This window comes from Nannospalax galili, unplaced genomic scaffold (genome assembly GCF_000622305.1).
Source record: "Nannospalax galili isolate Female #2095 unplaced genomic scaffold, S.galili_v1.0 scaffold1261, whole genome shotgun sequence".
Lineage (NCBI taxonomy): Eukaryota > Metazoa > Chordata > Mammalia > Rodentia > Spalacidae > Nannospalax > Nannospalax galili.
Genome location: NW_008344648.1, coordinates 89,587 through 161,675, shown reverse-complemented (window position 1 = coordinate 161,675; position 72,089 = coordinate 89,587). Strand labels below are relative to the sequence as shown.

At 46.3% G+C, this 72,089-nt stretch overlaps 1 protein-coding gene and 1 pseudogene across 1 annotated transcript; one reads left to right on the top strand and one right to left on the bottom strand.

Annotated features, from left to right (window-relative positions):
* Positions 1–48,398: 48,398 nt before the first annotated feature.
* On the top strand, positions 48,399–50,673 carry LOC103740332 (ferritin heavy chain-like). The gene is given in 4 exon segments (XM_029567287.1): positions 48,399–48,671; positions 49,911–50,057; positions 50,284–50,424; positions 50,427–50,673. Coding segments are annotated over 4 exon segments (567 nt in total). The 5' UTR covers positions 48,399–48,554; the 3' UTR covers positions 50,589–50,673.
* A 1,169-nt stretch (positions 50,674–51,842) lies between these two features.
* Positions 51,843–61,451, bottom strand: LOC103740331 (annotated as a pseudogene).
* Between the last annotated feature and the right edge of the window lie 10,638 nt (positions 61,452–72,089).

Here is a 72,089-nt window from a genome sequence, read left to right as displayed (position 1 = left end):
TTTTGACTGGGGAGATCAGTCCATTAATATTTTAACTTATTAATGAAAGATGAGTATTGAATCCTGTCATTTTTATTTCTGGTTACATTCTTGATATAGCTGTACTTTTCCACAGTTATACCTTATTGAATTTCTTTCTGCAACCACTTGGGTATAGGCATTCCTTTCTTCAGCTCTTTGTATTGCTTCTAGAACTCTCTGAAGGGCTGGTTTTGTGGACATGAATTCCTTCAGCCTATTTATGTCATGGAAGATTTTCCTTTCCCCTTTGACTATAATAGACATTTTGGCTGGGTATAGACATTTTGGCTGGGTTGCCATCTGTGGTCATTTAAAACTGGGAATACTTTGGTCCAGGCTCTTCTGGCTTTGATAGTTTGCACTGAAAAGTCAGCTGTGATCCTATTGGGTTTTCCTTTATATGTGACTTGTTGTTTCTCTTTTGCAGCTTTCAGTATTGTCTCTTTGTTTTGTACATTTAACATTTTTACTATGATGTGCCGTGGAGAGTTTCTTTTCTGGTCCTGTCTGTTTGGTGTTATATGTGCTTCTTGTATTTTTATGGGCATGTCTTTCTCTAATTTTGGGAAATTTTCTTCCACAATTCTTTTGAAGATTTGGTCCATGCCATTATCTTGGGATTCTTCTCCTTCCTGTATGCCTATGATTCGTAAGTTTGGTCTTTTTATGGTATCACTCAATTCCTGCATATTCCATTCTTGTGATTTCTTAAATTTTTCATAATCTTTGCTTGAGTGGTCTAGTTCGTCCACTTTATCTTCCAGTCTTGATACTCTGTTTTCCATTTCATTCATCCTATTGGTGAGGCTTTCTCCTGTCGTTTCTCATTGGCTTACTGAGTGATTCACTTCCTTCTTCATTTCAGCCTGAGTATTCTTCAATATTTCTAACTCTTTTCTGAATCCTTTCAGAAGTTTATCCCCACCTTGCTTCAGTTCTTTGATTTCTTTGTTTGTGTATTCTTTAAATTCACTGAATCTTTTATCATGTTTATAATTGTTCTTTTGAGTTCCATGTCCTGCATTATCTCTAGGAGGTCCTCCTCTAGAGGACTATTGGTATTTGGTGGGGATATGTTATTTTGGTTTTTCATGTTATTTTTTCTCTGTGATTTTGACATGGATTTCTTTTGTAGTTTCTGATTATGTGAGACTCAAGCCTTCAAGTTTAGGTCTGCTTCTTTTTGTGAACTTTATGTGTCTTTGTGGTTTACTTTTTGGGCATGAAAAGCTGGTTAGTCTAATCTTCTGGTTCTCTCTTTTGATTTTATATTGGAGTGGCCAGGCTTTTGTCTTCATGAGTTCCCACAGTGGCCCAATTCAGATGAGGATCAGATGCTCTCAGGCTTTCTTCTAAGGTCTGGATCCCTCCATGAAAGATTTTGGCCTTTGGAATTTGGCAGTTGGACTGGCCTGGGAGCCGGGTCCATGAAAGATGCTGGTCTAGGACAGCTGGTCTAGGACAGGCAGATGGGGTTGAGAAGCAGACCCAAGGGCTCCTGGGAACTGCACTGAGGAGCTGGGTTGGTCTGGATGCAAAGGATCAGGAAGAGGAAAAGTCAGCCCTGAGTCAGGAAAGAGGCTGGTGGGTGGTGCAGGCCCAGGGAAGCAGAGGGAGATGAGGGCGGGGCCAGGTCCAGAAGCAGTGCTCCTGGGGACTGGAGAAGGCACTGAGTTGGTCTGAATAAAATGATCAGGAAGCAGTAGTGATTCCCCAGGTGTCTGGGGTGCCAAGATAAGGAATGGGACAGGACCCAGGCTAGGAGGAGAGACCGGTGGGGGAGATGGGAGGGTGAATGACACTGGGGGAGTCAAGGCATGGAGGGCGTGATGGACTTATCCCAGAGAGAGAGGCCTGTGGGTCCTGCAGGCCCAGGGAAGCAGAGAGAATATTTTGTACTTTAAAAAAATTCCATTTATTATGTGTATGTGTGTGTGTGTGTGTGTGTGTGTGTGTGTGTGTGTGTAAGATTATGGGTGTGGGATGTGCATGCCATGAGGTGTGTGTGGAGGGGGCAAAGGACAACTTTGTGGAATTGGTTCTCCCCTTCCACACTTATGTGGAGTTCCAGGGATCAAACTCAGGTCACCAGGCTTGCACAGACTTGCACTTTGTATGAAATTATCGAAGAACAAATTTATTAAAAGATTTAAAAATAAGGATTGGAGACATGGTTCACTGATTAAAAGCACTGGCTGCTCTTGAAAAGGACCCGGGTTCACAGCACCTACATCGTAGCTAACAATCATCTGTAACTCCAGTTCCAAGGCATTCAACACCCTCTTCTAACCTCACAGTACTTACATACATGTAGGGAAAATGCTCATACACATAAAACAAAAATAAATAATTCAGCCAATATGCAGGAGGCTGTGAGATCGAGGCCAGCCTGGTGTACATAGTTCCAGGCCAGTTGGGGCTACAAGGATACCTGTCTCAAAAGAACAAAAAGAAATTTTTTTAAGATTTAAAAATTACTGGAAGATGAAAATTTGTTTTTTCTTCTTTAAAAAAATTCCAAGAGGACTGGAGAGATAGTTCAGTGGTTAGGAACCCTGGCTACTCTTGCAGGGGACCTGAGTTCGGTTCCCACATGCTGGCTAACAAGCATCCTTAATTCCAGTTCCAGGGGCTCCAATGCCCTCTTCTGACCTTGTGGGCATTGCATGACATCTGTTCACTCACATACATAAAGTAAAAATAATAAAATATTTTAAAACTTCCTAAATTAAAACCACCCTAAGGTATCAATTTACCCCAATCAGACTGGACAGGATCAAGAGAACAAATGATACCAAGTGCTGGCGAGGATGTAGAGAAAGGGGAACGCTCATTCACTGCTGGTGGGATTGCAAACTTGTGCATCCTCTATGGAAAACAGTGTGGAGAGCTCTTAAAAAACTAAAAATGAACCTACCATATGACCCGGTTATACCACTCCTTGACATATACCCAAAGGACTCATCCTGTTGTAGAGACACTTGTACAACCATGTTTGTTGCTGCTCTTTTCACAATAGCTAAGAGATGGAAGCAACCCAAGTGTCCCTCAACTGACAAGTGGTCAACAAAAATGTGGTATATTTATAAAATGGAGTTCTAGTCAGCAGTAAAGAAAGATGAAATCATGAAATTTGTAGGTAAATGGATGGATCTAGAAACTGTTATACTAAGTGAAGTAACACAGACTCAGAAAAACAAATGATGTATGTTCTCCCTCATATGTGGCCCCTAGCACTAAATCCCTTTAGATTCCAGGTCCTTTTAATAAGATGATATACAGCAGTCCCTTCTGCATGAAATAACTACCATCATCACGACTTCGGCTGAGCCTGATCGCTAAACATAGTCACAATTTGGCTTGTTGAAGGTTGTGCTCATTCATTAAAGGAGTTCCAAGCAGGGACACTGGACCCTCACCTGAGTATCCAGCCACTCTTCCCAGCCAACTAGTCCAGCCTTGGAAGACAAAAGAAAAATGAGGAAGAACCCAATAGAGGGATGCTTTTGGAAGCCCTTGTCAAGAAATTCCAATGGACTCTCATATGAACATTTGAAAATTACCCTGTTCTGACTTTTTTTCTAGTTTCCTGTCTAGAACTTGTAATGCTAATTACTCTTGCCTTTACTTCTCCTTCACATCTCCCATTCATGATTCAAGGACTTTCTTCTTCCCTTAGAGACAAGAGTTATGCAATTTGGGAGTCTTTTAGACAGACCCACTGAAGGGATACTCCAATTACCTCACCCTGTGTACCTGTTCAGCATGGAAGAAGCCAGAGCTGTCTGCGACCCTATTCCCTATTGGCACTTTGGGTAACCCCTTCAGAGGATGGTGTGATAAGAATAGGAGGTAGGAATTGGCTAAGCAGTTAAGGTAAAAAGACCCCAAAGAAATGTAGCCAGTTTCTGGGCTAAAAGTCAAAATGTCCTTGGGCCTGTTAGCAACATACTCTGTTCCAAAGGCCAAAAACATCAAAAGTATTTGGGAGCTTGTATCTAATCCTTAAAAGATTTTAGGTTACTTCTTCAGAGGGGGGAATGTTGGAGGGGAGGGAATGGGCATGGATTTGATCAAAACACCTTATATGCACGTGTGAAATTCTCAATAAAGTTTTTGTAAAAGTTAAAAAAAAATTAAAACTTGCTAGATGTGGTGGCCCATGACTTTAATCCCAGCACTTAGGAGGCAAAGGCAGGTGAATTTCTGTGATTTTGAGGCCAGTCTGGTCTACATCGCAAGTTCCAGGCCAGCCAGGGCTCCACCATAAACCACTCTATCTCCTCCCCACCCCACCCTAGTTAGCAAGCTAACTAAATGGTTTGGTTGTTTTATGGGTTAATTTGCTCTTATGTTACAATTCCTCCAGAGAACAGTAGGACCTCCTGGCTGGGATCTCAGTGCAGAGGGGGCTGTAACAGCCTTGGCATAGCTAACCTTGCAGGAGGAGAGATAAGAGACTCTTATCCTTTGTGAAGCTGCTGTGGGGTATGTCCCAGCATCCATTGCAGGGTGTGGCCCTGGCTCCTTCAGCTCACCTCTGTGGCATAACAAAATGGCTGCTCCTCCTCAAGCCACACCAGCTCAGTGCACCTGTCTTCATTCTTTCCTGCCCTGGGGAATCCAGTTCTGGCTTGGTTACTTTCCTGCTAACCCAGGCTACAAGATCCTCATATGGCCTTCTGTTTCCTAATTATCTTAGTCAGGATGGCATCTGCTCAGCCCAACCTGCAGAGTGGTTGCCAGATAATGGATTCACTGCCACATTCTATCTCCAGTGTTCTATTAGTGGTAAGTAGAACTCTAAAGATAAGACCCAAAGCTGCATGTGGCAATGTAAGCCTGAGATCACAGCACTCTAGAGTCAGAGGCCGGGGGAGGGTGGGGTGGGGGTGGGGGTGTGGATATCAGGAGCTCCCACACCAACCTGATCACACAGTGAGATCCTGTCTCAAAATAACAGTAACGGCCAGTGAGATGGCTCAACAGGTAAAAACACTTGCTGTGCAAAACTGAAGACCCAAGTTTGATTCTTGAAACCCATGTAAAAAAGCCAGATGTGGTGATGTACGTCTGCAATCCCATTACTACTATAGAGAGATGGAAGGCAGAGACAGATGAACTGCTTGGGAGCTAACCAGCTAGCTCAGAGGACTGCAAAGCAGCAGAAATGAAGACCCTCCTCAACAGGGGAGCAGAGAGAGCCAACTCACAAAAGTCTCTGACCTCCTTGAATTGGACTGTGGCACACATATGCCTACATCAAGTGTGTGCATTCACACACACAATAATAGTAATAATAATAATAATAAATAATAATAATTTTTTAAAATATTTGAGACAGAAAGTCTCACTATGTAGTCCTGGCTGGATTAGAACTCACTATGTAGACCAGGATAGCCTTGAACTCACAGAAATCTATCTACCTGCCTCTGCCTCTGCCTCCTGAGGCACCATGCCTGAACAAAAACTTTAAAAACAATAATAATACAGTGCTGGGAGATGGCTCAAAAGTTAAGAGTATTTGCTGCTCTTGCAGAGGACCCAGGTTTAATTCCCAGCACCCACATAGTGGTTAACAATTGTCTGTAACTCTAGTTCCAGGGAATCTAGTGCCCTCTTCTGGCCTCTGCAAACATTGCATGACATGGGTACATTTACATACATACAGGCAAAATATTCATACACATAAAATAAAAATAAAGTAATTTAAAAATAACAAAGGATGGGGAGTTGAGGATGTAGCTTAGTTGGTAGTGTCCCCTTAGCATGGGTGAGGCCCTAGTTCAGTCCCCTGCACCACATAAAACTGGGCATGGTGCCACAAACCTGCAATCCCATATTCGGGAGGAGGTAGAGGCAAAATGTTCAGAAATTCAAGATCATCTTCAGACACATCTTTGGTCAGCCTAGGCTACATGAGAACCTGTCTCTAAAAAATGAAAACAAGGGATGCGATGTAGTTTAGTTATAGAGTGCTTATCTAGCATGTACAAAGCTCTGGGTTCAATCCCTAGCACTACATAAACTAGACATGGTAGCATATGGTCCCTTACCTCTCTTCTAGCACTTGGGACATAAAGACAGAAGGCTCAAGAGCTTGTATCAAAGAAAGGAGAGAAAGACAGAAACAGAGAGAGAGAGAGAGAGAGAGAGAGAGAGAGATATAAGTCAGGCATGAGGCATGATAGCACACACTTATAATCTCAGCACTTAGGCGGTGGAGGCAGGAGGATCAGGAGTTCAAAGCTAGCCTGGGCTATATAATGTAAGTTTGAAGCTAGCCTGGGCTACACAAGAGCCTATCTCAAAAATTTGAATATCAAGATTAAATTCATATCATGATCAAAAGTAATGGAAAATGGGGGCTGGAGAGATGGCTCAGCAGTTAAGAACACTGGCTGTTTTTGCAGAAGACCCGGGTTCGAATCCCAGCACCCACATGGCAGCTAAAAATTGTCCATAACTCCAACTCCAGGGGAATCTGATGCCCTCTTCTGACCTCCATAGGCATTGTGTGACACAGGTGCACTTACATATATGCAGGTAATACACTCATACATATAAAATTAAATTAAATTAAGAAGTCAAAACTCCAGTTGTCTGTAGAGTGGGGGCACATCGGGTTTTCCAGAATGTTGATCAGTATCTTAATTCCTGACCTTGGTGGTAGTTATGTTGATTTTCTCTGTGTAAATAATCTGTAAAAGTGTATTGGTCCACTATTGTTAAAATAACGCTATATAACAAATCCTCCCAACATTCAGTGGCTTCAAACCACATTCATTTATTTTTATGGAAGTGGGAGAAGAGAGGAGAGGGAAAAATAAGGATGGAAAAAGAAGGGAAAAGAGATTGTTCCCAAGAGCCCTCACCCCACTTGAGTACATCTTACTTTCTGTGAATATTCTTTGAGAAGCCTACATCCATGCTTTTTTTTCTTATTTCTTATGCTTAGACTGATATTGAAATATCTTAATTTTTTGATGTATCAATTTTTATTTTATGTGTATGAGGTTTTACCTGCATATATGTAAGTGCACCCATGTCCTGCAATGCCTGTGGAGGCCAGAAGATGTCAGATCCCCTGGAACTGGAATTATCAATGGTTCTTAGCTGCCATGTGGGTGCTGGAAACTGAACCCGGGTCCTCTGCAAGAACAGCCAATGTTTTTAACTGCTGAGCCATCTCTCCAGCCCCAAAATATCTTTTAAAAAGGATTTTGTGAATTATATGTATGCATGTGGGTATGTGTTGGTGAGTACTGATACCCACAGAGGCCAGAGGCATCAGATCCCCTGGAGCTGGAGTTATAAGTGGTTGTGAGCCACCTAATATGGGTGCTGGGAAATGAACTTGGGTCCTCTGCAAGAGCAATACACATTCTTAACTGCTAACCATCTTTCCAGCCCCTGAAATATTTTTATTATATTTTACCTTGACTTGAAAGAAAGAAAATGAAGGGAGGGAGGGAGGGAGGAGGGAGGGGAAGAAAGGGGAGGGGAGAAAAGAGAAGAGGAAGACTATCATGAAGGCAGGACATGGAAGCAGTCACTAAGAACGACTGCTGAACCAAGGACACCTCGTTACTTATAGACAGAAGAGTTCAGGTTTCTGCCTCACACACAAAGGTGGACTCAAGGCCAGTGATCAGCACCCTGGAGAAACGCAGAGCCTGTGGGCCCCAGGCAGCACAGATGGGATGACTTATAAGGAGGGTCATAGACATTCAGCTGATCCCTGTGCTCAGGAACAGGGATGCTTGGAACCTGAAGCTTTTGGTTCTTGCGCACAAAGTGACATCAAAGTTCCCCTTGTATGTTGGAAACATAATTTGTCTTGCAAAAACCAGTGCCCCCAATGGTCACTTTTCTGCCAGTCATGATGAGCTTTCTACTCTGCTTTCTCCCGTAACTCTTGGGAGGGGTGCTGTCCAAGCAAACCCTGTCATGTCCTGCGGGTGTCTGCTGACAGCAGAGAGCCTGCTGACCTCAGCTCTGCTGATGTAATCACAGAGCCCTCAGATGGGTTTCCTCACGTGGTCATGTCTGTAGTCCTGTTTTGAAATCCATGTGCTGGAGACACTGACTCACTTCCCCACAGCCTCTTGAGTTCTGTCCTTCCTTCCCAGATCAACAGAGCCTGGGCCCTGCCCCTCCAGAGTGCCCCAGCTGGGCGGAAGCCACCCCACTGACAGCGCGGCCATGAGCCGCTACCAGGGGAGAAGCAGTTTTCAGACAGCTACATAACCTTTCCTGCCTTTGTGATCTTTGTAGGAGACACAAGTACCAAATGTGGTTAACTCTAATCCAGACCTCTGGGAAGAGGACCAAAGCTGATTAATTTTTGTTTGTTTTTGTTTTGTGAGACAGGATTTCATCCACTCCTCAGGTCTGAAATTCACTACGTAGCTCAGGCTGGACTCAAACTTGCCTCAGCCTCCTGGGTGCTAGGATTGAGGCATAAACCACCATGCCTGGCTTGAATTTATTGATTTAAAGGGGAAAAAGGAAAGAAATTAGAAAACTTAATGTTTCTCCCAATTGTGTAAAACAGGTGAATAAGTTGTATATTTTTTGGAATGCCTGTCACTAGGTTTTGTTTTTGTCATTCAGGACCTATTAACTGATACTCTTCTGTGTGTGCGCGCGTGTGTGTGTGTGTGTGTGTGTGTGTGTGTGTGTGTGCACATGCATGCATATGTGCAGGCACTCACAAAGACCAGAAAATGATGTCGGATCCTCTGGAATTGGAGTTATAGGCAGTTGTGAGTCATCAAACATGAGTTCTGGGAACTGAGCTTGGATCCCTAGGAAGAATGATATGCCCTCAACCACTGAGCTATCTCTCCAACCCAGCTGATACTATTCTAAGATACTGAGACACCGTCCACTTTCTACTATGTGTACTGAGGGAAGGCATTCACTATGTTTTCAAGACAGGAAATGATTCTCTAGCCAGGGTGTCCTTAAACCTGTAATCCTCCAGCCTCCGCTCCTCCAGTGCTGGGACTAGGGCCTACGTGACCATGCATGTTTGCTGTCTTCAGACTATTCGTTTTAAATTAGAGTCACAGCTGACAGTTGAGAGTACAGAACTCACTGCTTGCCAGTTTCTGTGCTAAACCTTTGATTTCAGCCCTTTTCTAACTGGCTGCTTCCTTTTGTCACAATTTCCATTCCCTTTTCTATAAACAACCACCTGACATGTTTACTGTGTGTCTTTAGCAATATTCCTGGGATTTCAAGTTATTATTTTCCATCCATGTACTCTAATTTATTTTAAAACTTAAGAAAAATTGAGTAACATTTATGGAGGAGGAGGTACATGCCACTGTGTGTGTGTGTGTGTGTGTGTGTGTGTGTGTGCGTGTAGGTCAGAGGACAGTGTGTTCTCTCCTTCCACCTTGTGGGTTCTGGAGATGGCACTGAGGCTTTCAGACTTGGTGGCAAGTGCCTTTACCCACTGAGCCATCTCACCAGCCCCTCTAAGTTATTTCTATATAAAGGAAGGTGCATGTACTTTTTTCTCCTGGCCCTATATTTATAACTTTGTTCATTGTTGTGGGTGTGTTGGGTCCCTCTTCTCACAGTGGCCTCCACACACCACAGCTGCCATATTTTCTATCCTTTCTCTCACAGAAAGACTCCTAATTCCTTGTTATGTAATAGGGAAAACAAACTATGTTCTCCTACCAAACTCTCCAACTCTCATCACACTGGTCACCAGAATGTCCAGGCTTGGGAGGCTGAGGAGATGGCTCAGTGGATCACGTGCTTGCTGCACAAACATGTGGACCTGAGTTTGATCCCCAGAACCAACGGAAAAGACCAGGTATGGCACCATGTGCCTATGATCCCAGGACTAGGGAGACAGAGACAGAAGGGTTCCTGGGGCTTGCTGGTCAGCTGGTCCAGCTGAATCAATGAGCTACAGGTTCATGAGAGTGGTAGTTCATGCCTTTAATCCCAGCACTCTAGTGGCAGAGGCAGGCAGATCTCTGTGAGATCAAGGCCAGCCTGGTCTATATATTGAGTTCCAGGCCAGCTGGGGCTACAGGGAGACCCTGTCATGATGTGAGGAGCACCACATCCTGTTGCCATGGATGGAGCCTTTCCCACCATCACTGAAATTCCTTTTGAACCCATCAGCCAAAATAAACCAACTCTTAGAAGTTGCTTCTGTCATATGTCTTGTCACATTGAGGAAAGTAACTAGTTCAGTCCAAGACTACCTACACATCACAAGTCCAGGTTTGACATTGTTCTGACCAACTATTATGAATCAAGGATCCCACAACCCCCTTCTCAAGTTTAATCATTTGCTAGAATGGCTCCTAGGACTTGTGTGATGGCCTCACCCACATCTCACCTCTTTGACCACTCACCACACAGCTTCATGTGCAGCCCACTTAAAGATTTCTCTACCCTCAACTTGGGACCTCCTTTAATTTCCTGTTCTAACATTTTGTGTTTATGAATTCTAACAAGTCATAACTACCTTATTAACATGGAGCAAGTACTTTCTATGTGCTGGGCACTGCTCTAAGCACTTAGCGTGTATCTACTTATTTAATATTCACCACTTTATGGAACAGGTATTATCATGATACCCATTTTTCAGGCCATAAAACTGAGGCCAGAGAGTTTCACATTAATAGGTAATAAGATAGAAAAACAAGAAGCTGATTACCTGAGCACAGAGCTTGGCACGCTAGTCACTCTGTCCTAATGTCCCTTACAAGGTACAGTTTCTAAAATACTCACAACTGGACTCCAACACCCTCTCTGGCTTCCATGGGCATGACACAGGTGCACCTACCTACATGCAAGCGATACACTCATTCACATAAAATTTTAAAATAATAAAAATAAGCCGGGTGTGGTGGCGCATGCCTTTAATCCCAGCACTCGGGTGGCAGAGGCAGGCAGATCTCTGTGAGTTCAAGGCCAGCCTGGTGTACATAGTGAGCTCCAGGACAGCTGGGGCTACAGGGAGACCCTGTCTCAAAAAGACCAAAAATAATAATAATAATAAAAATAATAATACATAAAATATTTTAAAATACCCACCACTGAGCCAGACTCTGGCTGCACCCTCTGCAGCAAACCTTGTATTTTGCTATGGTTGTCTGTTTCCTAAGATAGGGTCTTGTTCTGTAGCCTAGGTTGACCTGAAACTCATTATGTAGCCCAGGTTGGCCTCCCAACTTGCAGCCATCCTCCTGCCTCAGTCTCCCAAGTGCGAGGATTACCAATGTGAGTCACCATCCTGGTTGTAAACTGCCATTTGACATCCGATCATCACATTATGCTTGCTATAAAGCACAGCTTCTCGGGTCAGCTGGACAGCAGGGCATGAGCAGATACCTCATGCCACCAAGTCCCAGGGACTACAGAATGGCTGCTTCTTGGAGCTGGGCTGGTTCTGAGGCCTGCATTTTCTCCCAGAACCCACTGTTCTTGAGTCCTTTTCTGTTTTTGTGCGTTTGTTTGGGCCTATACTGGCTACTCACTGTTATTCTATCTTGTTGCTGTGATAATACCATGGCCCAAAAACCTTAAGGGAGGAAGGGGTTAATTTCAGGTTACAGATTACACTCTACCCTTGAGGGAAATCAGGAACTTGAAGCACAAACCCTGGAAGGAATGGCTCTTCAGGCTTAGTTAGTTTACACAGCTCAGGGCCACCTGCCCAGGAATGGTTCTGCCCACAGTGCACTAGGCCCTCTTGCATCAATCAACAAGCCAAGACAGTCCCCCACAGACATGCCCACTGGCCAATCTGATCTAGGGAATCCCTCAACTGAGACTCTTTTCTCTGGAGACTCTAGGCTGTGTCAACTTGACAGTTAACACTAACTAGGACAACCATTATTTCTTGTTCTCCCCATTCCTGGCTTCCTCCCCAGCTCTTGTCTCGTCTGGTCCTGTCCTCTTGTCACATGCATTCACTGTTTCTTCTGCCTCTCTTTTCTCTCACACGTAATCCTAAAGCAGAACTGGGGCTGGGTCCCAACAATGTCACTTCTTCCTGCCCTGTTTTCCCTTCCTCTAGGAACTTCCTAGTCCCTACCTCCCAGTTCCTCTGGAGCACAGCTGTGCTAAGGACACTCTTCCCTGTGTTTACTTTCTTCCCACTGACTGACCAGAGAACCTAGGGATGAGGGTGGTCTCCTCGAGAGGTGACAGTGGCTCTAATTTGTCCTTCAATTGGACTTGAATGCAAGCAACCAAGCAGTTCTGTTTGCTGCTTGCTGTGGTTCTCATCGATTCTCCTCTCCAGGGAAAGTGACTGGCATGAATCCTGTGGGTATCCCTTTCATTTTCTGAGAAAATCTCCTTTACTCAGCTCTTCCACGTAATCCTGATCACTTCAACTCATCCTGTCTGACCTCTAATTAGTCTTCACTCCCCCTTGCCACCGTGCCTTTGAGAACATTTAATTATAAGGCTGCCCAACACTGAGAAATGTTTCATATCTCTTTGTGGTTTGGGGCACCTGCCATTGACGAATGCCCAAAAATAACCGAGACGCACCCCAGGTCCCACCTGCTGCTGCTGGGACAGACTCAACAGCAGAGTGAACAGTTATAAGGACACAGACATGACACCAGAGACACACTTGGGTCTGACATAGGTTTAATGTAAGACACAGGTCATTGCCAAACAAACGACAACTACCTGAAGCTACTCCATCCCTACTCAAGACTGGGGACCTTGGCTACAGCATCTGCATAACTTCTGATCAAAGAAAAATTCTGAAGCAGCCCGATAGCTTAGTGAATAAACACCCTTGCTTCTAAGTGGATGACCTGAGTTCAATCCCTGGGACCTACATGGTGGAAGGAGAGAACTGATTTCTGCAAATTGTCCTCTGTCTCTACAGATGCACTGTGTTATGGGTATATATGTGCATGCATGCGCACACACACACAATGAATAATAAGTATAATAAAAAAATTGAAGAAAGGGGCTGGAGCAATGTTTCAGCACATAGGAGCACTGGCTACCCTTGCTGAGGACTGAGGTTCAATTCATAGTACCTACATGATGGCTAACAGTCATCCATAACTCCAGTTCCAGGGGATCTAACATCCTCTTCTGACCTCCACAGGCATTGCAAGACATGGGTACACTTACATACATTCAGGCAATACACTCATGTACATAAAATAAAAATAATAAAATTATTTTTTAAAAAATTTTAAGAAAAATTCTGAGATATCCTAATTTTGATTACAAGATCCAGAAGATAGAAGATAGAAAAGAATAAAGGAAGTTAGTCTGTTAACAGCTGCAGGAGAAACCAACCAAAGAGTGTTTCACATTCCTGGATGTATGTGGAAACTATGGCTTAGATCCCATCACAGCTGACCGCTGAAACCACTAGGCCATATTCAAGTGCTGACTTCCTGGACTGTTAACCCCGACGTACCCAGACGCAGCAAGTACACACACTTTGAGGGTAGAGTCCGTCAAGTACATACAGTTTCAGGATACAGTCCATCTTGGTGGGGAATGTACAGAGGCTGGAAGGAACACAAGGCAGCTCATCACACGAGCTGCATCCACAGTCAGGAAGCATACTCCTTCCAAAGTCAGAGTGTGTGTGAAATGTCACATGGGAGGCCACCATTGTTCATCCACAGAGCTGATTCACCATGGTGTCCTCTGGCGTTGCATTTGGATAGTTCTGAGCATCAGGTAAAGGGGTTGCCCTGCATTTAGGGGACTGTGATGGCTCATAGCAATTGCCAACTTGATGGGATTTAGAATCACCATGGAAACACACCTGGAGTTGTCTAGGAGGGTATTTCTAGTCAGGTTTAAATGAGAGAGAAGTCCCACCCTAAAGAATGTGGGTGACACCATCCCATCCCACGAGCTGGGGTTTAGGTACTGAATGAGCAGCAGCTTTCATCGCTCTGTGCTTCCTGACTGTGGATGCAGCTCAGGTGATGAGCTGCCTTGTGCTCCTTCCAGCCTCTGTACCTTCCCCACCAAGATGGACTGTATCCTCAAACTGTATGTGCTTGATGGACTCTACCCTCAAAGTGTGTGTACTTGCTGCATCTGGGTACGTTGGGGTTAACAGTCCAGGAAGTTAACACTTGAACATGGCCTAGTGGTTTCAGCAGTCAGCTGTGATGAGATCTAAGCCATAGTTTCCACACACATCCAGGAATGTGAAACACTCTTCAGTCTTAGCTGAAGGTCTGTGGGAAGGGATGAAGCCTCGAGGCACTGATAGGACTTGGTCAGGAAAAAATGGGAGGACTGAGTGAGTTCCCCAGAAGAAGGAACAGTGTATGTGGAGAGCGGTGTGGTACACAGGCATTGTCTGTCTGAAGCATTGGGAAGAAGTGAGGAGTTTGTGGGGACCAGAGCTTTCAGTGCCCTGTGTGCTGTGCTGTGGGTTTTCCCCTGTAGGTTATGAAGACAGACAATCTGAGATAGGGAAGTGTGTCAATAAATCTGAGTGGGAATTCTGGCTACGGTGCTTTTTGGATAGTGTGACCACTGGGATGTTACTTAGCCTTTTCAATTCATCTATAAAACTATTATAATACTGTTTAACGTATCAGTATTTTGCCTGTATGTTTGTGAGTATACTGAGGACAGAAATGGGCATCAGATCTCCCAGAACTAGAGTTACAGAAGGTTGTTAGCTGCCATGTGGGTACTGGGAACTGAACCTGGGTCCTCTGCAAGAGTAGCCAGTGCTCTTAACCTCTGAGCCACCTCTCAAATCTCCCTAGCTCTATAGTATATATATATATATTTTTGAGACAGGGTCTCCCTATAGCCCCAACTGGCCTGGAACTCACTATGTAGACCAGGCTGGTCTTGACCTCACAAGAGATTCCCTTGCCTCTGCCTCCCAAGTACTGGAATTAAAGGCATGCACCACCATGCCAGGCTATAATACTTTTTAAAACTTGTTTAAAAAACTACACGAGATACTATATGTAAAGATTGACTGGAACATCTAAAGCACTCCCTAAATGACAACCCTACCATTCCAACTTACTATTGGTGTTTTGTTTTTGTTTTCTGTTTTGTTTCCTTGAGACAAGGTCTCTCTGTAGCCCCAGCTGGCCTGGAACTCACTATGTAGACCAGGCTGGTCTCGATCTCACAGAGATCCCACCTGTCTCTGCCTCCTGCATGCAAGGATTAGAGGCGTGCACCACCAAGCCTGGCTACTCGTTATTATTGTTATTGGAGGCATTCAGCCAGGGGGAGCGAGCAGCTTTCATACCTGGTTCACTGTGGGTAGACAGAAGAGAGAGTATTTGTAGTCCCAGAGCCTTGCGGGCATCCTTTCTTGGCTCCTCTACAGAAGGTTCCAGGAAAGCTGGCAAGCTTAGTAGACAGTCCTGTCCCAGGGAATTTCCCAGCAGCTCAGCTTCCCAGGCATTATTTAAGCCTGTTTAGAAGACAGAATTCCCAGCTTTCTGGAATCTCCCCTGTAACTTCAGCCATATTTTATCAAGCAAGAAGCAAGTCAAGGCAGTGTATCCACGGTCTTAAGAACTTGGACCCAAGTCAGGAGTGGTGGTAGGTGCCTATAATCTTAGAACTTTGGAGGTAGAGGCAAGAGGATCAGGAATTCAAGGCCAGCCTGGGCTATATGGGGTCCTGTTTCAAAAACAACAACAGGAAAGAATTGGTTCCTTTTCTTACTCTGCGCTGTATAGGGCAGAGTCTTCTCTGGCTTGGACTAGGAATGTAGTGAAGTTTGTAGAATGCTCACCTAGCATACATGAAACCCTATGTTAAAGCCTCAGAACTTTGTAAAATTGGGCATGGTGACACATCCCTATAAACCCAGCACTCAGAAGGTAAAAACAGAAAGATCAGGAGGTCAAAGTTACTCTAGGCTACACAGCGAGTTCAAGGCCAGATTGTGATACATAGGAACACTTTCTCTGGTTCATCTTGGCCTTATACCTCATACCCCTTACCTACCCACAGAACCAAGCCTTCAGGAAGCCACGTGACTCGGGGACACTGTCGCATTCTGCAAGGTTGTATACCTCACAGACTGCAGGGTGTGAGGCAAGGCCATCTATTACTTATTTTGGGTGCCTCACCTGCCAGGATTACTCATGTTTTTGAGAAAAGGTCTCAGAATCCAGGGACCTGGTGCAGTAGAACATACAACATTCACTCATGGATGAAGGCTCAGAGCACTTTGCTTTCAGGGAGCTGGTTAAAGAAAAGGGACACACAGGTAACCAGCGGCAGAGCCATCTCTTCATTTAGTTCACCAGCCATGAATGACTATTGTCACTTACCCTGCCCACCATTAGTGTGCGTGTGTGTGTGTGTGTGTGTGTGCAGGGGAAAGAGTCTTCCTGATCATCAGATCAGGAAAAGCAACTTTGACTCTTCATGTGGCCAGGGCCCAACAGACTGGAGAAAATCCTCAGGCTGTGTTGTAAAAAGAGCAAGTTTTGGCAGTACCCCAAGACAAGGCTGCCAGAAATTCCACTCTTATGCCTAGCTCAACCCTCAAGCACAGAGTCCTTCCTTCTCAGCCACCTGAATCTCCAGCTCCAGGAGATAAGAATCTGATTGAAACTGTGCATGATGATCTGAGAGGCTGAGGTAGGAGGACAGAGTTTGAGGACAGTCTAGGCTACATAATGAGACCCTGTCTTGCCTTTTTTTCCTTTCCCAGGAAGATGTGAACAGTCTGCTTTCCCCAAATGGGACACTAATGAGAGCTAACGTAATGATTCCATCCAAATCCAACTTGGTGAACCAATAAGTGCTTGAAGCTTAGAGGAGCAGGTTTGAGGGGTCTCTTATGAAAGCTAGGTATGACTCAAACACAACTGCATTACCAAGAGTCCCACCCCATCCCAGGCCATGACCTCAAAAAGCTGCAACACAGAGTCCCACCATCAGTTCACCTTCCACTTGCTATACACTCAAGCACCTCCCAAGATTCTATGTAGCAGGGAGGCAAGAGGGAGTACTAAGTGGAATCCCAGGTGTCAGGTGACCCTCCATCCACTTCTACCAGGAAGTGTTAACAGCTCAGTTACCATTCCATAGCCTTAGCTATTTGTTTATTTCATTGCCAAGAGCGGGAAAGATCTGACTAAAAATTACAGAGGATAAGTAAAAATGGAGTTCCAGTTAAAGAACCCTGCCTTACCCCAAGGAACAGCCTTTTGATATTCAATGTAAACAAAGCCAGGCCTATCTGCCTTCTCCCTTCTGCCTAATGTGGATCCAGCATCCTTATCATATGGTTTCTAAATTCCAGGGAAAGACATTGCATTACTTCCTCTCTCCTTTGTTTATCTCCTTTTCAACTTACAAAATTAGTGTGTTCACTGGGACACAGGTCTGGCCTGAAGGTGATTTTCAAAGAGAAAGCTAGAGGAGGTCTCCACCCTACAATCCTTCCAAGATCATGTAAGAGGACAAAGGACTTCCCAAACACAGACGATGTTGCACAACACCCAATGAAAATCCCTGAGACTGTTTCCACTTTCAAAAATGGGGAATGCTTTCTGTGAGACACAGCCATCAATCCCATTTTCCCAAGCTCAGACTTGAATAAAACTGGTGCCTTACTAGTCACTGTCTCCTGGTTTGTTTCAGTAGAGGAAGTCTACAGTACAGAATCCTACCGTAGTAGGATTCCAGGCCTACTACTATGGGATGTTCTGTGGCAGCAGATGATCCTGCCATGCCCAGAGAAAATCACTTTATTCCATGTAGTAAGCACACTATGTCAGAAACATAGACAAACATGTTTGTGTCTTTCCACAATATCTGAATTTATTGAATAACAATAAATTCACAAAGTTTTATTGGCATCAAGCAGTCCTGATTCCCTTGATAGCTGGCCAAGGCAAACACGGTTCTTTTATTCCAATATTAACTAATATTAACTCTCAGATCATATATTACACATCACAAAGTAAATATACCTATATCTCCATATATGTATGCATGTACTATCAACACAAAAATATAACTCTCACTTCAAAGGGGATGAGTTTATTCCTGAGCCAAATATGAAGGACCATGGTCCAGGAACACAGATTTAGGTCACCCCAAATTCTGTGCTCCAACCCAGAAGCAGTTTGGTGAAGTTTTTACAGCAAGAACAAAGAAAGTCATAAATCAAAGCACTTTTCAAATATATTGGTGGAAACATTAAGTAGGTGGTTACAGCAAAAGAGAAATCTCAGCTATGGGCTTCAGATGCTATCTGGTGACTCTCTTAGTCTTTTGGTTGGTTGGTGGAAACCGGGGTTTTGTTAAGTTACTATATACCAAAAGGTTTTTAATCTATTAGTCGCAAAATGTTAGGTCTAACACAGAGGTGGGCAAGGAATGACTATTTAGGGGGCTAAAGATGGCCCAAGATAAATTATAACAAGGTTCTGGACTGACAACAGCCCAAACGTTCCATAATCACTGAAGTTCTAATCAGTTAATCAGTCTTTCAGGAAGTTCAGTTTGAAGATGTAGGTTTCTTTCTGGGAATTTTCATTCACAATATATAGTTCCCAGAATGGCTTCAAAGGGTTAAAGAGGCCACAGCAGAGTTCAAGGACTTCTAAGAAGCCTCGATGGGAGGTAGAGGTGGGAAGCTGACAAGGATATAGAAGGGATCTACAGGGGAGTGCTGGGATAGGGGCATGGTCAGATGATTGCTGGAAGTCTGCTGGAGACACCTCTGTAGAGTCAAGCGAAAAGATATGAGCTGAGCTAAGCCTCAGGTAGAGTGGAGCTACAGAGGCAAAGTGCCGGACTAAAGAGGCCATAGAGGCAAAAGGCATGACTGAGTCCAGATGGACAAACAAGTAGACAAATGGACAGACAGCAAGTTCTGACAGACAAATGGGTGGAAGCATAGAGTTCAGTTTGAATAGTCAGCGCCAACAGTTGGTACCAGACTGAACTGAAGCCCCTGGGGACAGTCAAGAGTTCTTTGCCTGTCAATCCCTTTACATACATATAGGTCAGTGGAGCCCTTGTCATTACAGTGTTAGGTGTCCTCTCTATGAGGGCCAAGTGAGAGTGAGTTTGATGATTCTCCAGCCTAATTTTCATGATAGGATTTTAATATGTCCATGTGCTCATATGGTCCCAATTCATTTTGATAACTTTAAAAAATATTTTATTATTTTCATTTTATGTGTATTTGTGTATTGCCTGCATGTAGGTAAGTGCACCCCTGTCATGCAATGCCTGAGGAGGTCAGAAGAGTCAGAAGAGTTGGATCCTCTGGGACTGGATTTATGGACAGTTGTTAGCTGCCATGTGGGTGCTGGGATTCAAACCTGGGTCTTCTGCAAGAACAACCAGTGTTCTTAACCGCTGAGCCATCTCTCCAGCTCCCATTTTGAAAACTTTATAGAGTGGTGCTCTTCTTGCTTTTAGGAATAAATTATCTGTCAGTCTGTGCCTTATGTGTGGTGTCAGAGAGCTGTTGTTGTTTACAAGCCCATCAAGGTCTTCCAGCCTGAGTGTTTGTACTCAAAATGAGGTGAAAAGCTGCTTGTAAAATGGAGCCACTCAGGGCAAGGCCAGCCTCAAAAAACACCATTTTATATACTATGTTGTGACACAGGGAAGGGTCCAACCTGTTCTCAACACCCAACACTGTCTCAAAAATACAAACAAAAAATTCCTAACACCACAGAGGATGCCAAAGAAAGACAGTCTTGTTTTCAATAAGAAAAAAGGATCTTGAGGGCACAATAATGCATCATTCAGCTGCAAACAATAGACAAAATGACCAGTAGTGTAATGAGGAATTTTCCATTTCTCATAGAGGAAGAGGGCAGGGCTGTGGATTATGGTCTTTATGGTTCTTTTTTTTTAAAAAAATTTTTTTTATTTACTATTTTTATTTTGTCTCCCACCCCTTCCCCCAGAGCTGAGGACTGAACCCAGGGCCTTGTACTTGCTAGGCAAGTGCTCTACCACTGAGCTAAATCCCCAACCCCTATTTTTATTTTATGTATATGAGTGTATTGCTTGCATGTATGTAAGTGCACCTGTATTGTGTAATGCCCACAGAGGTCAGAAGAGGGTGTCAGATCCCCTGGAACTGGAGTTATGGACAGTTGTTAGTTGCCATGTGGGTGCTGGGAACCAAACCTGGGTCTTCTACAAGAGCAGCCAGTGTTCTTAACTAGACTTTGGTGGAATTCATATTTTGCTCTGTCATCTGTGCCCCATCTGGGGTGCATATTTGTTCATGTCTTCCTAGAAAAAGTCATACATCCCCTTGTCAACAATGATTTTTTTTCAAGTCCTCAACATCTGGCTTATCCTCACAATATTAACCAAAGAAAGTTATGAAGTTAGAAGCTTCCTTGGAAAAAATTAGACAATATCTGTCCATCCTAGGCTTTGTAGAAGACAAAGTTATGATTTTGAATTAGTCAACCATAAGTCCCTGCCACACCCAACCAGCTGAAGGACTCTTGGTTTTGAGCAACTAGAATCAAGAACCATGATTTTTCTGATGAAGGGGACAGAGATTGGCCTGCAAGGCTGGAGGAAAAGTCGTATTTGGACACAAAAGGAATTTAGTCCTTATATCTACACATGTGGAACACAACACTGTCCTCAGAGAAGGATATGGCCATTGCCCTCTGGAACTCCCAGCAGCTGGGATTATCCACAGGAGAACTAAACAAGGTTGGGCCCATTAACTTCCCATCCTGGGTGGGGGAAGGCCAAGCAGGTCAAGAATTTATAAACAGTTAACAGTTGCTAGGGAGAAAGGCTTAGAACACCTTGCTCCTCCCTAAGGGTGTATAAACAACTAACAGTTGCTGGGGTAGAAAAGGGTTTTCTTTAGTGGTGTAGCCACTTGTAAGTAGCCCATGTAAGTAGCCCTGTGCTCATGCTCCTGTAAACAGCCCTAATTAAACTCAGTGATTCACCAAACTAGACTTGGGTGGAACTGTTTCTTTGGTCTGTTTGTTGAGGTTGGTATTATCAGTCTAGGAATAAAGTTGAGTTCATTTTCTCAACCAATTAAAGAATTAAAAGGCAGGAAAAAAAATCTCAGACCAGCAGAGAGCAACAGACAAATGTTTTTATTGACTGTTAAAGAATCACATCCATACACATAAAGAATCTTACATATGTGCATTCATACAGAATGCTAAAGCCCTTCACAAGTGATGAGGGGAACTCAGAAACCAAGAATCCAGTGCCCCTGGGAGGACCTGGGTCTAGGCTGAATAAAAGAGAGGAAAGCACAACATTCCATGCTGTCTGCCTCCTTGTCTGTCCAGATGCGTGGAGCCCCAGCCACATGTGAACTCTGCCATGCCTTCCCTCCAAGATAGACTATGCTCTTAAACCAGAAGCCAAAATAACCTTTCTTTCCTTAAATTGCTTTTGTCAGGTATTTTGTCACAGCAATGAAAAGTGACTAATATAATTGGCCATTTATAGATTGTCTCTAGAGTAGAGAGATGCTGATTTTCTTTGCTCATTTTTTATTTGGATTTCTTTTTTATTGTTGAGGTTTTTTACGTGTTCTAGATCTTAAACCCTTGTGAGAAATATGGCTTGCAAATATTTTTCCTGTTCTGTACTTTGTCTCTTCACTGTCATAATGGTGGCCTTGTTTTTTTGTCTTTGTTTACTTTATAAGAAAAAAGTAGGGGTGGAGAGATGGCTCGGTGGTTAAGAGTACTGACTGCTCTTATAGAGGATGGGGCTCTCAGCACCCTCATGGCAGTTAGCACCCATCCTTGACTCCTGTTCCAGGGGATCTGACACCCCCTTCTGTGAGCACTGTAAACATGTAAACTTACATGCAGGCAAAACACTCACACACACAAATAAAAATTAATAAATAAATAAAAACAGTATTTTAAAGAAGAAAACTCTTTGTTTGGGCCTGTGGTTCCTGGGATGTAAGGTCTGGGAACAACATCTTAGAAAGCTTTCTTGCTAGCAAAGTCCCATGATGGCACAAGGCACCCTATGGTAAAAGATAAGGTTGGGCAGGGGTATGGAGCAGTGGTCTTTAATGCTTAAGATTTTGAATTTTTATGAAATAATTTTATACTATTTTTCCTTTTGTTAGTTGTTTATAATTTTAATGTCATATCTAAAAATCTCAGCCAAACACTAGGTTATAAAAATTTACTCTTGGGGATGGGGGTTGGCAAATGAGGTATGCCCCAGGCAGCTAGCCTCAGGGTTCACAGGATCCCAAGAGACTGAATGTGCCTGATGGGCCATGTGAGGAACCTTATCACACAAGATGACTATTTATTTACCTGATTACAGGGATTTTATATTGATCTCCAAATTCTGAGCCCAGGATGTGCAAGTAAGAAAGAAAATAATTGGAAAGCCGAAATGTCATCACAGCCAGACCATTGGTGGTGATGGGGAATCCAGGCACAAGGATCTAGAAACATGACTGGGGACTCTTTATTTTAGCAAGAATCTTGATGCTTCTATATTAATCTCAAAAGTCTGAACTCAGAACTTGGCAGTATGGCAAAGCCACTCACACCACACCAGCAGGTGAAGCCGGCCCGGCTGCCCATGCACACTGGCAGAGCCTGAATGCCCACAGCACCAGTGGGACAGAACCCAGCTTGTCTGGCCCAAAGGAGCTAAACAGGCATGGTTGCTCACGTGCCTCGGTGGCACCCATGGCCAGCCAACCATAACCATCACCCAGTGACTCTCAAGGCCTGGCTGCAGGCCTCAACAGCATTAGGAGCCTGAGAAGACTACATATTTCAGAAAATAAATTAGAGGACACTGGTGCAAAGCTGTCATGTGAAGCTGTGAAACCTCCCAACTGCCACTCAGAGCATCTTGGATTGGACGCCTGTGAGCTAATTGCTGCCTGCTGTGAAGATTTTACCCACAGGAAAACCCTGAGGTCTGTTGGAGAACACCTTGGTCCACAGTGGGGTCATTGTGCTTATGGATGACCAGAAACAGCCAAAGTGTAACCTGCATGCAAGGGCTACCAACAACTAATTAACTTTAATGAAGAAAACCAAATGTTTCTTACTGCTGAGAGAAAAGAGTAATCTCTACTTGACATTCCTAAGCAGTGTGTAAGAGAAACAGAAATTAAGAATTAAAATCTTGGGGCTAGCAGCTAAGAGCACTAGCTGCTCTTGCAGAGATCCTGGGTTTGGTTCCCAGTACCCATATGGCAGCTAACAACTGTCCATAACTCCAGTTCCAGGGGATCCAATGCCCGCTTCTGAGCTCCTCAAACATTGCACGACTCAGGTACACTTACACACATGCAGATAATACACTCATACACATAAAATTAAAATAATAAAATATATTTAAAGAGAATTAAAATCTCATTCCAAGAAACCTGGGCATGCTCTATCCCAAAACCACATATAAAGGAAAGGGAGTGGTCCTCACTTTGGCTCACCTGAGTGTAAGAGTTATAGATCACTGAAACTCGAATGAAATGATTTCTCTGGCATCTAGCTCATATGTTATGTAAGATGGATGGGTTTTTTTTTTCATTTTCAAATAGAAGACATAGTGTTAGGGGGTGGGGTAAGGTGAGGGTGCAGATGGGGAAGGTCTGAATATAATTAAAATTCATTATATGAAATCCTTTAATCAATAAAATTTCTCTTAAACTTAAAAAAAAAGTACTCTTCTTCTAAGAGTTCTAATAGTTGTATCTCCTACATTCTGGTCTGAGGACTTTTTGTGCATGATAAGGTAAAGCCCAGCCTCTTTCTTCTGCGTGTGAATATCCAGTTATCCCAGCGCCACATATCGATGCACTCTTCTCTCTTCACTGACTGGTCTTGGTCCCTTGTTGGAAAACACCTGAGCTTTATTTACATGTTTATTTCTGGATTCTCCATTAAGCTCATTAACTTAACCATTTACTGTTAAGGAACATGAGAAGGAGCCAAACAGACATAAGTCCAACACTTTAGAAAGACAAATTAAGTAATAATTCAATTCACAGTACTGCACTGACCTCAAAGGAGGTTTTTGTTTTTGTTTTGTTTGATTTTTTGTTCATTGAACATCTAAGTCATCCTTTTGGGTTTGTTTTGTGGGTTTTTTTGTTTGTTTATTTATTTTTTAGACAGCGTCTCCCTGTAGCCCCAACTGGCCTGAAACTTGCTATGTAGACCAGGCTGGCCTTGATCTTATAGAACTCTGTCTGCCTCTGCCTCCTGAGTGCTGGAATTAAAGGTGTGCACAACCATGCCTGGCTCATCCTTTGATGTGTTGTGGGTTTTTTAAAGGATTTAATTTTTGTTTTTATTTTATGTGTATGAGCATTTTGCCTGCACATATGTAAGTGCACCCATAAGTGTAATGCCCTTGGAGGTCAGAAGAGGGCATCAGATACCCTGGAACTTATTTACAGACAAGTGTTGGTTACCATGTGGGTGCTGGGAACCAAACCTGGGGCCTCTACAAGAGTAGTTAGTGCTCTTAACCACAGAGTCATCTCTGCAGTCTCTTTTATTTGGTTTTTTTTTGAGACAGGATCTCATGTGGTCCAGGCTGACCAAAAATTGCTGTCATGGAGGGTAAACTTGAAATTCTGTTCTTTCTGCCTTTCCTCCTCAGTGCTGGGATTATAGGCATGTGACACCATCATGCCCAGTTTATGTGGTTCTGAGGGTGACACTCAGGGCCTCACACATGCTAGGCAAGTACTCTATCAATTGAACTACATCGCAGCCCTTGGCTGTTTTGAGACAAGGTCTCACTAGGTAACTCAGGCTGGCTTTGAAATATGTAGTCCAATCTGGCCTTGAACTCATAATCTTCGTTCCTTGACTTCTGAAGTACTAGGGTTATAGGCCACCATCCCAGCCCTGCAGTTTCTATTTTACTCTCAGAGGCAAACCTCTTCATGGAAGGTACTCATATTAAAAACAGCTTATTCAACCAACTGTCCAAGTCAGATAAACACAAATTGACTCTTGCGCTTTGGTTTGGTTTTCTGAGTGTGTGTATGTGTGTGTGTGTGCACATGTGCACGTGTTGTGATCATATGTCATGCTCGGGCGTCTCCCTCTACGGTTCTCTACCTTGTTTTTAGAGACAGGGTCTGTGAATCTGGAGCTCACCACCGGCTAGGCCGCCTGCCCAGCAAACACCAGGAGTCTTCCTGTCTCCTCTTCCCCGGATGTGAGGATACAGACACACCACATTTTTTACATGGGTTGCTAAGGCTTGACCTCGAGCCTTCATGCTTCTATGGCAAGTACTTTACTGACTGAACTGTCTCCGCAGGCTCTAAATGACTCTTCAAAGTCAAGGCCTAGAAGTTACTGTCCCTGAAGGAGTTGATAGCCCCCAAATCTTCTCAGAGCCCTTACTATCAACCCCCAATAAATGATCCCAAATAAAAGTCTCCAAGAACCACTTCATGGTTTAGGCACGAGAACCTCTGCTTCCTGGGTGGTAGAACATGACATTCACCGAGGGCTGCCATTTGGTGTCTGGATCATTCCTCTGAGACTGGCTGGGAGGAGTCTCAGCAGTCAGCTCACCCACTTCCCCTACATGTATCGTGGGACAGAAAAAGCTGGTCCTGTGGGTGGGAAGAATTGGAGAGCTAGAGGGAAACTGGGCAGAAAAGGAGGCCATTTGGGGCCCTGAATAACATCTTTCTTTGCAGTTTTCTTCCGCAGATTGGCTTGAGGCCACGGCTCAGCTCCTGCCTTGGCCCCAGGTCCGGACTGTTGCTCAGCACTAACGCAGAACAGCAGACAGCTCCGGCTCCAGCCTGTGCTGGGAGTGCCTCTTTTGCCTTTTTTCTTTCCTTCTGTCCATTCCTGGGGGCCGATGAGCTGGCTCCTAGGGTGCTGCTCATTTGAGAGCAGCAGAGGTAAAGGGGGGCGAGGAAGGGAGGGAAGCAGAGAATATGAGCCTTTGGTGTCTAAGTGGTGACCTTCTGGTTCCATGGTTACCTGGGGGGCTTGTGAGCTTGCTGTGGGCTTCAGGGCAGAGCTGACTGTAGAGGTGAGCCCTGGTCAGCTGATCTGTGTGTGATGACGTCAAAGTTTCACTTCCTCTGTAAATCCCACTCGCTTGATCTCTGAAGACTTCAGTAATGTAGATCCTCATTTCTCTCCAGCGTCTGGGCTCAAGGGTTGTCTGCAGTGATTCAACTTCAGTAAGTTTAGAGTGTCCCAACCCAGGAAGACAAACTGCAATCTCAGTAAGGCTAATATGCTATAACTGTCAGCATGTCAGCAGTGGCAGGGATGGGGACACAGCTCCACACTGTCACCACAGCAGCCTGAAGGGTGCTTTTCAGCAACAACAACAACAACAACAACACACACACACACACACACACACACACACACACACACACACACACACACACACACACACACACACACACACACACACACACACACACACACCCATCATCAAACTCAAGATTCTTGTTTCCACGCAGAAAAGAATTTTAGGACAAGCTAGTATGAATTAGAGCTGGGTTTACTGAAGGAGATTTTTAGTACTTATTTAATTTAAGCACAGGTTAAGAGGGTGAGAGAGAGAGAGAGGAGTTTGGGAAGAAAGGAACACCAGAGAGAGTGTGGGCATGGCTTCCTAAGAGAGGGGAACTTCCTTTTCTTTACAGTGGCCATGTGTGCCATTTTGGTGGGTTCGAAGCTGTATCTTCAAAGGGTTGCTAAGGACCCTAGATGAAATCACAGGGTGCTCCTGAGGGGCACCTGACAGGATTACTACTGGTTAGGCAAAACTACAGATTGAGGAAATGCAGGAAGATAGGATTTCTTCACTGTAAAACAAAGATGACTTGAGATTCCCAGAAATGAATGAGGAGGCCCTACCCAAGATCTTAAACATGCAGGCCTTAAGCCTGGTTCATTGTTATAAAATGTCTGTCTCTGGGAGATCGCAAGATGGTTCAGTGGGTAAAGGTGCTTGCTGCCAAGCCTGAAAACCTGAGTTTGATACCTAGAACCTACATGGTAGAAAGAGACCTTTGCATACATGCCATGGCGCGCACACACACACACACACACACACACACACACACACACACCCTCATCCAAAATAAGTAATTTTTCAATCTATATGTGAAAGAAATCTATCTTTATGTCCACAACTTTCATAGCAAATGTTAATTGTGCTGGAATTCTTGTTTCTCAGTGACAGGAGGCTTCAATCAGACTCTGTGGTGAGGTCTTTCTTTCCCCATAATTTTCCCTGACTTTCTATCCTGTCTCAAAACAGGTTGAGTTAGAAATTATATGCCTGGCAAGGCTTGGTGGTGCATGCCTTTAATTCCAGCATGCCAAAGGCAGAGGCAGGAGGATCTCTGTGAGTTTGAGGCAAGCCTGTTTTACATAGCATATTCTAGGACAGTCAGGACTACGTAGTAAGACCTTGTCTTAAAAAGAAAGAAAAGGAAGGAAGGAAGGAGGAAGGAAGAAAGAAAGAAAAGAGAAAGAAGAAAGAAAGAAGGAAAGAAAGACTGTGTTTAATTATAATTTAACAATAAGTTTCCAGTGGCATCTTCCATGGGCCCTGGACAGTAGCCTCCAGTGCTCAGTGTCTTCTAAGTCCGGTTGCATTCACTCTGAATCACTTTAATAGGTGCCCCAGCTCTGTGTTACAGATTCAAATGTAGAGTTAGGGGTGATCCTTGGCTTCCTAGCACAGAGAGAGACAGCATGTCCTCCAGATAGATGGGGAAGTTGGATAAGGAGAATGTAAGATGAGACCAGTAAGAACCAGAGGACTCAAAAGGCAGAGACAGCAAAGGCAAAGGGGAGAGACAGTCTCTCTGGGGGAGGAGACAGGGTTGGAGGCTGTAGGAAGCACTAAAGGTGCCCCACCCAAGTCACGATCACCAACCATTCTTTGCATTCCCTTCCCACCCCATGTCTGCGATGGAATGGCCATTGGCTTACAGGAGCCACTACACGGTCATTAACCCCCCAACCCTGCCCTGCGCCTGAAGACAATGACTGTGACACTGGGCTGCCAGGGTCCACCCTCTGACCTCCAGGAGGAAGGCCTGCTTTAGGCTCTCCAGGGATCAGGCTAAAGTCAGACTCAAGCCAAAAGCAGCCTGCTGGTGTCCCTGCCCTGCCCTGCCCTGCTTCCCCTTCCTTTATGGGTTTTGATCCTGAGCATTCTCCTTCTATGAATCATTTGTCAAAGAATCTCCATGTCAGGTTTTGCCTCTAAAGAACTCAGGCCAATTAGGGTGAGCAGAGGATGTGCAGAGGACCCTGCGTGCTGAATAGCCAGAAGGGGCTGACAGGCAGCCCGCAACCTGTTCTTGATTGCTCTCTTTGGAAGTTCAACAAGCCAGGCGGGCCAGCCTGCTTCTTCCAGCTGGGGGTTCCCGTTGGAAACAAAGAAGAGCTTAAGGTGGATTTGCTCTTGGGAGTGAGTCTTTGGCTTTAAGCAAAGAGAACAGCAGGTGTGGATCCTGCTGCCCCAGAAAAGCCTCTGTTGGGTGGAGAGTGCCCCATCTGCCTGACAGAGTCAACAGAGAAGTGTCCACTCCTTGTTGATGAAGGTGCTTAAAGGGACAGAGGCAGTAGGGTACCTCTCACCAGACAGTCAGCCTGGCAGGAAGCTGTAGAAGGGGAGACAGACAGAAGGCAAGGCTGTCTCCTCACAGCTCCACTCCTGCCAAACCTCATCTTCAGCCCAGGGCAGCAGCGAGGGGGTAGGAGGAATGGGTAGCGCTAGCCTCACCCTGGACCCAGATGAAGCCTGCATGAGAACAGCCCAAACCAGCCAGTCAACCCGGGCCACTCTTCCCTGTGCCTATACCTAAGGTATAGGATGTGCTCCCAGAGGATGCCTGGCTTCCCATGAAAGCAAATCTCAGCAGAGACTGGATGAGGCAGCACAGGCTCTGAGAACTGAACATCATGATTTTGTGTGTGTGTGTGTGTGTGTGTGTGTGTGTGTGTGAGAGAGAGAGAGAGAGAGAGAGAGAGAGAGAGAGAGAGAGAGAGAGAGAGAGAGAGCGCAGAAGAGAGAGAGAGAGAGAGAGAGAGAGAGAGAGAGAGACAGAGAGAGAGAGCTTACAGGAGTCAGTTCTCTCTACCGTGTAAGTCCTAGGGATCTGTTAGAAATGAAAACTGAGGTCTAAGGACCCCACTGATACATCACAAAATAAACGCATGGAAAAAGTGAAAATAACTCAGCAAGGCAACTTTTACTTTTACAAAAGGGTGTGTTGAACCATTTGGATCCAACAAGCATACCCAAGTTGGAAGTTTGATAGGTTTTCATCCTAACCCAAGAATACCGGGTTTTCCCCCACTGTCTGGCATTCGACCTCACAGTCTTTCCCAGTTGGCTAGTTTTAAAGGGAAATGAAGGAGAGGGAAACGGGTGGGCAGTGCTGGAGTGTCAGGTTCAAGCTCTAGGGATGCAGCGGGGCCTTTTTGAAAGCAAACGTTTTGTGTTTGTGAGTTTTTTGAGGCAGGGTCTCCCTGTATCCCCAGGTGGCCTGGAACTCACAAAGATCTGCCTGCCTCTGCCTCCCAAACACTAGGACTAAAGACATGTGCCATCCCGCCTGGCTAGACAAAAGTTTTATAAAGTGGAGGAGATTGAAAGATTTGAATTCCTTGTGGGGAAAAAAAATAAGGGGGAGGATTGCAAAATAACATTGCAAAGGTTACATTCCTGTGATCATTCTTTTAGTAGAAAATATCTGAAATCTTTGTAATTATTTCCCTCAGATGCAACTCAGGTTGTCAATGTTTACACAGCAAGTATTTTACCCACTGAGCCGTCTAGCTGGCCCTGTTTTGTTGAGACAGTCTTACTATGTAGCCCCTGCTTGCCTCAACCTTGGCCTCCTCCCTTGGCCCCCGGAGTGTTGGGATTACAGGCATGTACCTGTCATACTTACTATTCTTCTTTATTTGTTTATTTAAGAAATGATAGGGGCTGGAGAGGTGGCTCAGCAGTTGAGAGCACTGATTGCTATTGCAGAGGACCCGGGTTTGACTCCCAGCACCTACATGGTGCCATATTAGCTTGGACAAACTGTAGTTATCTTAGCAGGGGCATTCTGAGCAAGGATGAAGGATGAGAAGGAATTCCTCAGAGGAACAGAGTATAAACTCCAGAAAGCAGTCCTACTACTGATGGAGAACAGAGGATGAGGAACGCAGCATTGGGAGCTGTGGGGAAAGCTGGATGGTTCAGCACATAACACTAGGTTAATGGGAGAGCCCTGTGGTCTCAGAGACACCCAGACACCTCCTCATGCTGTGGACCAAGATGCCTCCCAAAGGGACTGTAGATTCAGATGTAAAGTGAAACAGGCTGGAGATGTAGCTTGCCAGCATGGGCCAAGCCCTGGGTTCCAGCCTCAGTATCACATAAACTGTGGCGATACACAGCTGCGATCCCAGCACAAGGTGGAGGCAGAAGGATCAGAAGCTCAAGATCATCCTCAGCTACACAGTGAGTTTAAGGGCGGCCTGGGATGCAGGAGCCCTTGTCTCAAGAGAAAAAAAGGGAAGCTGTACAAATACTACAAGAAAACAAGGATAAAGTATCCTATAATTTGGGAGTAAGGCAAACTTTCCTAATTCTGACTTAATGCTCAGAAGAAAGAAGGAGAAAGATGCACAAGTTTCAAGGCACTGGAGTCTGTATGGCCAAAAACTATCATGCAGTTACATAAAGATTATATAAAGATAAAGAAAATAATAAAAAAAATTGAAAGGGGCTAGAGAGATGGCTCAACAGACAAGAGCACTGGTTGCTCTGGCAGAGGACCTGGGTTAGGTTCGCAACACCCACGTGGCAACTAACAACCATCCATAACTCCAGTTCCAGGGAATCCAACGCCTTCTTCTGACCTCCATGGGCATTACATGACACAGGTGCACTTACATACACGCAGACAATACACTCATACACATAAAATTAAAATACTAAATAAAATAATTTAAAAGTTATAATAATATGGGCTGGAGAGATGGCTCAGCAGTTAAGAACACTTGCAGCTCTTGCAGAGGATCCTGGTTCAGTTCCCAGCACTCACATCCGGTGGTTCACAAATGTCTTGGGCTATTTTTAGCCCCCTAAATAGCCATTCCTTGCACATCTCTATGTCTGTCCTAACATCCTATGACTAACAGACACAATCTTTTGGAATGTATTAACTTAACAAAACCCTAGTTTCCATTGGCTAAAAGGATGAGTGTTTCAAATAACATCTGAGGCCCACAGCTGAGATTTCTCTTTCACTGTAACCGCCTACTTGATGTCTCCACCAATGGATTTGAAGTGTCTTGACTGATGACTTTCTTTGTTCTGTTACTATAAAAACTTCATCAAACACCACGTTAGAACATGGAACTTGGGGTGACCTAAATCTTTATTCATAGGCCATGGTCACTCATATTTGGCCCCCAAATAAACAATCTGTTACCCCCTTTAAGGTGAGACCTATATTTTTGAGTCAACATAGTAAAGAAAAAGACAAATGCCTCAAAGCTGTGAATATATACCCAATCTTGCTTATAATAAAAGAAATGCAATTTGCACCAGAAGTATTTCTCACTGATTAGATTAGCCAAAATGCAAAAATTTAACAAAATGTTCTCCTATCTGGGCTGTGAGAAAACCAGCGTTGTCACACACAGCTGGTGGGAAGTAGGATGGTGTCATCCCTGTAAAAAGGAACTTGGCAATGCTTAGCAAGACTGCATGTGCGTCTGCCCTTTAACCCGTATCCCACTTCCAGGAAACCATCCTAAAGCTCCATGGCAAACAATACAGAAAGTCCCAGGGATCAGGCTATTTACTGAAGGGCTCTTTGTAACAGCCAAAGCCTGGAACGAAGCCAAATGTCCAAAATAAGAATGGGGACATACATAGACTCCACACAAAGGACTACTCTGCAGCCATGAAAAGAACAAGATCTCCAGAAACAAGCACAAAGTGATCCTCAGGGCACCTTGCTAAAGGGAAAAAGCATGATGGAGGAGAGTGTACATGATATACTCAAAAACAGGTGTTCATTTAGAAAGGCAAGGCACAAAATGCAAATGTGAAATATAAATATAATCCTTATAAACACTGGAGTTTTAAATAGAATCGCACACAGAAGAGACTCTAGATTCCTTTAAATGTATCTTAGTTTTTAGACTTGATTACAATTTTGTTTGTCTTACATAATTATAAAATCATGTGATTATAAAGATAAATTGCACATTTATTTATTTATTGGGTATGTGTTGTGTATATGTGTGTGGGCACTTGGGCATGTAGAGGTCAGGGGACAACTTGTGAGAGTTGGTTCTCTCCTTCCACCATGTGAGTCCCAGGGATCAGACTCCTGTCATAGGTTTAGTAGCAAGCACCTTTACCCACTGAGATATCTTGATGGCACTAAATTAAATTTCAAAATCAAATCTCCAAGCCGGGTGTGGTGGCTCATGCTCCCAGCACTCGGGAGGCAGAGGTAGGCAGCTCTCTTGAGATCAAGGCCAGCTGGGTCTACATAGCAAGTTCCAGTCCTGCTGGAGCTACAAGGACATCCTGTCTCAAAAAAAAGCCAAACACACACACACACACACACACACAGTCTCTGGCTTGAGAATGTAGCTTGCTTGCTTAAGAAAGCACCAAAAAACAACAACAAAAAATTGACAAACTAATGATACAAAACAGAGCTCACACCTCAAAGGGAATACGAGATCATTTATTATGAGTCAACTATGAATGGCAAAAGCCTGGGAACATGGGCTTCCCCAAATAACATGTTTCAATATGAAGGTGGTTACATGAACTTTTATAGTCACAGAACAAAAACAGTCACACATCGACTTGAGGCATTTTATAAATGCATAAGTGGGGCCATCAGGTAGCTGAGTTACAGAGAAGGGAAACTCTGCTATGTCCCCAAAGCTTTTACATGATAGTCCCAGGGACGTTAGGTCAGATGCAGAGCTGGACAGTAGATATTAAGGGAGCTATGAGAATTTAGCTCTGGGTCTGCAACATTCTAACTCTCCACAATAGGGAAGTTCTAATTAGTTTTTCATCTTTGTAGAATCTTTAACATGGGGTGGAAGCCAGAGGGTGACATCGGGTATGCTCCTTGACTATTCTCTGCCTTATATATTGAGACAGGGTCTCAACCTGGAGTTCACCAATTTAGCTACTGTAGTTGGGCTCCTGGAATCTCTGGTCTCTGCCTCCTGAGTGCCCAGATTATAGGTAGACCACCCTGCCCACTTCACATTTTGAACTCAAGTCCTCACACTTGTGTGGCCACCACTTTACCCACTGAGCCATCTTCCCAGTGCAGGTGCCCACAGAAGCCAGAAAAGAATGTTGAATCCCCTCCAGGGATTCAACAGTAATTACAGGTGGTTGTGAGCCACCTGACTTGAGTGCTGGAACTGAATTCAGGTCTACTGCAAGAGCAGTAAACACTCTCATCCGCTGAGCCATCTCTCCAGTCCATTCCTAATGATTTTAAAACCTCAAAAACTGGGTGTGGTGGGGCATACCTGCAATCCCAACACTCGGGAGGTAGAGGTGGGAGGCTCAGAAGCACAAGGTCATCCTCAGCTACATAGTGAGTTTGAGGCTAGCCCGAGATCCACAAGATCCTGTCTCAAAAACAAAACAAGGGAGTGACTCAGCAATTAAGAGTACTTGTTGCTGAGCTCAATTCTCGGCAACCACGTCAAGCAGCACACAACTACCTGTAACTCCAGACCCTGAGGGATCTGATGCCTCTGGTCTCATGGGCACCTGCACTCAAGTGCACACACACACACACATAAACACACAGAGACATATAATTTTTTAAAACGCATCTAAAAAACACCTTGTTGACCACCTCTGGCTGATGCTCTGATTCAGATCAGTGCCCCTATGAGAGGCTCCATGTGTTAAAGTCTTGGTCCCCAAGGTGATGTCATTGGGAGGCAGCATGGTCTTGGAGATGAAGTCTAGTGGGAGGTGCTCAGGTCATTAGGAGCATGCCAACCTGGGAGAAATGATGAGGTTTGGGTTCAGTGAGAAACCTTGTCTCAAGGTAACAAGGTAGAGAAGCGGGGAACAGAGCAGGACATCCGACGTCTGCTGCTGGCCTCTGCTGCGACTCCGACAGACAGACAGATGACAGACAGACCACACACACCACACACACCTCACACACACACCCCACATACATCACACACACACACACACACACACCCCACATACACCACACACACACCACACACACCTCACACACACCACATACACACATACCCCCCACATACACCACACATACACATACACACCTCACACACCCCACATACACCACACACACACCACACATACACCACACACACACACACCCCACACACACCTCACACACACCATATACACACATACCCCCCACATACACCACACACACCACACACACACACACACACCCCACATACACCACACACAGCACACACAGCACACACACCACATACACACATACCCCCCACATACACCACACACACACCTCACATACACCACACACACCCCACATACACCACACACACCACACACACACACACACACCACACGCACCTCACACACACCACATACACATATACCCCCCACATATACCACACACACACCCCACATACACCACACACCACACACACACACCACATACACATATACCCCCCACATATACCACACACACACCCCACATACACCACACACCACACACACCTCACACCACACACACACACACACACACCCACACACACCACACACACATATACCTCACACACCCTACATACACCACACACACACACACCACACACACCTCACAAACACCACATACACACATACCCCCCACATACACCACACACACACACCATACATATACCACACACACCACACACACACATCCCACATACACCACACACACACACACCACACACACACACACATACCATACACACCTCACACACACCACATACACACATACCCTCCATATACACCACACACACACATACATACCTCACACACCCCACGTACACCACACACACATACATACCTCACACACCACACACACACCTCACATACACCACACACACACCACAGCCCCCCACACCCCACACACACACCACACCCCCCCACACCCCACATACATCACACACACACACACACACACACACACACCCATACCTCACACACAGAAAACTTTTTGAGACATGCTCTCACTATGTAGCCCTGGTTGGCCTGGCACTCACTAGGTAGACGTGGTTGGCCTAAAACTCACAGAGATCTCCTTGCTTCTGTCTCCCAAATACTGGGATTAAAAGTGTGCGTCTCCCCAACCGTTTTGGGGAAGAAGGACTTAAGGAGAGGGACAGAGGTAGGGCCACACCGGACCTGTGGGGCACTGCAGGGACTGGTGCGATGACTGAGAGGACTCATGAGGCCTGAAGGAAGGACGCCAAGGGGTGAGACCTCATATGCCTGCTCTGCCACCTGTCAGACAAGTGTGGACCCAGGGGCAGCTGCTAAGCAGCAACTGTCTTCGAGGTCGGTGAGGTCGACTTGGGACTGGCAGCATGAAGGATAAGGGCAGCCAGGTCAGGGCAAGGCACCTCAACCAACTCTCTAAATGACCTGTTCCCAGCTCTCATTTCCCCGTCAGGCTGATGACTGGCTAGATGCCCTGAGCATCTGGAATTTGCCCTCATGGCTTCTGGATGGGCTTTATTGGGCTCCATTCGTGGTGGCTAATTGCTGCTTGCTGGCTCAGAGGTCCCAGAGGAGTGGCTGGGTCCACTGCACACCTGCCAACAAGCAGGTGTGGCAGGCAGGGTGGCTATAAAATCTATTCTCAAGGAATGTGTGTAGATGAGGTCCTGAGGGCACCCAGAATGCTTATTCATGATATGGGGAGGGGAGCTTAATGGCCATGAGCACGGTGATAAATGACTCATCAGCCAAATTCGTGACTGTTCAAACATCACAGATTACACTTACACCTAGACAGGGAAGGACAACCACCCAACACAGCCTCTTTACGCTAACAGGAGACACAGTAAACACGAGGTGGGTGTGGCCGCACCCACATAACCTGGTATATTGTTCTACTGTGAAGTTGGTTTTTTGTTTTTTAGGTAGACTAGAAAGAGTAGACTAAAATACTGGCAAGAGAGAGAGCAAATAAATAGCCTAAACCAGGAAGACACTTCTTAGCAAGTATGACACACTGCTTAGACCGTATGCACCACACTTCTACACAACCTTCAGTGTGGTCGGTCTGTTTATACTGGCATCGCCACAGACGCGTAAGTAAATGTCACCAGATAAGAGGAATTCTTCGGCTCCACTAGAATCATCGTACAGGGCTGTCACACAAGTCATCCTTCACTGACCAAAATATAACGTGGTGCACGGCACTGTGTGCGTTGCTAAATCTTTCATAAGTGCTACATTTGTCCCAAACCTTCTTTCTCACCTCCCCCTTTGCCTCCTCTCTCCTTTCCTTTGCAACCTTCACCCCCTGTGCTTTTGCCAGGAAACCAAAGACTGACACATGACCCCCCACACCTTTTCATACCGTTATAACCATGTGTAAACTCCCTCACGGGAACCAAGGGAACACATCCGGTATTGAATGCAGGGCCTACCCAATGCCAGCCAAGCACTTCACTGCTGAGCTACAACCTCAGTCCTCTTTTCATGTTTCATTGCTAAGGTGAGGCAGGATCTCACTAAGTTACCGAGGCTGGGCCTTGAATTCACCCCGTAGCCAAGTCAGATCTCGAACTTTGGATTCTCCTGCCTCAGCTTCACAGGTAGTTAGGATTACAGGCCCGTGCCATGGGGTAGGGCACAAAATGCCATTTTAAAATGTTAGTTGAGGGGCTAGAGGAGTGATGGCTCAACCCTCAAAAGCACTTGCTGCTCTTGCAGATGACCAGAGTTTGGCTACCAGAACCCACATTGGGTGGCTCACAATTGCATGCAACTCCAGCTCTAGGCTTGTAACCCTGGCCCCAGGAGATCCAATGTCTTCTTCTAGTATCCCTGGGCACCCGAACACATGTGCATATACTCACACACAGAGATATGAATAAAAATAAAATAAACCCTTCTTATGTTAGTTAAGGGGCTGGGAATGTAGCTCACTTAGCAGAGTGCTTGCCTAGAATGCACAAAGACCCAGGTTGGCTCCCCAGTACCATATAGACTGGTGTAGTATCACATGGTCAACTTGATTTTCAGCTACACAGCAAGTTCAAAGCCAACCTGGGGATACATGAGCCATCGTGTCCAAAAATCAATAAAACAAAATGTTAGTTAAATGACTGCATAAAAGTATTAAATTAGTCTCAAAGGCTCCTTCCAGGCTTCACCTAAGAAGGGCTTAGTTGACACTTAGGTGTGCTGGCTCACACAGATAATCCCAGGTGGAGTCAGGAGGATGAAGAATTCAAGGCCATCGTGGGCTACATGAGATGCGCTCTCACAGAAACAAAAAACAAAAAAAGGTAAATTGATTGGAATTTTTAAGGCAAACAACAGAAACCATCTGCCGCTGAGTGTGGGGTGTAGGCAGCTCTAATTCAGCACACAGCAGCGGCAGAAGGGAGGAACGGGTCCCCAGAGGAAAGTCTAGAATCTAGAAGAGGCAGTAGCTATGGATCTGGAAAAATCATCAATTCCAGAAGAAAGGAGAAAAACTGGGCTCCTTCATTCTGATGCAAACATGCACACCCACAATATTGGAAAATTAGGTGAACGGGTGAGTCGGGGGGCAATGAGAGCTACCTAGTACCAACTGATGATTCCAGAGAATTTTAAAGGAGGGAGAGGTCTTCAGAGGGGGACAGAATATCATTCATACTTCTAAAAAAACAGAGATACCCTTCCGTCAGGAAACTTCTGGGTTTGACTCAGGCTAACAAACTTCTAAGCTGAGGTCAAAGGCCTCAAACAAGAGGTGGGTGAGTCCTCTGCATAGAAAGGCTGGGATGGGACGGGCTCAGGGCCCTGGCAGCTGATTTCAGAACGGGTCACCCGAAGCTCCCCTATGTGTGATGTACTTCTGTTTCAGAGATGCCTGACTCGGAGGAACTTTGTATGATCCTCAGCTCCCACACAGGAATGAAGGACCACAAGATCCTCAGGGAGGTCTTACACTGCTCTAACATACTGTGCCCCCCCCCCCCAGGGCTGACAAGAGACCTCCTGCCTCCGGGAGCCTGCAGAGTACCCTGGAGGTCTTCTTGGTCCCCAGTAATAGTACACCCCTTATATCCCTTCAGGCCTCAAGAGTAGGTGTAGGCTCACCTGACCTGTTCGGGGATGCCACTAGGCAACAAGTGATCTCAGGCCACCAACCCCAACCCCACTCAAGTGTCCTGCTAGACCAAGCTCAGGGGATAACTCAAAACCAAATCCACTGTCTGAATCTTGCTCTGAAACCCTTCAGTGTGGGAGACCCTTCATTGTAGCTTCTAAAGAACCACAAAACTGTACCGGTGAGATGGCTCAGCAGGTGCAGGCACCTAGGGCCAAGCCTGACAACCAGAGTTCAAACCCCACATGGTGCAAAGAAAGAACCGACTGCCGAAAGTTGTCCTCTTCAGGTACACTGCGGCATGTGTGAGCCCAACACACACACACACACACACACACACACAAATGTAATTTAAAGATTAAGAAAGAACCACAAAACTGGGCTAGAGAGACAGCTTGGCATGAAAAGGTGCCACGCAGCCTGAAGAGCAAAGTTCCACCCTGAGAGCCCAGGTAGGAAACACTGACTGCAGTGGCACACATCTGTCATTCCAGCACTCCTATGGGAAGATGGAAAGCAGCCAAAGGAGAATCCACCCAAAGCTCAGGCCAGGTAGCCTAAGAGCACAGTGGCAGAAACAGGAGAGACCCTGCCTCAGTAAGGTGGAAGGAGAGAACTGACTCCCCAAAGTTGTTCTCTAACCTCTGTATGTGTCGTGGAACACACACACACACACACACACACACACACACACCAAACAAACAGCAAGTAAATAAATATTAAAGAACCACAGAAGTGACCCACATATGGTGACAAATGCATGCAATCCTCTCATGGAGAGAAGGCAGAAGGACTGAGTTCAAGGCCAGCCTAGGCTACACATTGAGCTTCTGTCAAAGAAAGAGAAAGGAAGAAGGAAAGGAAGAAAGGGAGGGAGAGAGTGAAAAAGAATGACTCACAAAACCCCACCAAGCGAACAGCTCCAGTAAGGAACCAAATCAGCTATTAATTTGGAAAAATCAGCCCGCGGAGCTACAGCTTTGAGGTTGGCAGAGCATAGCAAGCCCTGTGGAGAGCCAGCTGCCACCTCCAGGTCTTGAAACTGGTCCAAGGGCCCTGGCTCACCATGGCGTGGGGTTCGGGCTATAGGAAGTATTCTATAACTACAGGAGAGATGCAGGTGGTCCTTGAGCAGCTTCCTCCAAGGACAACCAAACTGTCTACACCGAACACGAGCAAACCTTTCTTCTTGGCATCTAGACAATACAGTACAGCAGTTAAGCACATGGCTTTTACACTGGATTCAGTATTACAGGTAAGCTAGACATGATTTAAAGTCTTTGAGAGGCCAGGTCTGGTGGCTCACACCTGTAATACCAGAACTCTGGAGGCTGAGGCAGTAGAATTACCACAAGTTTGAGGCCAGCCTGGGCTGTACACTGAGTTTCAGGTCAACCTGAGGTAAAGTGAGACACTATCTTAAGAAATGGAGGGCTGAGGACATGGGACAGTGGGTGACATGTCTGACAAAGAAGCAAAAGGACCTGAGTTTGGATCTCCAGCAGAAGACATGTATAAATCCAGGCAGAACACATCCATCACCGCAGCATTGCAGGAGTAGAGGCAGGCGGCTCCCAGGGCACTGGCATATCAGTCTAGCCAACTTGGTGAACTCTAGGTTCAACGAGATCCTGTCTCAAAAAAATAACGTGATGAAGAGTGATAGACACACGAGTGAATTCAGTCTCTTGTCTCTACACACATGTATGCATGAGCCCACAAATACATGTGCATTTGCATATGACCACATACACACACAAAGTATATAAGATACACCTCATTTAATGTATTAGAATTGAGGCCAGGGGATCTACAGTGATTCTCTAGCATTCATGAAACGCTGGGTTCAGTCCCCAGCACTGCATAAAACCATGCTTGGTGGCACATTCTTGTAATCACAGCTTTTGGGAAGTATAACAGGAAGACCAGAAGTTTAAAGTCATTCTTGGCTACATAGCAAGGCTAGCCTGGGATACTTTGTCCTGGGGAAAAAAAGAATCACGCATCCATGGTTTGGGGAATCTGTACCAGGTCCTAGAACACACTACCCCTCCCCCACTCCCACCCCGACACTCCAGGTAGTTAGAATCTGGAGCATCTTCCTCCACAAAGTCATGAGTTTCAGGAGGTTGCATATAGGAGTCCCCTTAGAACATTTCTCCACAGTGAGAATCTGGATTCCAGGCAGGGCCCTGTCTCTTGCCGGCTGGGCAACCTTAGGCCATCAGTCACTTCACCTCTCTGACCTCTGCCTTCCTCATCTGAAGAAGGGACTCTGCTTACAGCACAGGGGCCCGCCCTGCTTGCTCCCCAGAGGTGTTGTCAGCCTCAGCCACAAGGGTGTCATGGCTTTGTGTAAGCTTTCTGCATCATGCCTTACACCTTATACTTATGAAGTGACCAGGACCCCAAGAATGTTCTAGACCATCACCAGGAAGCACATGGTGGTTTTTTCTAGTTGTGAACTTGCTGCATCAATTTGTCACTTCCTCCCCTGGCCTCTGTGACATCCCATGAATTCATCCAGTTGGAGGAAACATTCTGTGGCCACAGGCAGCAAAGGGACCTGGCCCTCAGAGCAGTGGAGCCCGTGACCATGGCCTCATCCCACTATCCCCATGGCCTAGCTGGTTCCAGGCTCCTGCCTTATGACATCTTGGGGTCTGTGCCAGGGCATAATCCTCACCCCCAGAAAGACTCAGTTCTTCTCTGCATTTCCCACGTGGGAGGTGAAAGCTGGTTTTAAGATTGGAAAAACCTATAAGGCAAGGGGTGGGGTGACCTACCCCTCAATAGCAGGAAAGTAAGTACTGAGCTAGGAGCTAAGGCCAAGGTCACTCCAACCCGTTTCTCAGTAACCTGCATTGGTGCTTTGCTGAGTTTATGAACAGGGCAGAAGGACTCGAATGGCAAGGGCTGGCATATAACAGGTCACTGCAGTACAACAGGGAGGTGAAGAAAGGTGTGCAAGGGCTAGCATATAACAGGTCACTGCAGTACAACAGGGAGGTGAAGAAAGGTTCGGAACACAGGAGAGCAGAAAGGACAGAAATTCTCCCCCTTAGCACAGAGGGAAGCCATGGGGGATGTTTGAGCTGAACGTTGTTGAAGGCTGGATAGTTTTTTCAGAAAGAAAAGCCAGAGCAGGTAGTCTGGGTAGAGTAAATGAGGTGTGAGGGGGACCAAGATGCGAATAGCAGGAAAATGGGACTCATCTACAGCAGGAGAAGTCACAATGTATCTCTAGGGCAGGATGAGCTCTGGAGGGGTGTTCATGTGAGAAGGGCAATGCTTAACTTTTGCTTTTATAAGGCTGGGAAGTAGGAAACGAGGACTCTGGGACACTGGTAGTGGCTCCATAATGACTGAGGCTTCTTTTGTGCATGGGGCAAGGTCTTTGAGATCCTAATTCTTTCATAGGGCACTCAAGACTCCTCTCCTCTGACCATCTGCTGGCCCAGCTAGACACACTAATTAGCCAGGATGGCACCAAGAGGGCCTTCATTAGCAGGAGGAAAATGGTCTGGCTGCTCACCTCAGATGCAGTCTGCTGACCTCCCACTTGGTCAGCCCTGGGTTTGCTCCACCCCAGGCTGCCAACTAGATTCCCACTGGGCTTCTGTGTTCCTTTCTCTTTTCTATAGACTGCTGCAAGGGAATCTGGGATGTCCCACCCTAAGACTCTGCAGCCACACTACTAGCTCAAGTCTCCACCTGCTCCCCAACCTTGACCATCACTTAAGGCACTGGACTTGCACAGCTTTCCCCTACTGTAGGCAAGGTGAGTGAGCATGACAGGCTAAGGCAGCCAGAGTCCCCATTTCCTCCAGGAGGAATTCCTAGGCCTGGGCTGCCTGGGCTGCTGAGGTCCCTGCCAAGGCTTAGAAGTCACCATTCTCTTAATACTGAAGCTGCTGGCTGTTACTCCCTACCTGTCACTTCTGCTGAGCTGGACCTCCCCTGACTTAGCCAGAGTGGCCCAGGTTGAGCCCAGAATAGGTAATGTAGGCATGCCATGTGGCTTGAGTACCAGCTGGTGGCATGTGACATCAACTGTGATATAGAGAACACTGAAAAAAAGTTTCTGGAAAAGAGCTGTGCTTACAAAGCTGATTGATTTGAATGTTAATGATTTTGAAAAGGTTGGAATGTTTCAGGTCCAGAGTCTCATTACAAATTATCTTGGATTATCTTTAGTCCCATTAAATGGTCATTTATATTTTCCACCTCTATATGTGACCTAATATTCTGTGACCTTATGTAAATCCTTTGGAATAGATGAAGAGACCCCTAGGTTTCACCAATCCACAAGTTAAGAATGTCATCAGATAGCTTCTGAGGCCTATAACAGAAGTTTCCCCTCTCTGTGTGTCCTGCCTACCTGATATACCAAAGCATATTTGATAAAGTATGTTGATTTATGACTTTCTTTGTTTTGTTAGTATAAAAAATTCCTGAAATGGCTGCTATACTGTAACAAAGTATTTGTGGTAACTTAAGTAGATGTTACCAGGCCGTGGTCACTCATGTTTGGCTCCAGAATGAAGCATCCCTTATCCCCTTTAGGGTGAGAACTCTGTTTTTGCATTGACAACACACAAGGTAGGGGTAGCATAGGGGAGGTCAAGCTTTAAATACTGTAGATCAATACAGGACTCAGAGCTCACAGAGGCCACGTGCCCCTTCCAAGCTTCTAGGATGTGGGTAGATATCCAAGGGGGTCACTGGAAAGGATACAGTAGGTTACTAGAAGAGGTAAGAGCCCTGACCTCCAAGGGCCTGCAGGCCAAAGGAGAAACCAGCCATTCCACTGGGCAGGATAACTCCAGAGGAAAGTTAACAAACTGCAAACTGCTGGGAGTGGAAGGGCCCCCAGGCTGTGCTAGCATTTGCAGACACAGTGCAAAAAGGAGCTCAAAGTCCATAGGGAAGGTGACCAAGCAAACAAACAGCATGATATGGTCTCTGGCGGAAATGTGAAGTGGGGGCTTTCCCAGTCACAAGCTAGGAAGGCTTCACACAGACAGCACATCCCGAGTTGCCTTTAAAAAAAAGTGAGTTCAAGGCCAGCCTGGTCTACATGGTGAGTTTCAGGCCAGCTGGGACTATAGGGAGACCCTGACTCAAAAAGATGAAAGTAAAAAAGAGCCTCTGTCCTTGAACATTCCAGGTTGTGGATCTCAACCCTTAACTTTCTGGAAGAGAGGGATTCTTGGTATCCAGACCTTTAGGTCTACATGGCTTCATGGGTTTTCAAGCAACAGTTTAAGGATAAGCTCTCTGAATCACAGTTGCTTCATCTAGAAATGCAGCTGTATCTGGTTGAGTGGCGCTTTTTCCAATTGCAGAATTTCCACACTCTAATTTCCCGCACACTTCACTTGAGGGGAATCCCATACTTTTGCAACATTCGCTCTTTAGACTACTTCAACCTACTTTTCCCCAAACCTCATCTAGGCTCCCTGCCCTGTGGTTGCTCCCCCCCCACCTTGTTAAGGTTCAGATAGCCCCACCCCCTCACCAACAGGGTCAAACAGGGTTTCAAGGACATCTCAAGCTCCTGAGAAAAGGGGCCTGAAGCAGACTTTTCTCCACTGTTTGGCCAACACAGCAGGCTTCCCCTTTGATCTCTAACACTGGTCATCAGCTTGCAAGCACTGCTCTAGACTCTGCTTTCTCACTTAACATTATTCCACAAGCACATTCCAGGTGCGCACTTATCCTGTTTAAGGATCACATGATGTTTAATGATCACTCTGTGTTCCACTTTGTGACCTGTTCTACTGCAGTCCCTTCTGAAGCTTAATATTTCAGATGTCTAAGACTTCTTTGCTGTGGAATCTTCAGTTATAACTGCAGGGTGACAATCCCTAGTAAGAAAAAGAGTCCTAGCATCTGCTAAGAAGTCACCACAAGGGACAAAAAAGGCATTGAGGTAGAAGTAACACTCCCTTTCTGACAAAAACACCATGTGAGGCCTGGCACCGTGATCAAGACCCCTTTATTCCAGGTCCAGCCTCTCCTGGTCTCTGTCCAGAAATAGGAAAATGAGCTCTCCCTCCCTCTCCAGTACTGAAACCACAGCCTTCCAGGCCTTCTGACTACCCTGCCCCTCCATGACAAAGCACTTTTGGAGTCCAAGCCCAACCCCTCCACAGAGTGCTGAGTCACGGTGGAGCAGCAGCCCTCCATCCATCACAAGGTCCCCCTCCCCTCCTCCCCCCTGCTCTGGAATGAGCTGGTATCCTACAGAAACAAGGGCCTAGCTCTCCTCTGGCTCTGTGGCTCCTGGCCCTGGAGGCGGCTGCTCAGTTTGTCCTGGGAGGCCTGCCAAGCTCCTGCCTCCTCAAAGTCACGAGGAGTTAGGGCAACAGGGGGGGTTGGGGAGGCAGAAGCCTGGTCAACAAAGGTCCAAAGGCTAGGCCATATCTTCAGAAGAATCTGGGGGCTTGAAGATGGCAGTTCTGACACCCAGTGCTCCCAAAAGGTGGGGAACAGGACCCAAGCAAGCACACACACACACACACACACACACACACACACACACACGCACACACACACGCACGCACATACACGCGCACGCACACATGCACACACACATGCACACACACACACACCCCTTCCATTTCTCTTCTAGCCCTCCTCCCTCAGTGACCTTCCATATCACAAGCTGTCCCTGGTTTTCTGTGCTGTTAATGACGGCTGGGAATGAGTTTAGCAAGCATGGAGCCAACTGATTCATAAAACCTACTTAATGTGGTGAACCAACTTCCTTCCAGTGGGTCCAGCTTGTGCTAGCTCCGGAACAAACACAGAAGCAAACCCTTCCTGCCTGGAGCTTACAATCTACAGTTCTAGGAGCTCAACCAAATACCCCGTATAAAAAGAAGTGATTAGGGGCTGGAGAGATGGCTCGGTGGTTAAGATCACTAGCTGCTCTTGTCGAGGACTGGGTTCAATTCCCAGCACCCACACGGCAGCTAACAATGGTTTTTGTTTTTAATTCCAGTTCCAGGGGAATCCGACACCCTCTTGTGACCTCCACGGGCATGGCATGGGATGGGTGCTCTTACATACATGCAGACAATACGCTCATACGCATTAAAAAAGTGATTAATGTGTATATAAAGCATGCTGATGCAGTGATAGACCCAGCGCTACAGAAGCTGAGGCAGGAGGAGTCTAGGCTTTCAAGATCAGCTTAGACAATATAATGAGATTCCATCTCAAAAAGAAAAAAGTACTAGACTGCAGGTATACTTCAGATATACCTCAGTGGTAGAGTGCCTGCTTGGTACGCCTCAGGCCTTGGGCTCCATCCCCAGCACTGAAAAGATAAAAAGCACATAATATACAATTGTACATGTAAACACATGTGTATGTTATGACGCTTGATCTTCTCCTTTATATGGGCTACACACATCAGCAGTCCAATGCATCATTTCTATTTTAGCCTTGTTGAAAATATCTTTCATCTTAAAACTTTTCATTTTCAAGCAGTCAAATCTGCCAACTTCCTACCCCAAATTTGAATAATTTTCTCTACAATCATCTTAAAACTTTATAGGTTTCAATTTTAAGGGTTATATTTTTAATTCATCTGGGAGGTATTTTTAGATACAGAATGATTCATTTTGTTTTTCACATGACAATCGTTTTGACATCATTTCTTGAACCCATTTTTTTCTTCCCTAATTTGAAACATACGGTTTTAGCTTATATCAAGTTCCTGTATGTATGTGGGTGGGGATATTTTGATGTTGCTCTACTCTTCCTGAGCTAGGGCTATATTGTAATATATGCATGTATCAACGGTGCAAAGCCTGCCTCCGTTATGGCCTTTGTTTTCCTGAAATGCTTAGCAGTTAGTCCACTGACTCCAAATAACTTCAGAATCTTTTGGTCCAGTTCCCTACTAAGGAAACGCTCCATTTTCAAGCATCATGCTGTGTGAATGTATAGGTTCAGCGCTAACATCATAAAATGGATGCGTACCATTTAGGAAGACGGCATCTCCTTATTAGACTAGCTGTTCTGTTTTGTTTTCAGTCCAGCTTGTTTGTTTGTTTGTTTGTTATTGAGACAGGATCTCCCCATAGCCCCAGCTGGCCTGGAACCCTCTATGTAGATCAGGCTGGCCTTGATCTCACAGATATGTACCTGCCTCTGCCTCCTGAGAGCTTGTTTTCTGCACACATTTCTTGTTAATTTTATTACTTGGTACTCGGAATACATGTTGCCAATGTAAGTGAAAACATTTCTTCTTTCTCCCTTCTTTTTCATCCTATTTCCTGACCAGTGACTTCTCTTATACAGAAAAGCTTTGCATCCACATGTGATAACTTGGCTGAACTCCTCATAGTTTTTCTGCTAATTCAAGGTAAAGTTCCTAGAAACAAATGAGTGCGGTATCGCCATATTTACCACAGGATAAAGTTTAACCACTTTTTATGGCACACCAATCTGACTTTGCCCCTATATTCTGCCCTTTCCAGAACTCCCCAACATGCACTTTATTTTCCAGGCCAACATAATTCCTTTAAGCTTCCCTAAACAGGTCAAACACATCCACACCTCTGCATATGCTGTCCCCTCTGCTCAGAATTCCCTTCCCCACCTCCTTCCTCTACCTTCCAACAGAAGCTTTTCATCAAATTCAGCTCAATGCCACTCTCTTAGGTAAGGCTCTCCTGAACTTCTAATCCTAGCATAGGCAAAACACAATTCAGCAGTATATTTCAGTCACAGCACCACTGAATCTTTTTCCTGAAAGCAACATACATGTTTGTTTTTAAAAGAAAAAAGATCTGAGAAAGAGAATCACCATAATCCCACCAGTCAATATTTCAGTAGAGTTGCTTTTTAAAAGAAAATGTGGCCTGTAATTGCAGGACTCAGTAAATTGATGCAAGAGAATCAAGAGAGCCAGCCAGGGCTACATAGTGAGTTCCAGGCTAGTCTGGGTATAAGGCCACCCTGTCTTTAAAAAAAGGAAGTCCAGCTTCAAGTTATGAATATCAGGAAAGGGCTCTCGATGGGTCTCCACCTATACCAAGGACTAGACTGAGGACTGACCTGACAGCGGCCTCGCTAGAAGCAGTGGCTTCCCTCCACCCTGCCACCTGTGACTTCACACCCATTTTGAGGCTGGGGCACAAGCCACATACAGTTAGTTGCCCCTCCAAGTTTTCTGCACTTGTCACCTGCCATTCAGTCCCAGCAGCTTTTCCCCAAGGACAAGCCCGAGGTTACTAAGAAAGGCGAAGCCATTTTGAAACCGTCTCTGCATCTGCATCGAGCTCTAAGTCGCTTCTCCTTTCTAACTCAGAGATCTATCTCAGTTTCAAGGACCACCAGGGACTTTCTCAGGAACCCAGGTGGCCCAGCCCCAGGATTCCCCACGGAAGGCAGTCCCGCTATCTGAAGCACGCCCTGGGCCTTTGTTTTATCACTGCGCGGGCAGAGCCGCGTTTGCTTTCTGCAAAACGCCGCGACTGCTAGTCCGAAGGACAGTGCAGACCCGGAGCTGGCCTTAGGTCCTTCTCTACGCTCTTTCCACAGACTTTGGGGAAGAGAAAGTGGCCCTTTCCGAGCCTGACTTCCAACTCACTCTCCACCCCCAGCGCCACTGTTTCCACTTTCCAATTTGCATGGCGACGCATTTTCTTGTCATGATTCTTAACAAAACACCCTCCATCGAGGGCTCAGGGGTGTCAGGTTTCGGGCTTGAAACTCACCCCCTTACTCCACCCTCCGTCCCCACGGGTTGCAAGGACCAGAGAGCACCGGAGGGAGAGGGGCTGGGGTGGAACCAGGGGTGTCTTTTCCCCCTGACCCCACTACAAAGTCCTGGAGGCTCTGGGACACCCCGGTGGCCAGCAGAGGATCAGCAGGCCTCCGTGTCGCACCCCCCAACACAGCCCCGCGCGCACGCCCCCGCCCGCCCCAGCCCACAGGAAGGGGCGGGGCCCAGTGGCTTGCGCTGCTGATTGGCCCGGGCGCGCCTGACAGACTCCCGCTATAAGAGCCGCGCACTGGCCACCTGCGCCAGACGTTCTCCGCCGAGAGTCGCCGTGGTTTCCTGCTTCAACAGTGCTTGAACGGAACCCGGCGCTCGCCCCCAGCCGCCCCCAGCCGCCGCTCCGAGCACAACCCTCCGCCAGCTCGTCACACCTCAGCCGCCGCCATGACCACCGCCGCGTCCCCGTCTCAAGTGCGCCAGAACTACCACCAGGACTAGGAGGCAGCCATCAACCGCCAGATCAACCTGGAGCTCTATGCCTCCTACGTCTACCTGTCCATGGTGAGCGCCCCGGGCCTGGGGCTGGAGCGGGGCGCGGTCTCCCCGGGAGCCTCTCTGGGGAACCGGGCGGGGCGGGGCGGGGCGGGGCGGGGCTTCCCCGCTTGGGCTTCCTCAGGGAAAATGGAGTCGGCTTCCTAGGCAACCTTGGCGCAGGAAGTGTGAGCAGTTGGCGCTTTGTGATTGTGTCCCTTGGAGGGGCAAGCATAGACGGGGCGCGCCATTGCACACCCCCAAGTTTATTGAAGGGTCAGGGTTGCACAACTGAACTGTCCAAACAACCGTGCAGTTAGGAAGGTGCTATTTTGCTCTCGTCCCCTCCATCTCCGATCACGTGGTCCGTAGGCGGCTCAGTACCATCCAGCCCCCATTCCTCTCGGTTTGGCGGGTCCTGCTGCAGAGTGGCTTATCTCTTGTGAACTTATTCGAGACCCCTTGAGCCGCCTTCTACACTTTTCCATTCTGCTTATCGCAGAGCCCCACTGGTATGGAAACATTACCTCTAGCAATCTCCCCGTCTGCAGTCCTCTGCATCACCTGACCTTGTGCCTCCAAGGCCTCCGGGGTACTGTTTTTTTGCTCCGTGACTTGTGGCTCACTAACTGAAATGTAGTTACTGGGAGAGCCCACCACCGGTTTACTGGTCAAGGAAAGGTTCCGTGCAGTAATCCCTGGAATCGGGAGGCATCCTTCGAATTGCCTTGTGAATGTGCAAAGTATTCAAAAATAAATATATTCCAAATGAATCTGAAACAGGCCTGGGTGTCTGTGTCACTCTGGAGATGATGCCTCTGGCCTCTGGACCTCCTGTACCATGTACTCACCTATACACATAATAATTTTTTTGCTTTTTTAGTCAGTGGTCTGCTGCCTGGCTGCCAAGATTGTGGGCTATTTTAGAAGTTTTAACATGATCAGGAAAGAAGAAAAACTGAGGACCAGTGCAGGGTCTCCAGCCAGGGCCCTTCCCCTCAGACAAGCAGATTTGGGCCCTAGCTTAAGAAATTTTTGTGCATTAGTACTGAACCATAGAATGTTTGCTAGAGGCAATTCCCATTATAAGGTAAAGGCTCTTTAAAGAATCAGGTTCAGTTTTCTCCTTCAAAATGAAATAAATTTCTGTTGGAACACAGCCCACCTGTGCCTTGAGAAAGGCAAATTAGAGTAGCAAACAGCCTTTAACTGCAGTCTGTCGAGCTGCCTTCCTGTGGGAATCCATGACGTGTACCCATTCCGCTTCAGTCTTGCTACTTCGACCGCGATGATGTGGCTTTGAAGAACTTTGCCAAATACTTCCTCCACCAATCTCATGAGGAGCGGGAACATGCTGAGAAACTGATGAAGCTGCAGAACCAGCGTGGTGGCCGCATCTACCTGCAGGATATCAAGGTGAGCAAAGGGTCCACGTGCTGCACAGAGGAGCAGTCACTTGGCACACTAGACTTTGGCCCTTGTACTTTCTTGGGCCCATACCCATAAGCAAACAGCAGTGGGAAAGCATGTTCCATGGAAAGCTGTTCTCAGAGGAAGCTTAAGACACCCCTTTTGTCCCAGAGCATGGTGTTAGTGTCAGCATGCTAGACCTTCAGGTGTATTGACCAAACCTTTCATGCAGAAACCAGACCGGGATGACTGGGAGAGCGGGCTGAACGCAATGGAGTGTGCATTGCACTTGGAAAAGAGTGTGAATCAGTCACTACTGGAACTACATAAACTGGCCACTGACAAAAATGACCCCCATGTGAGTATTAGGAACCCTTGTGTGACTTCATTGAGACTCATTACCTGAATGAGCAGGTGAAATCCATCAAAGAACTGGGTGACCATGTAACCAACTTGCGCAAGATGGGAGCCCCTGAATCTGGCATGGCAGAATATCTCTTTGACAAGCACACCCTGGGACATGATAATGAGAGCTAAGCTGACTTCCCCAAAGCCACGGAGTGACTTCACAAGTCACTGAGGCAGTGCATGCATGTGGGGGCTACCTTTCCCTTTTCTATAAGTTGTACCAAAACATCAGCTTAAGTTCTTTAATTTGTACCATTCCTTCAAATAAAGAAATTTGGTACCCAGCTGTTGGCTTTGAGATTGAGACAAACCACACTGTGGGGGCAAGTATGCCATTTTCCATTGTCTTCAATATCAGATACATTGACCCCACTGAAACCTAGAAGAGTATTTATATTTACTAAACTTAGTTGAGGAGAGGTACAGGTGTCTTGAATTCAGACAGAAGTTAGCACATGCCAGACTGTCCAGGAACATACTCTTGGGTGTAGACAGTTGTGTGGCTGAGTCAGTATCCTGCTGGCATCCATGGAAGTGAGGACCCAGCTGTGAAGCATCACACTTAGGAAACAGATGATGATGGGCCAGCATCATCCCTGTGAAGGTCTGAGAAAGTTCATAGCACGTGACTGAAGGTACACCTGTGTAAGGCTCAGTTTTGTAGTAGGGCAAAAGTCAATTTGGGCCTACACATGCCTTCCTTCAGAGACTGGGGTAGTTTGTAAAAATGTCTAGCCCTAGAAGTGAGTCTGAAATGGTTGCCCTTTTTGGTTTCTATAAACAAAAGTGGTTGTTGACCTCAGAGAGTGGAAATGGGAAGTTATATTACTAACCCACGTGATTGAATTGCTAACTGCAAAAGTGTTAAAGAGATCTATAATAAAGGGAAATAGTTTAGGCTTAAGGAAGCATGAAATTGAAAGTATTAGGGGTAGTCACCAAAGCACAGAGAAGGTATCCCAGGAAGCCATACTGCCACAGGGTAAGGCAGCACCCACCACCTGTTCTGGAGAGCTGGCTACCACCGTGCTGAGCTTTGGGCAAGTGTTGGATGTGCCATCTAGCTAACCGGGTAGTTGAATTCAGTTCTTGGGCTATAGCCTGGTTAGAGTCTCGAGTTCTACCTCATGGCTGTCAGCCATCCCTACACAAAGTGAACTGATCCCAGTGATAAGACTGGCCCATCTAAGCCTGAGGAAGCCCTTTAGCATGTCAGGGGAATCTTCATTTCCTCTCAGGACGGGCTGATGTCAAACTCTTAGGTGAAGTAAATAAAAGCCCTCCACCACCTCTCAGGTTCTTGCCAAGGTGGCTGGCCCCTGTGAGGCCATTGATTTCCCCCATACACTGACTAATGAAATCCTGGGAAACTGGAGGGAAGGCTCAGAGAAATGGAATCATGCTCCAGGGAATGCAGGCCCTGGTTTGGGTGGACAGACCTGTAGTGTGTATGTTGCTTGGCACTTGGTCCAAATGCACTTCTTTGGGATGGTCTCTGGGGCTGTCTGGAATAACCAGCTTAAACTCCATGGTTTTCCTCTTCCTGGGACTTACTTCTGGGTGCCCCCTGGAAGCCCCATCACCTTAGAGCAATTCAAAAGCGTCCCTGGCTCCAGAAGGCGTAGGCCAATTTGGGCTGTTGGCTTTAGGGACTAAGTAAGGTTTGGAGAGTGCTACCTGCTGAGGAGGGAAGACCATGGGAGTACCACTGAGGGGTGTCTGGGGTGCACTGTGGAAGCCTGGCCTCTCCAACATTGAAGTAGACCTAAAGGCATCCAGCCCCTAAGTTTATGGGCACCATTGTCTTCCTGGTCCATAGGTTTCTGCTTGGCATTCTTAGGCTGGCTGTTGGATTCCTTCCTGGACCATAGTAGTTTGGTTTTTGAGTCTGTTTTGGGAGGATGGTGGCCATTGGACTGCAGTCCTTGGAAGTGGCCAATAATGCCACTGTAAGGGTTCTCTGCCGCTGCCTCCTCCCCCCCCCCCCCCTCCTCCTCCTCCTCCTCATTTGGCTGAAACACCATGTCTTCTTTTCGCAGGCTAGAAGGAAAAGTAGTGCACATGACTGAGCTAGCAGGCAGAAGGATGGGAGCGTGCCTGCCCCTGCCCAGGCTGCACAGCCTTCCCAGTGCCCCAGTCTCACCTCTCCTGACATAACCCGTGCTTCCCAGTGAGTCCCTCAAGGCCCAGCTCACCTCACTATCCTTAGGCCCCATCTTGCCCACTGGTAACATCGAACTCCTCAGCCAGTCATGCCAGACTTGTGTGTCTGGGTACTTGCGTATGCATATGTGGAAGCCAGAGGACAATCTCGGGTGTCATCCCACCTTCCTTGAGACAGGGTCTCTCTCATTGGCCTGAAGCTTACCAGTTAGGCTAGACTGGCTGGCCGTCAATCCCAGGGATCCCCTGTCTCTTTCTCAGCTGTGAGATTACAATGCACGCCACCATGCCTGTCATGTTTACATGGGTTCCTTGCTTTTAGCAACTGAGCCATACCCCTGTCCCACAGCCTTCCTCTTCATCCTGTTAAAACCTATCTTTACAGCCAATGGGAACTTCTGCTCCCAGTGTAGGTGGATTAGAGAAGGCCCAACAATGTCTAGGTGGGTCTAGGAATTTATGGTTCCTACTGGGGAGCAACATCTACCAAGAGGCATTTGGCTTTCTGGTATCAGACATCTAGGGGCCCCAAGACCTTTAGTCTGAAAGAGAAAGCTTACCTATCCCAGGGTGAAGCCTGCCCTTACCCATATCCATAGTCTTCCTGGCTCTAAGACCTACCTAGTTCCTCAGGGCTGGAGAGATGCCTCAGCAGTTAAGAGCGCTGGCTGCTTTTGCAGAGGACCCAGGTTCAATTCCCAGCACCCACATGGTGTCTAATAACTGTCCATAACTCCAGTTCCAGGGGATCTGACACCATCTTCTGACCTCCATGGGTATTGCACAACACAGGTGCACTTACATACATGCAGGCAATGGGCTATACACATAAAATAATATTTTTTAAAGACCTATTTCCTGGCTCAGAAAGAGGCTACCTCTTAGCCAAAGGCAACCTGTGTTCTATGTCCTGCCTAGGTCTTTGGGCCTTGGGCTGGAACTTGCTCACTAAGGTACATGTTCCTTGGAGGCAGGGCTTATGCATTCATGACTACTCTGTTATTCACCCTCCTGCAGTCCGACTTTCAAATACTGGGATTCAGGCTATATAGGGTTCAAAGGCATCCTCCAAAAATGTTCCTAGTTAATTATAATTTCAGCTTAATAGGCTCTTTGGGGGTTGTAAAAAGAGCAAAGAGAACAGGATGGAACACACACACAGTGCAAGCACATGCCAGCACTCTCTAGAGCCTTCTCCACTTTGTTATCCTGGAGACAGAGGACTGTATGGGATGGTTCGTTCAGCCCACTGCAGCTAGGAAGAATTCAGATGGAATGAGGGGAAAATGGGACTGTGCAGAGGAAAGCTTGGCAGCTGTGGGTGAACTGAGGCCTTGGCTCTGTAGGACAGTCTATTTAGGAAGGACTATGATGACCGAGACTCTTCACTGACTCTCCCCTACCTCCAGGGAATCCTTCCACTCCTACCCAAACATCCTAGTTTGTCTGGTCAAAGCTTAGGAAGCAAGTCCCACTGTGTCATTGATCACTGGCTGCCCTTAAGTCCCTTTTCTCTTAGGGCCTAATTTTCCATCTCTGGACAAGGAAGGAGAGCTTGAACTGGAGGGGCCTAACACAGCACAGTTGAGGGTTAAGAGTGTGGAGATGGAGCCTAGTATGGTGGTTCACACCTATAATCCCAGCACTGGAGAGGCTAAGGGGGGAGAACAGTGAATTCAAGGCCAGCCTGGGCTGTTAGGGAATTCCAAGCCAGGCTGGACTCCATAGCCAGACACTGCCTAAAACAAAACACCAACAGCCAGGCAATAGTGGTGCCTGCCTGTAATCCCAGCACCTAGGAGGCAGAGACAGGAGGATCAGGAGTTCAAGGTCATCCTAAGCAATACAGTGAGTTTGAAGGCACCCTGGGCTACATGAGGTCCTTTTTCAAAAATGGTGTGGGGTTAGAGCCAGATAGCTGACTCAAGTATGTCTGTTGCTACTTATGTGACTTTGGGTTGGGCAACTTGGTTATCCTCTCTGAACCTGTACTTAATTGTCTGGAAACTGGAGATAACAAAAAGGTTATTGGGAGGAGAAAGTAGTTAACGTCTGTAAACAGCACAAGTCCACTGCCCAGCCCTTACTGGGAACCCAGTGTATATTAACAAGAGCTGTTCCAAGATTATTAGGCAAGCCTTGCACTGAAGGGGTTCCTTCCCAGTTCCTTTGCACTGCCCACCTGATAAAGGTGGAACCCAAGAAAGAAGGTCTCCAGTGCTGGACGGAAGCAGCTGTGTAGGAGGGGTTGAGGCTCCACCTCATTCCAGTACATGTCTCCCACCAATGGAGGTAGGTCTTGATGCATATCATCCACACACAACAGGCACACCTGGTCACCAAAGACAGAGAGGGATAGCCAGTGGAAAGGGCAGCCCAGGCAGGACTATGAACTTGCCTAATAACTAAGTAAAGTGACTTTGCTCTCTCTGGTCCTCAGTTTCTGATATCAGAAAGACTGATGCTTACAGCTTCAAAAGTTGAGACTCCAGTGAGTGAATTGTTGGCTGAGAAAAGGAGTGGGGTCAGAGGAGGAGAAGACAATTCACTGTGAGGTAGATCTCCCTGAAACTGCCGAGTCCCCCTCTTTGGATCCAGTTTGAGAGGGGTCCATGATACAGCCTCCCTCCCTCCACCCATACCTGCAGGTTCCTGTCAATGATAAAGTTGGTTTCATAATCATCATCATCCTCTCCAAAGGGGTTGATGAGCTGCCCTGCCACCTTGGGGACAGGAGACAGATGAGGTTCTGAGAACCTTGGTAGTCTGCTTCAAACCCTCCAACCTTGGATCCTGCTGTTTCCACCTCCGTGATGGGCTTCCTGCCTGACAACTGTCTTCAAAGCCACAATATAGGGCTCCCACACATGGGGCATCCACCCATATATGCATAGGAGAATAGTTCTGTATATGATATGCATAGAATAATTCTGTGCATGTATATATACTATATATGGAAGAAAATTCTGTGTGTATGATGAAGAGAATAGCTCTTTGTGTGTGATGTGATTGTAGAATAGTTCATGTGTGTAGATCATATACATACATACATAAAGATAGATTAGCTCTGTGTGATGTGATTGCAGAATAGTTCTATGTGTGTATATGATAGATAAATAAATAGGTAAATAGATAATGGATGGATGGAGGGATGGATGGACAGATAGATTAGCTCTGTGTGTATGCTATGCATAGAATAGCTCTGTGTGTGTGCTCATGTATGCACTATATACATGACTCTCCATTCCTTCTACCTGTCCTCTTGGGTTGTAGGTGCTGGCCATGACCCCTCTGGCTGTGCCTATGGCAGAGGGGAGGGTGGTGTCCAGAGAGACTTACCTTCAGCCAGCCCATGCAGAAAAAGAACTGCCGGATTGTAAAGACAGGCACTACAAGGTCCATCTCGTGGCCTGCGTAGTTCTTGGCTGGGTTTAGAAACTGCAGCCCAACCAGGCATGCAAGGAAGAAGCTGTACACTGCCACTGTCAGCACCTGCAAGGAGAAAAGGCAGCGGTGGCAGGGACCCTGGACATGGAAGCTCTCGGGCTGGATGTCTGAAGCCTTGCTTTGACCTTCATTCACACTCATGTGAGTGGGTCTCTGCTCCTCTTTCTTTTCTGTTTATTTTGGAGACAGGTCTTGAGACTGTGGCCAAGGATGATCGTGAATGTCTCATCTTCCTGCCACCAGATCCGCAGTGCTGGGAATACGGGCATGTGCCACCACACCCAGTTTTACCTAGTGCTGAGTGGAATTGTGCAGGCACTCTACAGACTAAGCTACATCCCCAGCTGTTTGCTCCTCTTTAAGATAAGGGTGATCTCACTCCCTCTACTGGGCTGGACCAGGCAGGAACCGAGATGCTTTGAATTTAATGCTAAAAAAACCCTTCCAAGTCCAGACCTGACTCCCAAGGTGAGCTTTGTACTTAGTCTCTAGGTGAGTGCGTTTTCTGGGTCTTTGTAGCCTCAGTTTTCCCCCAGGAACAGCCCCACCAGTCTCTTCCTCACCTGTGTGTACACCGGTGGGATACTGATCCAGTTGTAGGCGTACAGCTGTCCACACTGACTACGCAGGACGCCCATGTCCTGGCGGGCAGGAGAGAAGGATTGGGAGTCTGCTCCCCCAGACTCACCCACTGCTCTTGCCCAGGTGTAAAGCAATGAGATTCATGGCACAGCCTGGGCTATGTGGTCATAGACAGTTCACTGAGGACAGCCTCAGCCTCGCCTAGCAAAAAAGAGCCAAGACTTCACAGGCGCACTCAGCAAGGGATAGGAAGGACGTTTGGAGAGTGGCCGTGTCAGGGTGTGAAATCCTGTTAGAAAGTACCCTATGCCACCACTACAGGCTCTGGGAAGGCAGGCAAGGTCTCCGGCCTTCTCTTTAGAGGAAGTCTTGTTCTATGGGGGCCACAACCCTTCCCACCGCACCCCATTTGTGGGTTCATCATGCTCTGGAGCAGGATAGGGTCCCGGATTCGACCTCCAATCCAGGCCTTCATTAACAGGTTGGAAAACCACACCAGGGCGCCCAGAATGGGTTGTGTGGTAGGCCCAAGTTCTGCAACTGCTTATGTTCACCGGGCGTCATAAAAGCTGCAGGGTAGGGTGAAGAAGGCAGCCAGTAACAGAACCTGCAGAGAGGTGGCCTGCAGCCTGTGACCCTGCCAGCCGATGCTGGGCCTCTAGGACCTCCGCGCAGCCAGTAACAAAACCTGCAGAGAGGTGGCCTGCAGCCGGTGACCCTGCCAGCCGATGCTGGGCCTCTAGGACCTCCGCGCACTTTTATCAGTCTCCTTGTTTCAACACACAAAAAAATGACTGCGCACCTGACTCTGCCCCGCCCAAGTCTGCTCCCACCCCACGTCTTGGTCCCACCCGACCGGTACCCCCACTGTGTCCCCACGTCCGTGAGGCTCTGGCTCCACCCATCTTCAGCTCCCGCCCCTCCCCTCTGACTCCGCCTCCGTTCAAACCCGCCACCGCGCCCCGCCCACTCCAGATCCCCGCCCACCTGCCGCATCGGGTGTTGGAGGCTGGGAAACCGCTTGTAGACCGAGGTGCTGAAGATGCGCAGGATGAGCACTTGGCCCAGGATGACGTAGTGGGCGAGCCTGCGCGCAGTAGCCGGCCTTGCTCGTCCTTGCCCTCCACGAAGCCCGACACCAGGGTCAGGAGACTGTCCGGCCACGGCAAGCTCTCGAACTGGTTCCATCAGCGGGTCACGACCAGAGTCACGTAGAAACCTGGTAAGGAGGGACGAGGGACGACGAGGGACCGGGCTGTGGCCAGAGACCAGCGCCGGGGGAAGCCTCAGTTTCTCCATCTTTCTGATGCAAGCCGCCCAGACTCAACGTTTCTAGAAGGCCTGCCTCCTCCCACTCGCCAGCCTCTGGGATCCGTCCGGGAGCCGTATGGAGCCTGGAGGTGGCCTCGGGACCCCGGGCAGCCGCAAGGGGGGCGCTCACCCAGCACAAAGGTTTTAGGGATGAGTTGAATGTAGTCACAGTGTAGAGCCAGCTTCTCAAACATCACCTGCTGATCCTCCAAGAGGGCCATCCTGGGAGGGGTGGGTCAGACATGGAGGAGGCTGAGATTGCTCCCTGGCCAGGCCCATGGAGGACTGGGGCTGCCTGGGTGCTGTCCCTTCCACCGGCCTGTCCCAGAGCCCTGTTCTGTCTGAGTTCTGGCTGAGGGAACAGGAAAGGTCTGCTGAAGGGAGTGGGGTCACTTTGGGCCACTGTTGATCCTTTTAGTATGTCTGTATGTATGTAAGCTTGTATGTAAGTGTGTATATGTTTATTTTGCCACGCTGGGGATTGAATCCAGGCCTTGCTCATGTTAGGCAAACACTTCACCACTGAGCCATATACCCAGCCCTCCACTGACCCTTTTAAAGGAGTCAAGGGACAGCAGGTTAAAACAAGGTGGGTGTGGTGGCACATGCCTTTAATCCTAGCACTCGGGAGGCAGTGGCAGGCAGATCTCTGTGAGTTCAAGGCCAGCCTGGTCTACATAGTGAGTTCCAGGACAGCTGGGACTACAGAGAGACCCTGTTTCAAAAAGACCAAAAAAAAAAAAAAAAAAAAAAGGCAGGTTAAAACAAAGAGTGCTTGGTGTTTTTAAAATATAAGATGGGGGCTGGAGAGATGGCTCAGCGGTTAAGAGCACTGGCTGCTCTTACAGAGAACTCAGGTTCGAGTCCCAGCACTCACATGGTGGCTAACAACCATCCGTAAATCCAGTTCCAGGAGATCTGATGCTGTCTTGTGACCTCTGTGGGCATACAACACAGGTGTACTTACATGTAGGCAATATACTCATATATAAAAATAAAATAATAAATAAAATATTAAAAAATATAAAGTGGAGGATTTGGGAGCTCAGTAGGTACAGTGCTTGTTTAATACACATAGGGCTGTAGGTTCAATCCCTACACCACATGTGGATTAAACCCAGGCATGGTGTTGTGGTGTTGTATGCTATAATTCCAGCACTCATGAGGTGTTGGCAGGAGATTCAGAAATTCAAGGTGATCCTTGGCTACAAAGTGAGTTCAGGGCCGGCCTGGAATTCATTAGACGTCGTCTCAGAAACAACAAAACGAAGTAAGGTGGAGAGGGATGGCTGGGTGGAGCACAGAGTTTGGGGGCAGTGAAGTGACTCTGCATGGGACTCGACATCTCACTGCAGATCTGTTCAAACCCATATGGTCTCAGGTGACAATGACGTGCAAGGTGGATTCACTGACTGCAGCAGTACCGTGTGGAGCCGTGCTTTGCCTGATGCAGAGGTTAGCAGGGGCACAAGTAAACCTCTGCATCACCTGCTTAATTTTCCTGCAAACATGAAACTGCATTAAAAAACAAATTCTAACTGAGAATCGTGGCTCATGTCTGTAATCCCAGCACTTGGCAGAGGGCAGGAGGGAAGACAAAAGTTTGAGGCTAGCCTGGTCTATACAGGAGTTGTAGGACAGCCAGGGCTACATAGCAACACCTTTAATTAATTAGACTCTAATTTTTTGGGGGGGTCTTTTTGAGACAGGGTCTTCTTGTAGCCCCAGCTGTCCTGGAACTCACTATGTAGACCAGGCTGGCCTTGAACTCACAGAGATCCACTTGCCTCTGCCTCCTGAGTGCTGGGATTAAAGGCGTGCACTACCACACCTGGCCCTAGACTCTAATTTTTATTTTTATTTTATGTGTATGAGTGTATTGCCTGCATGTATGTGAGTGCACCTGTGTCGTGCAATGCTGCGGAGGTCAGAAGAGGGCTTCAGATTCCCCTGGAACTGGAGTTAAGGATGGTTCGTAGCCGCCATGTGGGTGCTGGGAATCGAATCCGGGTCCTCTGCAAGAGCAGTCAGTGCTCTTAACTGCTGAGCCATCTCTCCAGCCCCTAGACTCTAATTTTTGAGTAACAAATACCAATGTGTTGTTATTAAAATAAACTCAAGAATTTCAGGTGTTTGATATTTTTTTCAATCCATTGTAGTCATTAGTGCTTTTTAAAGATTACATTTATTTAGTGTGCATGTATGTGTATGTGTGCGTGTGCCCCAAAGAACAATTTGCAGGTGCCTGTTCTCTCCTTCCACTGTATGTAGGTCCTGGAGATTAACCTTAGGTCTTCAGACTTAGTTTCAGGTAGCTCTACCCACTGAGCCACTGGCCTGTGCGCCTTCACTTAAAATGCTATCAGATATTCTGTGAATATACCTATCCTACATTTTATTATTTATAAGCACACTTTATTTATATAAATATAACATGTATCGTGTGAGACAGAGTGCTTAGGTAAAACAAGGTCAGCTCAGTAGGACCAGTTCGGGCCTGGCTACCAAGTCCCCTCCTGGGTGAAATGGAGAGAGAGTACCTGACTCACCTTTGGCCTGAATTAAACTGTCTTCCAGTCTGGCTTTTTGTTTGTTTGTTTGTTTGTTTGTTTGTTTGTTTTTGAGACAGGGCCTCCCTGTAGCATCAGCCATCCTGGAACTCGTTATGTAGTCCAGGCTGGCCTCAATCTCATAGTGATCCACCTGCCTCTGTCTCCCAAGTGCTGGCATTTAAGGCATGTGCCACTATGCCCTACTTGTTTTACGTTTTGTTTGGTTTTGTGTTGTTGGAGATCGTACCCAAGGTGACTCACATACCAGGCAAAGACTTTCACTGAGCTGCATACCCATCCCTGGGTCTTGTTTTTTTCTCCCAGCCTCAACCCCAGCCTCCAGGGCTTCTCCAGTTCAGCTCAGTCTTATAGCTAACTGGAACACTGGACCCCACCCCACCCAACTCTGCCCGCTGGCTGGGAGGCCCCACCCCAGGAATTCTAGGCCCCGCCCCCTCAGATGGTCCACCCCTTCCCCTGGTCCCCTACTGGCTCTGTACCTATAGACAAAGTGAATGCCACAGTAGAGGAACATGAAGATGAAGAATTCTTTGTAGTTTGTAGATGCTGCTGCACCAGCACAGGAGCAGTCTTAAGGAGCCCAGGTGGGCATTGGCCACGCAGTTTGTGTAGGTGATGGTCATGGCTCAGTCACTGGGCAGCAGTAAGCGAGCTTGGGTCCTGGTGGGAGGCAGACAGTGGAATGGGGGTGGGTAGGAATCCAAGGCTAAGTTCTGGGACTCATGTGAATTTGGTCCTTCCCTGCCCTGGACCTCAGTTTTCTTTCCTGGGACTCAGAGAGGGATAAGGTAAGAACACTGGAAAGCGAGCATAGAGGCTGCCCCTCAGCCTTACAGGGAACACATGGGAGAGTCTGTGAATCGCCATGTGCTCTTGATTTCGTATGAGAAGGCAGATGGCGGCAGCGTCCACACGGCTCAGGGCTTCAGAGCCAGGCAGCTAGCATTCTCAGCCGTGTTCCTCAGCCCCTCAACCTCACTGGAGTGACAAGTAGCTAAGGGAATGGGCCAGCCCTGTTCACTATCATGCCCCATCCCCAGCACATAACCTGATGGGAGGGGATGTTTACTGAATGGTGATCCTGGGGCCTTTCCACCTGCTGATGCAACTGCCTGGGAGATGGATGCTCTTCCTAATGTAACCCCATGGCTCACTTTCACTTCAGGTCACCTCCTAGGAAAGATGTCCCCAACCCTTCTACTGGAAATAGTGCCTTGCTGTCACCAGCAGTGTCTTCCCAGCTTGTTGGATCTTTCCACACGGCACATATCCCTACTTGAACTCAGACGATACAGGACACTTGCTGTTGACTGTCTCTTCCCTCTCCCACTGCAGCTCTTAACTGTGTTCTCAGAGCAGGCACTCATCAAAATTGACTGAAGCAATGACTGCCCCTCACCGCATTCTGATGCCAGCACAATTGGCTTTGTCTCTGTGCCTGGTACACACCAAGTTCATTTCTACCTTAGGGGCTTTGCACAGACATACAGGGTGCACATACCCGCACATGTGCATCTAGTGTGTACCCGTCCTACCCACATACACAAGAGGAGTCATCTACCCCTGAAGACCCTCAAAAGCCCCAGCCCCATCCACGTGGGGCAGCCCCTACTCACAAGTAGAGCTCCGGGAAGGTCAGGCAATCCCACAAAAGGTCTGGCCGCTGGGCTGGTGGGACACCCTGTGGTGGATACCCCTGTCCATACTTGGAGGCTGGTACTGCCCACATACATGTGTGCTCAGTGGTCACTTGGTTTCCTAAGCCAGGGCTTCCACGAAGGAGCCCTTGTTTTGGTCCCTGCCAGTAATCTGCTCAGAAGCAGAGGCCAGCACAGACTGGCCAGGATTCCTCTAATTCTTTCTTTGGAGTGGGGGTTTTTGAGGTAAGAACGGGGCTGGAGTTGGGCGGTGACACCCCCTCTACCATGCCCCTATGCTCCAGAAGTTGAGGGGCACACACCACCACCACTACTGACCCCTCAAGTCTTTCAAGGAAAGTTGGGGGCAGGATTGAACCTCATCTAAGGTGCCAGGAGCTCCTGAGGGGAGAAGGCCTATCCAGTTTCCTGGGGTCCCCAGAAAGAATAGAGGGCCATCACCACAAGTCACTGGCATCTAGGGTCCTGTGTGCTGATGCTGGGTGTGCTTCAGTATCCCCATCTGAAAAAATACGGTGTTGCTTTGGGATTTCATCAGCACAGTGAGAGTGACAGAATTCTGCATATACTGGTGAGAACCTCTGATTGGCTGCTGGTTACATCATAGATTATGATGTCTGTGATTGGTTGGCAGGGTCTGTTAGTACACGCTTCAGAGCTTGGGAAAAAAGCAGGTCAGGGAGCCCAGGTGAGGGACTGGGCCTGATGAGAGATGACTTAACAGGTGTTTATGTTGCCTACTTCCAGATGGCCTGAGAGAAAGAAAGGCATGTGTCTGCTCCCCTCGGGGCAGCTGGGTAGAATTTCAACAGCTGTCTTGAAACATCTTAGCAGACCAGTTCTTTCTGAAGGGTCAGCATGTGGCTGTGATGGGTGTCTACCAACACCCTCATCTTAAGTAAAAAGAGCAGATGCCAAGCAGCACTGGTTTTCAGTCTTCAGTGACAAAGAATTGCCCAGAAGGTTTACCAACATGTAGCTTCTCAGGATCTTCCTCATGAGTCTGGTGCTCTGTCCTTGGGGACATTGCATTTTTATCAAGCACTGCAGGAGAAGGTGATATGGGTGGTCTTGGGAACCATACCTCCAGAAGCCCTGATTAGCATGTGTGAGGCCCTGGGCTCCATCCCAAGAATGGCAAAAGGAAAACAACCCACAAATTTGGGGGCTGGAGAGATGGCCAGGTTCAGTTCCCAGGTTCAGTTCCCAGCACCAACATAGGCCAGGTTCAGTTCAGACCCAGGTTCAGTTCAGACCCAGGTTCAGTTCCCAGCACCAACATAGCAACTAACAAGGGTCCTTAACTCCAGTTCCAGGGAATCTGATGCTCTCTTCTGAACTCCCTAGGCATTGCATGTCATGGATGCACTTACATGCATACAGGCAAAACACTCTACCACTACTCTGCCCCCCCGCCAGCCTTCCTCAGACATATTCCCTAACAGGATTGAGTTTGCAGGTAAATTTAGCACATAACTTTTGGGTGTTTAAGTCTCTGCCCCAAAAGAAAAAAGAATAACTGTTTCACCATGACCTTGACTGCTTTTCTAATCACAGCAAAACAATAACTCTGTTGTTATTCTAAGAGTCTCTGCTGAGCTCCAGGCAGCCTTGAAGGAGTATCTTCTATGCTCCCCCCCTTCCCAATTGCCCCATATCTGTCCTTAGTTGAACAGAAAAGGGACAGGATTGATGTGAATCTTAGTCTCTTCATCTGAGAAAAGAGACAGTAAGGTCAGCCTTGGCAGCTGGGTGAGAGAGAGGGAGGCCAGTAAACTTGGGCATGGGGAGCATCTTCAAAGCACAGGTGCCTATGCCCCATAGGACAAGGTGCAGACTCAGTGGGCCCAGGTGCTAGGTTTTCAGTGCTAACATACAGCCTGGGCAGAGGGTGTCTGCAGACTTTTACTTTGCTTTCCCTCTTCACACCAACACATACTGAGACTCAGAAGAAAACTCTCTACCTACTAGATGGATGTATATGTGGGTAAAGTATTTGCTGTGTAAGCATGAGGACCCTAGTTTGGATCCCCATCACCCATGTAACACACTGGGGGTGACATGTTCTATAACCCTAGTGGGACTGAGAAAGGCAGATCCCTGGAGCTCACTGGCCAGTCACTGTCTTCAGTAAAGAGACCCTGCATCAAAAAATAAGGTGAAGAACCATAGAGAAAGAACGCAAGATAATCAACAGCAGTGTGTGTGTGTGTGTGTGTGTGTGTGTGTGTGTGTGTGTGTGTGTGTTGAGACAGGGTCTTGTGTAGCCCAGGCTAGATTTGAACTTGCTATGTAGTCAAGAATGATCTTGAACTTCTGATCCTCCTGCCTTCACCTCCTGAGTGCTGAGATTACGGGGGGTGGGGGTGTGCCACCATGCCTCAGTTTGCAGTGCTAGGCATAGAACCCAGGATTTCATGTGCACTAGACAAGCACTCCTCCAACTGAGCTACATCCTAAGCCCAGCAAATATATTATCAATCAATCTATCTTTTTTTTTGGATGTAAATACTTTATTTGGGGGTGTATGTCTTCTTTTTATTCAGTGTATATTTTTATTGACTTTTTGTGCACTTCATACAGAACATTGTAATCATCCTTATACCCCTTGTGCTGGATAGCTTTAGTGTCAACTTGACACACCTGGGTTGAGGGCGCCTCAATTGGTAAATTGCCTCCATTGGACTGGCCAGTGGCTGTGTCCATGGGGCACCTTCTTGATTGTTGAGTAATGTGGGAGGGCACAGCCCACTGTGGGTGGTGCCACCCTTGGGCAGGTGGGCTTGTGTTGCATAAGAAAGCAGGCTGAGCGGGGTCCAGGAGAGCAAGCCAGTAAGCAGTGTTCCTCTATGGCCTGTGCTCCAGCTCCTGCCTCCAGGTTCTTGCCCATAGTTCGTACCTTGTGTGTCCTGATGAACTGTGACCTGGGAGATGTAAGACAAATAAAACCTTTCCTCCCCAAGTTCGTATTGGTCAGCGTGTTTTGTCACAGCAATGGAGAATCAAACTAGGACAGAAATTGGTACCAGAGAGTGGGGCATTGCTGTGACAGACCTGACATAGGAGGACTGTGGAAGCATTTGGAACTTTGGGCTGGAAAAGCCACTGAATGCTTAGAGTTTGTTGCTGTGGAGCTTGGAACAGTTATGTTGAAAGAGTTGTGGATGATAGAGGTCTGGCTTGTGAAGCTTCAAAGGGGAGTGGAGACTATAAGGGCTGTTTCTGTGAGATTTTTGAATTGAAAATCTGTGGGTCCTGGTCAGCTGGGGCTGAAGAATCAGCTGTAATTAAGAAGAGATCAGAACCTGAAGTAAAACCTTTGCTTTACTGGGACAATTGATGCTGGTTAGCTGGGACTGAAAAAATCGGCTCTAAGTAACAAGAGACCAGTACCACTGTGGTGAAATCTTCTGGGAGGTATTTCCTCAGGGTCAGCACACAGAAGCTTTAGTTGAAGGGGGCCTGAGCCTCCATTTCTAGTTGGAAGCAGGACTTGGTAATGTGTAAGAGTCTCCTGCATGGTTCTGGTGCTGAAAGCGTGAAGGGGTCACAGAGAGCAACTGAGGCTTGGCACTCTGAGAGGCCAGGAAAGACCATAAGTGAAGGTGCATCTTCAGTTGCAGTGAAGACCCCAGGATTGAAGGCTTCATGGAGAGAATCTGAGGCTTTGCACCGCAAGAGGCAAGAAGAGGCCATTGGGTGTGGGTCTCTCCCTCCCCTCATGGGCCTTTGGCCACCAACCCACGAGAACAAAGGGAGAGAAGTGAAGAACGGGGTCAGGACGGCCAATGAGCATGACAGAAAAGACCTTCTAGGGAGTCAGATTCAGTGATACAGCTCCATTTATTCAGTGGGGGTCAGGGAAAAATATAGTGTTGAGGCAGCAGCCAAAGCTTCAGCTGATAGGTGTTCATAGTATGCTTTATTTACATGTGGTGAGGGACCCTATCGTCTGGCTATAGGGCAACGTCTCATTATCATATAGAAAAAACCTGGGGGCAGTTTTATTGCAGATAACTATGCCCAAGGTCATATTCCAAATAAGGTCAGGCATCTGTGCTTGGAGGCATTCTCCAGATAAGTCAGGCAGAGAACAGGAGGCCCCTGCTGAGAAAGAGAGTTGACCTTAACAGCAGGGTTCCCCAACATCTCCCCCTGTTTTGTTTCATAATGGAGAAGTGTCATCACAAGCTTTAAGAGCCAACTCATCTATCTTGGGAGCATCCAAAGTCTGATAATTGACCATGACCTGATTGGTAGTAATTTTTGCAATGGTAGTAATTTGTCAGTGAAGAAATTGTATGAAACAGGGAGCAAGCATCAGCATAATCAGGGGGCTACTGATATTGTAACATTCCCCCTGCTGAAGAGGTAACCCTAAAATCTTTTTGGGATAAGAACTCCCAAATACTTTTAACGTTTTTTGGCCTTTGGGACAGAGTATTTTGTTAAAAGGCCAAGGGCATTTTAAATTTTAACCAAGAAAGAAATTGGCTACTTTTCTTTGGGGCCTTTTTACCCTAGCTGCCTAGCCAATTTCTATCTCCTATTCTTATCATACCATTCTCTGGAGAGGCTTACCCAAATTGCCAATAGGGAATTGGGACACAGACCACTCTGGCTTCTTCCATGCTGAATAGGGACACAGGGTGAGGCAATTGGGTTACCCCTTTCAGTGGGTCTATCCAAAAGACTCTCAAATTGCATAACTCTTAACTATATGGAGAAGGGGAAGGTGCTTGACTGGTGCCTGGGAGATGTGAAGGAAATATAAAGGTAAGAGTAAAGGCAAGAGTAGTTAGTATTACAATTTCTAGGCAGGGAACCAGAAAATGTTCAAATTGAAGTCCATTGGAATTTCTTGATGAGGGCTTCCAAAAGCATCCATCTAACAGGTTTCTCCTCATTTTTTTTTTTTTTTTTGGTCTGTTAAGCCTGGACTGATGATTGATGAACTCAGAATTAGTTGTCGGGCACTTTGATAACTTTTGGAATGGCTAGAATCAGCTCCCTCTTAAATGGCCTCTAGATAGGGAGAGAAAACAAATTTAGCCATCGTTTTAGAACAATAGTGAGTTGTTTCCCTCAGCTGCAGGTGGGCACTCCAGTATTGTAGACCAAGATTTAAAGTCCTACATCTGCGTAGCACTGTCCTATTAGGAACACGGTCAATGAGAAATAATTGTCTAAATAACATAAAAACTTACGTCTAATGTCTGGGATGTGTAATCCCTTGAACTCTTAAATATACTGATGACTTTACTCTTTGGTTATACTTTCTTTTTGGATGTTTAAGTTGGCCCAAATAAACCAATTTAGTTTTACTTTTTTTTTTTTTTTTTTGGTCTTTTTGAGACAGGGTCTCCCTGTAGCCCCAGCTGTCCTGGAACTCACTATGTAGACCAGGCTGCCTTGAACTCACAGAGATCTGCCTGCCTCTGCCTCCTGAGTGCTGGGATTAAAGGTGTACACTATCATGCCTGGCTTATTTTTACTTTTAAGGTCATGAGGATCTATTTCTCAGGGATCACACGGGCTTGGGGGGAGCTCCTGGCTCCTCAGGCTTTTCTTTACCAGTTCCATCTATGTGAAGATAAGTCAAGAAGTCCTGCTCGACCTGGGCTTCTCTTGGAAGCGTGGAGGAAATGTTTCCTCTGTGTTGACTCTCCTCTTTGCAGACTGGATACTGGTTCAAGTCCATCTTCTGGGGTCTCCATGGCCTCCCTGAACAAGAGGACAGGTGACTCACCAAAGTTACAGGACATTTTGAGAGATGCTCCATAGCCCCTGGAACTTGTTTGACCTTGGAGGGCAAGGAACAAAAATTTGTTCTGTTAAGTCCCTTTGACCAAATTAGTATAGGCCTCAAAGTCTGGCTATTAAACATCCAATCTGGTTACACCAATCTGGTACTTTTAATTACCATGTGTTATGTAGATAGAGCTTGTGCAAAACACAAACATTTTAAAATAAACCTTGATGAGACATCCTTAAACTAGTCATGGAAACTAGTTTCTATGACCTTAGAAATTTTAAGATCTTTTTCTCATTCTTGATAAATTGTAACAAACCTATGTAGACCTCCATCACTTGCTTAGGCTTTCTCATTTTTAACAAAATACCTCCATTCCTGTATCCTAACATCTTTTACCTTACCATTCTCTTAATAATCATGAGACATAATGTCATTAACAAATTTTTCATCTGTTGTGAGAATTCTTTTCTGGGGATATTAAGTAATGTTTTTCCCCTTTTTAGGTTGTAGTATTAAACCAATGTTTGATTACATTAAAGCTTTTCTGGGGAACCAATGAACTTATTGAGCTTAGTTACAGAGATGACTGAGGGGTTGCTGAGGTATATGAGTGACCTAAGAGTATTTACACTGGAAAGCCTTAACACAGCATGGATCAAGCCTTCTTTTCCTAGTCGTCCCCAGATAATACACTTTAGTCCTCCCCAAACCCAGGAGGCCATGTATGATTAGGGCCAAATTACATACAGTTGGTTGAGAAGAGCAGCTGGATGCTCAGGTGAGGGTCCAATGACCCTGTTTACCCCTCCTCTTTTAATTAGATACTTAAGTCCACAAGTCCAATTGTGATGTTCATTTGTTAGTGGACACAGCTGAGGTCATGAAGATGGTAGTTGTTTGACTCAGAAGAAAGTAGTGTGTAGCATCATGTTATTAAAATTGGCTAGAACAATAGTGGGTTGCCTCCCTTAGCTGTAAGTGGGCACTACAGTATTATAATATTACCTGTGTACATACAGTGTTTTATAAGTTTCTTGGTAAATCTTTTACCTTAGGTAGTTTAGAGAGTGGTCTGCCAAAACCTTGCTTTAGGTGGAAAAAAGCAATTGGTACATAGTTAAATATTATTGCATTGATACTTATAACATCCAGCATAATCAATTCAGAAAAACTGTGCTATAACCCTGTTTAGACTTTTAAATTATTAAAATTTAAAAGTTTTAATAACAAAATATAAACAAATCTATAAATTTACCAAGAAATTAATATTTTACCTCACATATCAGTTTCCAAACCCACTGGCAGGGAATGAGCATTCTTCCTCTGCTTCCTCATCAGCATTTGCTGTCATTTATTTGTTTGCTTGATCTTAGCCATCTCAACTGGGAAAAGACCTAATCGTAAATAATTTTTCTTTGCATTTCCCTAATTTTTAAGGATACTGAATATTTTTAGCCATCTTTATTTTTTCTTTTGAGGGATCTCAGTTCAGATAGATAGTAAATTATTAATTAATAATTGTTTTATTAGTATTAAACATAAATCCATTTATAACAGTCTCATTTAATAAATACTGTGGTTAGACACAATGTCACAAACCAGTAAAACCAAGACCTATTACCTTGATGAATTTTTTGATCAGATGTATATGAAAGAAACTCTTAAAAGCCAGCAGTACTTTACATATACATCCATATACATCCCATCCATCCTATATATACATATAGATATGTATATATATATACGAGAATTTCATCTCAAAATGACTATGTTGGACAAAGCCATACACACTGATGAGGTGGAAAGAAGAAACTGGTACATATTTAAGAATTATCAAATTGATGTTTGTAGCTTTTAGCATAATCAATTAAGGAAAACTGTGATGCTTTAGTTACTAAGGAATTCTAGGCAGAAGATCTCTTTTTTAAAAAAATCTATCCTGTTGTTTATTAAGTAGTTAAATTTATCTTTGTATTTACCATACATTTTACATTAGTCTGTGTTAGTGACCAAATAGAGAATCCCATCAACTATTTTTACTGTAGACAGTAATACACTCTGTTGAAATTAGTTTTCACCTTAGCTGTTTTTAGTTGTACAGTGTATTTACTCTGAGGCTGTTTTGTTGTTTTCCTTTTCTTGTCACAGGGTCGGGGGCCAGCCTGAGCCTGGAGAAGTTTTGGAGAATGTATCTTGGTATATGCTTGAGTCTGAAGTGGGAGGGCCAATCCCATGCTCAAACAGAACGTGACAATTTACCAATATAATTAATTTAAAAAGGAATTTGTTTTTCTTTAGCTTAAAAGTTTTTAAAATTGTTTATCCATATTTTACTTTTAAACTAAAGCAAGACTGTTAACTTGCATGGTGAATTCCTTTGAAGAGGACCGTCAGACTGGATTGGAAAAAAATTTTATAATTTATTATACATGACCTGGGGAATAAGAAACACAGAAAAAAATGGTACCTAAAAGAAAATGCAAAGAGACAATATCATAATACTCCTCTTTTTAGTCTATCTATGACATTGTAACTGGAAGGTACCCAGGGAATGATGTGGCAGGGACAAAAGCAAGCATACAGCAACTGAGCATCAGAGAGGGGAATACTCTATTCCAGAGAAAAACAGGCTTAGAATCACAATGCAGAAAAGGGGAGCAATTGGGATCAGTGGAGTCCGCATTTTAAGTCTCCCATCCAAGTAGGCTATCCCTTTTAACCTCTTGTTGTAACTATGTGTTGGTAGTAGCTTGTCTTCTGTGGGCTGCAGTAGCTGCCACTGTGGCATGCCCCCAGAGGGGGGAGAAAAGGCCATGAACTGCGCTGTGCCTGCCCTCAGTACAAGCCAGTTGCTATCCAGATGCATGCAGCAGGAAGGCATTTCCCCCCAAGGGGAAGCCCATGGGGGTGTGGAGGACTATGGATGGCAGTTGTCTTGGGTGAGCCCCTTCCCCAAGAAAAAGTTTACAGAAAAAAATGGCTTTTAAAATCTTTTTTCTGTTTATCTATGGCTCAAGCCACCTTAAATTCCTTAAGTGCTCTGAGGCTTTAAATCCCTTGTTTTGTTTATATTTACATTATGGGGCATGCCAATTTAAATTCTCACCCAATCGGAAGGTCAATTTAAATTCTCACCTAACTGGTTTAGCTTGAGCCTGAGTGCCCTGGGGCTAGATAACAAAACAGATAAGGAAGTTTGTTATCTTAGGAGTTGAATTCAATGTGTGTGAAAATCCCTGCACTATAGAACTTTGGGGATTCTTTGTTTCTAGGGGTATTGTTCAAGATAGAAAAGGAAAGGAGGTGCACAAGTTTCAGAGAACCCGTGACCCGCTCTAACATTGCTGTGACCAGGTTTTGCATTAGATAGATGTATAGATAGGGGGTCTTTGTCTACACCCTGGTGGGCAGCTGGAGTCTGTTCAGAGGACTAAGAGCCTTTGGCTAACATCAGGGAGTAGCCCTGATCAGAAAGCCTCAATTGCTCCTTCATCTTTAATGGTCCCACATGAAGACTCAGATCAAAAGTAAAAGGAGGAAAGAGGACAGACTTCCGATCCTCAAGGGTGGGATGGCCAAGGCAAAGCTGCCGCTACCATCTTGGAGAGGGGATACTCACAAATTCCACGTGTTCCTACGAGCCCCATGTTGGGTACCGGCTGTGGGTCCCTCCCTCCCCTCGTGGGCTGTTGCCACCGACCCATGAGAACAAAGGGAGCAGAAGTGATGAACAGGGTCAGGACAGCTAGTGAGCATGACAGAGAAGACCTTCTGGGGAGTCAGATTCAGTGATACAGCTCTGTTTATTCAGTGGGGGTCAGGGAAAAATATAGTGTGGAGGCAGCAGCCAAAGCTTCAGCTGATAGGTGTTCATTGGTAGGGTTCAGATAGCCCTGCCTCCTCACCAACAGGATCTCAAGGACTTCTCATTCTCCTGGAAAAAGGGAACTGAGCTGATAAGCACCTTGGTCTTTGAAGTCAAGAGAAGCAGACTTTTCTCCACTGTTTGGCCAACACAGCAGGCTTCCCCTTTGATCTCTAAAGAGGACAGGTTTTTAACAGTCCCGCTCTCCCACTTTCCCTTGCCCAACTTAAAAAAAAAAATATCTTCCCACCTTCTGCAGGAAGCAGAAGCCTCCCA